Source organism: Coptis chinensis, chromosome 7, assembly GCF_015680905.1.
Source record: "Coptis chinensis isolate HL-2020 chromosome 7, ASM1568090v1, whole genome shotgun sequence".
NCBI classification, from domain to species: Eukaryota; Viridiplantae; Streptophyta; class Magnoliopsida; order Ranunculales; family Ranunculaceae; genus Coptis; species Coptis chinensis.
In genome coordinates this window covers 76039089-76111177 of record NC_141462.1, presented here as the reverse complement: position 1 = coordinate 76111177, position 72089 = coordinate 76039089, and the positions used below count along the sequence as shown (strand labels likewise).

The window sequence follows — 72089 nt, the reverse complement described above, 5'->3', positions numbered from 1 at the left end:
TACAACATCCACCTAAGTTTTCTTCATTAACTTGTCGGCAACCGATGCTAATCTGGTACAACAAATTAAGAAAATTAAAGACACACGTAAACTTGTCTCAAACATTATAAAAGCTAAAATGCACTTGAGTAAGCAATGCATGTGAAAATATTTTACCAAGTCAAACCTAAGGACCTAATATGCATAAATAATAGTCATAAGTTCTAAAAGTCTAAACTAATTAATAGTCATCCCAAAACAAACTGAACTAGCTGTTAGTAGTCTAATAGGGATTATAAGGAGAAGACACTCACCCTATAGTTGTTGGTTGTATGTTGTATGATAGGGGGGGGGGGGTGTGGATCATGCAAAAAAGCCTATTTTTTTATCAATCAACGGGTTTAAATTCTTGACAATGGATCTTCTATATTGCACCTTCTCTTGCGGCTTTAGTGATGCGACCTGAAAAATTAAGCTTCAATCTTTTTCTTTTTTTCTCAAGTAGTAATTTTAGCTTATATCCTTGTGAATAAACCAACCTGAAAAGTTAATTAAGAAAACCAAAATCAATTAAACCCGAAAGATCGAGAAGGAAAGTTAGTTAAGCCTCAAAGAGAACCAACTTGAAAAAATCGAAGCTCAACCAAAAATCAGAGCTTTGAAGGTAACACAAAACCAATACAAACTTTCCTAAAACTCCAAATCAAAGATTACTTTGTAGAGCAGCTTTGAAAAACACCCATTGAACCAACGTGAAAATTGAAGTTTGGCCGGTAATGGATGAGTAACACACAAAGTAAAATTAAACCAGCTTTTCCAAAGAGTATCATATATCATCTAACCATAATCACTTCACTACTAGTTGCAGTGATATAATCACTTACTATATAACTAACAAAAGAGTAAAATTGATAGTTAACCTATTTGTACAGTACATTGTTTCCTGATTGTGATATAACTTGTAACAGATAGTGCAATAGCGGCCAAAATCTAATATATACAAAATATACAATCTCAAAATCTAAGAAATGACCTAGAGAACTAACTTTCTATAAAATATTCAATCATCGTCTTCCTATCCTCTTTTGTTTTCCGTATGCGAGATTTCTTTCCTCCATAATCACTGGATTTAGCTAAGACAAATGTTTGCCCCACCCACCGCCTTTACAGCATGCATGATGCTCTTCCAGTAACTACAAAACCATTACTAGTAAATGCTTAAAAAAAACCAAGAAAAAAAAAACATAAAAAAAAACAAACCAACCCTAAAAAGGATAGGAAAAGGAAAAAATGAAAGAACAATATTTGTTCTAATTGCAATCTGAAAATTTGTTTAGAGTGGCAGAGCATTACCATATCGAAAGTTAGATGTCTTCTTTTTTTGTATCCATTATACACCCACATAACTTTAATTTCTTAACTAATATCTGTCACACTTTTTCTTTTATCATTGTTGTCCACTTTTTTCTTTTTTTTTTTTTCCTTTTTAAAAGAAATGTGGATTTCTTATCAATAAATTAATAGAAAATTAGAAAAAAAATACAATGCATCATATCAAAATGTTATGTCATTAAGTTTTATGCCGTGTCTACTCCATACCATTCCTTGAATGTTTTTTTTTTCATATTGGAAAGCAGTAAGAAACTTCAAAAGTACAATATATTACCTGGAAATATTTATTGAGCCCCATCTGACGCAGAGTGTCTACCAAATATTTCATGTTCAGACATGAAACTAGGGCACAAGGGATGCGAGCCTTAGAAACTGTATCCAACCATTCCCTTAGGCTAAGTCCAATGGTTTGGTGCGTCATCCCGCCAAACCACAATAGCATAGTGTATACAGTTATTGGGTTAGCGTTTCCCAAGCCAATGGTTTTTTTCACAACTGCCAGTACCTACGGCGTATAGGATATATATATATATTTTGGACTCTCCAGCCGCCATTCTCGCAAACGTGTAGGAAAAAAAAAAAAAAAATTTGGATTCTCTAGCCGCCATTCTCAAAGGTGTGTGGGAAAAAAAATAAATAAATAAATTCTAGCCGCCACACAGTGTGGTGTGTGGCTTAGATTTCTTCTACCCGCCACTCATACTGGCATGTAGACTTGACGCTATCTCTTTAAAACTGGCGCTATATATAGGTAAACTTATGCCGATAGCGTTGGCGGGTTAGAGTTTTGACGCACCATTGGATCAAAATTTCAGTGATAGTTGGTGTTTTGCTGCACCATTGGACTTAGTCTTACTCTTTCCATGGACGTGGTAAGCTAAACAACAATAAAGCATAGTAATTTTATTCTAAAGATATTAAGGATAAATCAATATCTACATATTGTACATAAAATCAAAAGCTAAAACAAAAAAAAAAAAAAAAAAAAAACACATCTAACCTAGAGTAGATTATCACAGTATAATTGTGAAAGCCTTGATTTTAATCTTACCACTTCACTTTCTCCTTCCCCACATAACAAAACTTGAAATCATTGATAGTCAGAAGCTGCATAAACAAGTTACGGTTGAATGTCAACAAAAAGAAATCATCCATAGACGTAAGCAAGCTTTTATCTAGGAAATATTTCTTTTTGCCTTTTGACACCAATACAAGTTGACAGATTGTAGTCAAACTTAGAAAAAAGATCTAATTAGCTAATAAATAAAATTGGGTAATCCCATTTATGCAATTTACTGAAACAACTACATAAATAAGCTAACTTTTTGTAATCAAAAGAGAGAGAGAGGGAAATCGTCAGTTTACCGAGATAGTTGTGAGAGCGAGTGGTTAGGTGCGTAGCCGGTGGGAAATGGAGGAAGCGGTGGTTTAAGGGAAAGGCAGATAAAGAGATAGTATTTTAGGGATTTCACATTTTAGTGTTTAGTTTAAGCGCAAAGATTAAAACAAAGGCACGCCCATAGTTCAAATTCCAAAAATTAATTAACCCGCCCTACAGAAGCCCATTAGCAGCACCAGTCTCATCGCAACAAAGGCTATACTAAATTAGATATTTGTTAAATAAATAATTTGTTACAACAAAAATGGCGTTGCAAATGATCAAATTAACTTTAGCCGCGATAGCAACGTTGAAAATGATAAAGGATCTAGTGAAAAATTGCATTTTTTTTTTCAAAAATATAATTACAACCATTTGCCACACAAGAGGCATCACAATACATAAATCAATGTACTCTAAAGTTGATAGCACACCAAACTTTTAGCAGCTCCCTAAGGCGTTGCAATTGATGACTTTTAACAACAATTTTTTGGCGTTGCAAAAAGGTGCATTGCAAAAAACCCCTTCTATTGTAGTGTATTATCACTCCATCTCTGTAAAAACTAAGGTAAGTTAATAAAATGGGCTCAAGTTAATGTTCTTTTCTTTTGATAATGTCTTTTTGAACTTGAGTGCTTTCTTTTAGAATAAGAAATCTTAATTGTTTGTTCTCAAAGAATTTCTCTATAGCCGAGCGAGCTCACAAGAGTGTTTTCTACCATAATCGTTTTTTTGCTAATTGAAATAGACGTTAAAATTGTCAATTTAATATGGTAGTCATTGATATCTATTTTGCTATCACTTTTGTGTCGTTTGATATTTTTCCCATTTTTTTGCTAGAAATGGAAGAAAATGTTGGAGCTTTTGTTGGGTCTTCTTGTTGTACTGATTCCCAAAGTAATGACATCGAGAAATTAGTTGCTCCACACTTGGGTATGAAATTTAATAATGTTGATGAAGCAAAGACTTACTACAGAGAGTTTGGTAAACAGGAGGGATTTGAGATTCTTGTTCGGACTACAGATAAAAAACAAACTGGTGTGGAATTGCCTTCTAGTTGTCTATTGGTTTGCTCACGTGAGGGGGTCCATAACAAGAATGAAGAAATTGAAGGTGTAGCTTCAAGAAGTACTTCGACTATTATGTGTGGTTGCCAAACTAGGATGCGAGTTACAAAAGGAAAACTTGAAGATATATATGATGTGAGCTTGGCTGCAAACGACCATAGCCACGGTTTTGTCACTCCATCAAAAAGGCAGTATATGAAAGACAACAAAAATATGTTTGAAGCTGTGAAGAGTTTGACAGAGGTTTTTCATGACAACGGTATACTTGTAGGAAAAGTGGTAGACGTTTTCCATGGGGATGAGATTGGGTTTCGGAGAAAGCGCTGTTGGAACCATCATTACGGTTTGACGAGAAAGATGCCTAAAGATACTGCCGTACTTCACTATTTATGAAAAAGTTAAGAGTGATGAAAATCCCCATTTTGATTATGTTGTACGTTCAATTAGATACAAAAGGTGTCATAGTAAATTTCTTTTGGGTTGATGGAAGGTCCTGTGTCCAATATGAGTACTTTGGGGATGTCGTTACAACATATAGAACTAATGTTTATGCCATGCCTTTTGCCCTTTTTACTGGAGTCAACCACCACATGTAGTCTATTCAATTTGGTTGTGCCATGTTACTTGATGAGACAGAAGAGACATTTGTGTGGTTGTTTGACTTGTTTCAGACATGGGTTGCAACTATGGGTGGTCGTCCACCAACTTCAATGCTTACTGACGAAGATTTAGCGATGACTGCAATAGTTAAAAGAGTTTTCCCTACTACTCAACATCAGTTTTGTCTTTGGCACATTATGCAAAAATTTAATGAGAAAATGTCCTTTGGTCTACCATAAGCTCAATACATTGTGTTCGGAGCTTACATATATTATTTGAAAGTCATATAGGATTGCTGATTTTGAAAGAAGGTGGTATGCACTTCGGTTGAAGTATGACTTAACTGAAAATACTTGGTTGACAGAAATATATAAAAACTTTACGTCTTGGGTTCCAGTTTCTCACAATGACACTTTTTTTGCTAGTATGCATATGACTAGGCGAAGTGATTTGATTCATTATGATCAATTCGTTAGTTCGATGACTACACTTATAAAGTTTGTTCATGGTAACGAGAGGTCTTTGGAATCGATAGCCAAGAATGAAATGGAATATGATTACCGCACCGAACATACTTCTCACATTGTGGCTAAGGATGCTTTTCTCCTCAAGCATGCGGCTAAAGTTTATACCATTAGTGCTTTTAATAAATTCAAGAAACATTTAGAAAAAGGCTAAGATGAAGTACAAAATTATTAGAGAAGAGATAGACATACATGGAATAGGAATTTATACGGTGAAGACAAGAGACGTCAAGCAAACTTCAATTTGGAAAGTGACTTTTAATAGAGGAACCTTGGAGGGTGAGTGTGAATGTAAGAATTTTCAGTTAGAAGGATTACTTTGTGCTCATATTTTAAAGTTTTTTCAGCGATATGACATCGAAGAGATTCCAGATCATTTTATTTTGAAACGGTGGTTGCAAAAGGCAAACACATATAGAGCGGTGTTTGATGGTGGACTAGTGGCTGGTTATAAAATACCGTGAACCTTTAAGAGTTGCCTATTGTATCAAGATTGCTACTCAATTGGCTTATGATGCATCGACTAGTGTTGAGACATGCATATTTTATTCATAATATGAGTGAAATGTCTATTAGAGTTTCGGAGCTCAAGGAAACCATTAGCAAAGGGGATACAATGATAAATGAAGCACCTCCAGTTGAAGAGCCTATATTTGATACCTCAAAGTTAATTTATTTAGTTTTATTTAAAAAAAAAAATCTTTGTATAGTTATAAAAATGCTATTTGATCTTAACCCTTAAATTTTCTTTTCAGCTTTTGATTTTAAATCCCAACATTTCTTAAATGGAGGGGAGGAAGAAGAAAGCGGAGAGAATGAAAGGACCCAGGGAGATAGCCTTAGAGAATCCAAGAAGAATATGTAAAGCTTGTAATAAGATTGCTAAGCATGACTCCCTAAATTGTCTGGAAAAGTTAAAAAACAAGAGTGTGGAATAACATGCTTGTTGAGTGTGTCATTGGGTGTTTGTTGTCATAATTTATACCATACTTAATATATGAACAGGTTCCGTTTACCACACTTTTTAAACCATAGTTTAATTATACCATGCCCCACAACTTTACTTACAACGTGAATTATAACCTAGTTTTTTGTGGATGTGTTCAACTAACTATGAAGATCGCCTCTATAAAATTTCACCTCACTTGATAATGTTTAACTATGTATATAATTTTACCTGAACTTTGGTATCAGAGCCATGACAGCTTAAATTGAGGTTAGTGCTATTTTAGGTGAGGAAATGTCTTACAATTATATTTAATTGTTTTATCTTAAAAAATGTAAGTAAGGGATAACCCCAGTGTATTTAAGGAACACGGTAACTTGGTTACACTCGAGAGGAACTACTTGTTAAAGGTCGGTTTTCCGACCACAAGACTATTCGCCAGTTTCCTAAAGTATTGTTGTCTCTTCCTTTCTAGTTTTATAAATAGTAACTTGTTTATACAAGATTGTGTGATCTATCACCAGGTCATTATTGTTTCTTTTTTATTTGTAATAATAACTCTGGAACATCACCCAAAGCCGCGTAGGGGATAATGAAGTGTCGTTTTAAGCAAGATATGCGTTGTTTGGCTGTTCCCCCCCCCCCCCGTAAAACGTTGGCAGACGTGGTTTTACTATTATAGATACAGGAGACTTCTGATAATTGATTTTACTGTTTATAATACTAGAGAAGAAGATGCAATATCAATGATTACATCATGATTAGTTTATATCTATTTTGTATGATTATATTTCATTATACTTTACCTGTTATTGCACTAACACCTCAACATCCATAACACAGTCATCAAATGATGATTTGAGTTCAATAAAGGACACTGAATTAATTGAGTATGATATTGATACGCAAGACAATATGAACAAATGGACTATTCCTAATATATATCCAAAGACCATATATAGATATGGTAACTTGTATGAAAAGTTGACCAATAAAATTGTTGTAAAAACTATGGAACTAACTATTAGTTTACATCCCATGAGTAATAATTTGAATTTATAAAATTCTAGAGATCTATATCCTTATATGAAGAATTATAACTTTATTTATGTAGGATTGATACAGGTTGTTTTTCGACCTTTGAATGTATTCAAGCAACACTAAGAGATGTGAGATGCCTTGACTATTTACCATATGTTATGGGAGCTGTAGAGACTAGTCTATGTCATAGACCAGTCTATTTTGATGTCTATCCTAATTTAAGTTTATCTTTAACGGATAGAAATCTTTATGATTTTATTTCATTACAAATTCAAGCTAAGGGTTACAACTTTTTACCTGGATCTGAAGTGATTGAAATTACTTACAGAATTCACTATAAAGTTTCACAGATTTTAACTCCTAATGCTAGACATAAAAACTACACCAGGAAAAATTGTTTAATTGATACTAATCTTTTAACATCTAGTGTAGCTACACCTAGAATGATTCCTTGGAGTGAAATTCATTTTCCATAATTATGGACATGCAGGAATGTTGTTCAACCTCAACCAATCATTAATAATGATTTGGATCAAATAATTCAATCTACTAAAGGTGAAGTGATATTAAACTTTAAAAAACCTTTTGTTAAAAGAAGCTTGTATTTGAGATCTTCTTATAAGAATTCTATACTACAATCTTCTGGACATTTCATTTTTGAAACTGAATCTATTTCTCAGTATAATCAATATGTAGAAGAGATTCGCATATCTAATCAACAAATACCACATAGTATTTATAAACAGAAAGCTAGGGAATCTCCTACAACCTCATATATGGAATTTGTTTTATAATGGATTTTACACCTTATGAAACGTACAAATGAATTTTATAAGTTAAAATATCAAGAGTTTAGTAAATATTTTACTCCTACAGAATTGAAAAAACATTTTTAAGAATACCAAACTCATTTTCAAGAATACCAAAATTATGGTATTGCTAAATGGTTTGTTCTTAAACATCAGGATAATAGCAGTCTTAGATCTAAGATTCAAAGAGCTAATTTGCAACAGGATGTTAGGGATTACTTAAAATCCAAAGGTATGTTGTTACCTAATAATCAGTTAACACATAAGATTATTACTTTTATTTTACCTACAAGAATACCATTGCTAAATGGTTTGTTCTTAAAACAAGATAATAATCTTAGATCTAAGATTCAAAGAGGATAAAATTATTACTTAACCTGCTCAACGGGTAAAACAAGATATTACTATTAAAAAGCATAATCTTACCCCTATAGATAATTATATTGGTGTTTTATAGATTCATCAAAAGAATTGGATCACTTCTGATGATAAGGAGATAACTACGGTTCATCCTCCACTAACACCTTTAAAGCTGAAAAATAGCCTTGAAATTGTGGCTTATATCAAACCACATGAAGATCATAATAAATCAGTCTGTAATGATGATATTAATAGACTTTGTAAACAAAATAATTATACAAATTTATGTTTACAAACTATAGGAGCCCAATTAATTAGAATTGAGACTAATTCAGAAAATATCCTTAAGCATATTCTTAGGATATATATAACTAAGAAAGATGATAACTTCTATAAAGAACCTTTAAAGAATATTTCTATAAAACAACATCTTCCTTTTGGTCATATTAGGCCATCTATTCAACCTCCCTTGGAAGTTCCAAATTTTAAGTTGGGACAATCCTCATCCAAGAATGATTTTATTAAAAAATTATATGATCAATTAAGCAAATTAAACTTTAATATGATATCTCATGATTTTTTGATGGTGATGGTGATATAAAACCAAATGATGTCTTGGATATTGAAACGAATTTTGTTTCTTCTACTATTAATAATTAAAATCTCTTATGATAAGAATACACAAAAGATGAGTCATGCTGGACCTAGTAGACATTACTACCCTCGTCCTACTCCCCAAGATCTTCTTTATGAAGAAGAATTTTTTAATGACCATACTTCTTATCATGCTAAAACCATTTATACATGGAATATTGATGGTAAATCAGAATATCAGATTTATCACACTTTACAGGAGATGCTTATGTATGCTAGTATTTGTAAAGCCCATGGCAATACATATGATGATGTTTGTAAAGCTGCACCTTCTCTGTAGCAACCTTCTGCCCATTCTGACTTCAGAGCTCTGCAGGCCTTGGCGTCAGCTAAAGCATGGTCAGCTTTTCCTAACTGGAAAAAAAAAACTCTTATTAGAGAGTAAAGCTGCATTGCTGGGATCTAAATCGAAGGCCTGCATTAACAACTATAGTTAAAAGCGTCTCTAACTGCATATATATTTGCTAACCGAACTCAATTATATGTAACACAAATAAACATTCGTGGCAGACATCAATAACAAGAAGTAACTTAAAACATCATTCACTTGGCCTATAATTTGGATTGTCTTCCCTTGACAATGAATTATGCAAGCTTCAAAAAATGAATTTCAAATGGTGAAGAAAGTACTTAAGAGTTATACCATAGGACAATTAGCACTCTCCTATGATTGACACTCTCCTATAGTTCATTTCACCTTCTAGCCTCAAGAAAAATTATGCAACTCACTCGGAAGGGAGGATGTGGCAGTATTTCAAACTTCACACATAATTATTAAAAGTCCGAATAACTTAAGTAAACCACCATCCATGATCAATGTCTAACAGTGTAAACAAGAAAAATAAAATGCAGTGAAAGAAATATAGTAGTAGTACCCAGACATTTCTTGCTTTTGCACTCTAGCAATCTCTTGCACATCAGCTTCTTTCACATTTGCTTCTTTGAGTTGCAACTTGAATAGGCTTCTGGCCATCCTATGACGACGAAACACATTTAAGTAAAGCAGACTAGAAATACCAATTTCATGATCCAGAATATAAAATAAATTAAAATCTATAGATTGGAAGAGATGAGAAAGGAGATGTTTGGAGTCTTCAGGAATCATATTAGCCACAACTCTCTCACCATCATCAAGTAAACAGACAATAAGACTAGTACAAACCTTTGGTACAAGATTCCCAACGTTCAATGGCAAAATAGTCCAAGGCACCACCATCCTCCCTCCTTTATCCGGGCTTGGACAGCCATGTACACTACCAAAAAAGTGACTTTTAGCCTCGGACATATTGCCGCGGCTAGGGGTTTGGTGGCTATATCTTACTTGTAAGAAGTACTTTTTTGCCTCGTGATTATCCTTTTGTTGCAAAAGGTGCATTTTTTGCAACCGTTTCAATGTGGTCGTGGCTTTAAGTCAGACCTTTCGTAGCGAACAAATTTTGCGCGTGGCTTTAATTAAGTGTTTGGCGTTGATGGCTGCAAAAAAGCTATTTAAAACATTAAATAATTATTTTCATTAAAAAAAAATCAAAAAATAGAAAATAGATGTTAGCGTTCCCGCGGTTCTTTCGCTCGTTTATTTTGGTGAAAGTTGAATCTCAAATAACAAAAAGAAAAAGAAGAAACCGAAAACCCAAATACTTTTCACCGGCTGCCGCACCAGTGCCTTCTTCTTCACCGCCAGTTGCTGCCTTCTTCTTCACCGCCAGTTGCTGCCTTCTTCTTCACCGGTTGCCTTCTTCTTCTTCTTCACTGCTTCTGCCTCCTTCTCCATTGCTTACTTTACCTTCAGGTAATCCATCATCTTCTTCCCCACGTTTTATTTTAGAGATTTGTTTAAGAAATCGTATATTTTTTTGTGATTTGAAGCAGTTCATTATTTTATTTAAATATAAATATCGTAAGAATATTTGATCAATTGATTCGACTTTTCTATTGTTAGAATATTGTATATATATATATATGAGGTTTTAATCCAATTTACGTTATTTTTGGATAAAAAGTTCGACTTTTCAAATTTAAAGTTTTAGCTTTCCTCGTATTGAGGTCTAGTTATGTTTTCATGGCTATTGCTTTCTTCCATTATGTGAGACCAATATTTGGTGGTAAATCCCACATTTGGACAGTTAATATGGCCTTGTCACAGTCTTTTTTTTTATTGGTTCTCCTATGCTATGTTAGGATATCTTAGTGAATATATTAATTTTTGAACTTGATGTAGGATATGATATTCTTGCTGAACAAGATTGTCTTATTTTTTTTTTTTATGTAGTTGTAGTTCAGTTTTTAAATGGATAAAAGTTGGATGGATCCGACTCTAGGAAGATGCAGTTGTAAGTATATACTTGGTTGTGAGAAATTTATCGAGTTTGCTTGGAATAATCGAATTAAGGAACTTGGTGGTGAGATTTACTGCCCATGTGTAGGATGCCTCAATCTAATGTTATTGCCTAAACATATAGTGGAACATCATATAAAGAATCGTGGTATACTACGGAGTTATGTCCGTTGGACAAAGCATGGGGAGAGTGTGGAGGTAAATACCGAGTCTAATCAGGGTGATGATATGCATACAATGTTGCAAGATGCATTAGGATTTCAAAACATGGTTGGTATAGACAATGACATACCACCTAGTTCGAATACAAATGAGTCTAGTTCGGTGACACTTTCGAACGGATGAGCCAAATGAAAAACACATAAGTTTTACAAGTTGTTGAAGGAAGCGGACACACCCCTTGTACCACGGCTGTACTAAGAGTTCAAAATTGTCTTTTCTAGTACGATTGCTTCATGTAAAAAAGTGTCTTAATGGCTGGAGTAATCATTCATTTGACATGTTGCTTGAGGTATTAAATGATTCACTTCCAAATGACATCAATATGCCCAAGAATCATTATGAATAAAAAAAACAACTTCGGGATCTTGGGATGGAGTGCATTAAGATAGACGATGTCCTAATGATTGTATGTTGTATTGGAAGGATAATAAACCAGTCATGGACAAGGATAACTGTGATGTATGTGGTGAGTCAAGATGGATCCGCGACTCGAGTGTGTACAGAAAATAGAGTTAGTTTATCTACAAAACCTCGAGGAAAAAGGCTGCTAAGGTTTTGCGATACTTTCCTATAAAGCCAAGACTCCAAAGATTATTTATGTGCTCAAAAACTTCTAAAGATATGAGATGGCATCTTCGATGATCGCATCACGAAAGATGGTGCTTTGAGGCATCCAGCTGACTCCAAGGAATGGAAAAGCTTAGACCAAAGATATCCTTCATTTGGTTTAGAATCTCGCAATGTCAGACTCGGAATGGCTAGTGATGGCTTCAATCCTTTTGGTAGTCTTAGTTCTATTCATAGCACTTGGCCCGTTATTCTAGTTCCGTGATAATCTACGCCTTGGATATGTATGAAACAACCTTTTCTCATCATGTCATTGCTAATTCTGGCCCTAGCAATCCACGAAAATAACATTGACGTGTACTTGCAGCCATTGATTGATGAGTTAAAGGAGTTGTGGGAGAAGGGAGTTGAGACGTATGATGCCTCTTCAAAACAGAATTTTAAAATGCATGCAGCTGTTTTGTGGACTATTAATGACTTCCCAGCATTTGCTAATTTGTCCGGATGGAGCACTAAAGGACAACTTGCCTGTCCCTCTTGCCATGAGAAGACTTGCTCAAAATGGTTGCAAAATGGGAAAAAGTTATGTTATATGGAAAGTCGTAAATTCCTGCCACTTGATCATAGATATCGAAAGAATAAGAGTTCTTTTGATAACAAGACAGAAATGGGAGTTGCCCCAAGCCCCTTTACTGGAAGTGATGTACTTGCTCAATTAGATGGATTCGACCAAATCACATTTGGTAAGGTGAATAGTGATAAGGTTATTGGACAAAAGAGAAGTCGAGAGGATAATTCTTTGCCACACAATTGGAAGAAGATTAGTGTATTTTTTGAGCTCCCATATTGGAAATACCTTTGTTTACTCCATAATCTAGATGTCATGCACATTGAAAAGAACAACGGTGAAAGTTGGCTTGGGACACTGCTGAATTTAGAGAAGAAATCAAAGGATAACCTGAAGTCAAGACAAGATTTGGTGTTAATGGGTATGCGAAAGTCACTTCATCCGATAGCTAAAGAGGGTAACAAATACTATATCCCCCCTGCTCCCTTTACCTTGTCCTTGACTGAGAAGAGGAAGCTTTGTCAATTCTTGAAAGGTATTAAAGTTCCGGATAATTTTTCATCAAATATATCGCGTCATGTTCAGGTGAAAGAATGCAAAATACCTGGCCTAAAAAGCCATGATTGGCATGTTCTAGTGCAGCAACTGCTTCCAGTTGCAATACGTGGAATCTTACCTAAGGAAGTTACATTAGTTCTTGTTGAACTCTCTAATTTCTACAAGCAGTTGTGTTCAAAAGTATTATGGGTTGCAGAGTTGGAACGTCTTGAGTACCAGATTGCTGTCACACTATGCAAAATGGAAATGATATTTCCTCCATCATTTTTTGATGTTATGGTGCACTTATTCATTCATTTAGCTGGTCAAGCTAAGCTCGGTGGACAGTGTACTATCGATGGATGTACCCAATCGAAAGGTCGATGAAAGTAAAGATAATAGTAATGGTTACTTTTGTTTGTATTTTGTTAAAATTTGAACTTAAATTTTGTCATCTTTTATATTTATTCAGGTACTTGTACACTTTGAAGAAGTATGTTCGTAATAAGAGTAGACCAGAGGGATCCATTGCCGAAGGGTATCTTGCTGATGAATGCTTGACTTTCTGCTCAAGATACTTAGATGATGGGATGGAGACTAAGTTCAACCGGACAGGGAGGAATGAAGAGTTCCAAGTTGTTGGATTGGATGGACAGTTTTCTATTTTTCAGAATCTGATCGTGCGTTTTAGGGAAAGGAACGTTTAGGACTTTAACAGACGATGAGTGGGAACAAGCTCGTTTGTATGTGCTAATCAATTGTGAGGAAGTGGTACCATTTATTGAGTAAGTCCACTTTATTGAAATTGTGCCTTAGTTAAAAAGAAATATTATTTATAAACCTATGTAAGTAAATGCAATAATGTTTTGTAGGGAAACACAAACAAGTGATTAGGGATGAGCTCGGTGGGCAAGTGCTAGGAATGTGGACCGTATTCATAATGAGCGGTTTGGTAAATGGTTTGAAAACCAAGTAAGTATTAATTGTATGCAGTTAGATTATGTATATCGGTTTATGTACTCTATTTACTTTTTTCCAAAGTAGTTTTGTAGATAGCAATATGATTTCACAGTTTAGTAACATGCCTCAAGAAGGATTCTACTTGTTTTATTTATATTTATGTTTAGCTGATTTAGGGATATTTAGAGGATGTTTAGTACAGTTTAGATTTAGTTTCTTATTTAGGGATGTTTGTTCTACTTGGAATTTAGCTGCGGGTTCCTAGAGCATTGGTAATTAGTCCATCTAACACAAAGAACAAGGAAAAAATAGGAAGATGTTAGTAAATCTCTCTCCCCTCCCTCCTGCATTAGTTGTTTCCTTTTCTTTTGGGTCTGGAGAGTGGAAGATAGAGAATGTCTCTGCATTACCGAGTAATTTAGTTGTAATAGCTCTTTTCTTTGCTTGAGTATATCTTGATCTAATGTCGATCTACTATAATGGCTTTACTTGATCTAGTTGTGTTATCAATAGTGGTAAAGTTATTAGGGCTATTCAAAATTTCAAACCTTATAATAATTACTCATGTACAACAATTTATATTACGCCCGGATAGATTGTTTCGAGGTCCGAGCCTCAAACCTTGTAATAAAAGTCCAATATTACGCCATGTTGTTTGTTGCAAAAGAAGCCATTTTTTGTCTTCTTTCTTTTTGATTGGAGTTACTTGCTACTGATTGCTTATGTTTACTGAAGTTCAACATTATTTTTTTCTCCTTATCTGAATAGGTCCAGCAAATGAAAAAGGATGGGGAATTGGTTAGCGAGCAACTTCAGAGTTTACATATGGTCCTAGTCGATTTGCTTCTTGTTTCAAGGGTTGTATTGCAAATGGATACAGATTTCACACAAAAGCTCGTGAGTCACGAAGGAAAACTCAGAATAGTGGAGTTTTTGTATCGGCAGAAACGTCAAGCTTTGCGAGCGTGAAAGACATGAACCCAGTGACCGGTAGTGTGGGTTATTATGGTGTGTTGAATGACATAGTTGAGTTGCGTTATTGCAAGGAGAATAGAGTGTTTCTGTTCAAGTGTGATTGGTGGGATGTTATGACTCGCGCAGGAATGAAAATAGATGAATATGGGTTCACTACTGTGAACTTTACACGAACCTTAGCTACGAGTGAACCGTTTATTTTAGCATCTCAAGCTGAACAAGTTTTTTATCTCCAAGATAATTTGGATGATAATTGGCGAGTTGTGTTAAAGACGCTTCCAAGGGACTTGTATGATATGGGTTCAGTAGTTGAGTCGACTGAAGATAACACGTCTTGCATGCAGCAAGATGTGGATAACATAGTTGACAGCACACACGACATTAACGGTTGGACTAGGAGTGAGATTGATGGAGTAGAAGTTGTTGCGGATACTATTGATGAAGATATCATTGACGGTGTCGATTGATGAAGACTTCATCAATGATAGTGATTGTGATGAAGACATTGATAGTGATTGTGATGAAGACAATGGCGGTGGCGATGATTATATGTAGTTTTTGTGCTTTTTTTTTTTTTGTGGGAACAAACTCATTTTTGTGCTATTTTTTTTTTGTGGGAACAAACTCGTTTTTTGTGCTATTTTTTTTTTAATGTTTTGGGAGTGGTTATTATCTAGTGTCTTCCTTGATGGATTTACTTGATGAATTGCTTTATGTGACGATTTAGGCAGGTGCAATGTTCAAACGATTTCGAGAGGATCCTAATGGTGACGAGGCGGTAAGTTTAACTAAACATTCTAGTTCATTATTGTCTTATGTTTAATTAATGAAGCTTTGGGCTTGTGTACAGCTGGAAAGTGGGTAAGGGGCACTTCTACCCTTCCTAAGGTATTTGACCAACCAAATGGCTCAAAGTTGGAATTGGTATGGAAAAGGCATACAACCGGTGGGATCTCGGAAACATCCAAGCTTGTTCTCTGAATATCTTGGAGTATTAATGGCAACGTCCGTCGATTTGATTGGACAAAAATTGGGAGCTCAAGATGTAGGCGACAAAGAGTGGTTATGGGATAACATTAAGGTATGGATATTTGGATCTGCACACACTTGCACTAATTTAAAAAAACTGTCTATTTCATTTCTTAGTAGATCTTTTTGTCTCTCCTTTTAGGATAAATGGGAACTTGATGAGACCCGGAAGGAGCCCACTTTGGCTCTGATTTCCGGGGATGAATTCAGAAACAAAAAGAGTAAATGGAAAAGGAACTTTTATACCGCTATGCCACATATGAAGAGCATTATAAGCCATAGGCGAGCAACTATCGCAATGCAGAGTGGGTTCAACTTATGGAGTTTTGGGATACTCCGGAGCATCAAGTAAGAAAAAGTGTAATGTTTAGCTTAAGTATTTTTATAGGGTACAATACTAACTAGGAGATCTTTTGTATAGGAAATTCTAAACGTAATAGGGCTAACCGTGCTAAGCAAATAGCGAAGCATCTTCTTTGGAAGAATAAGTTTTCCCAGTTTGAAGAGATAATGGTACATATGCTTATTATTTTTATTTTCCCTTCGGCATTGAATTTGACTAGTGATTAACAATTAATAAATTTCTTTATATTTGGTTAGAGTCGAGGTTGGAGCACCCCCTTCCCTAGGAGATCTTTTGTGAGGACTCACACAAGTTCACAAACGCATGACGCTCTTGATGATCAATCAAGAGAATACATTGTATGTAACAATTTCATCTTAGTAATAGCTTCAGTTTAAATATCAGGTATTTAAATATCTTAGTAATACTCGGCTATATTTAATATCCTGTGTGTAATTTTTTTTGGAATACGAAGCACAAAATGAAAGACCTAGTAGGTATAGATGAACATGGGACACAAGTACCTCTCTCAGATGAGATCTATAGGGAAGTGATGCCTCCAGAGCGGCATGGACGTGTGAGGTTGAAGGGACAAGGTGTAACCCCAACCAGCTACTTTGGCTCCCGACTATCTTCAGACAATCGTGTGAATGACCTGGAAAGCCAGTTGGCTGAAATGCAAAGAGTAGCACAAGAGAAGGAGGAGGAAAGACGACTTGGGATTGAAGAGATTAAGAGGCAAGCACAAGAGAAAGATGAGCAAAGGCGACATGAAATAGATGAGATGAAGAGGTAGTTGGATGCACGAGATACGAACATGGAAACACGACTTATGCAAAAGGTGGCTAATTTTGCCCAAATGGTATCACGTAGGTACGTAAACATGCTTAGTTTCTTGTCTATGAATGTTCTTTTCCTTTATAATCTGAGCTGGTCTCTTAGAGTCTGTAGTTATCTTCACCCTGTTAAAAAACCTTCATGGATGCATATCAAGTACTTGCAACTTTGAGTCCAAATAGTATTTAAGTAGTTGCTTAGAGTTCAAGTCAGGAACCCGATATACACTGGTTTCAATAAACTTCCCTTTTTGTACCCTAAGAATGTAATTCAGTAGATGGATCAAACTGTTTATATCAAATAGAAGTCAGAGTGGCAGACCACTTAACAATTGTGATGCCAACTAGATAAAATTTCCGATGTGAATACTAATAAAACCACATACTAAAACTTTTTTTTTTCTAAAGGGTAATTTGTATAAATAGCAAACAAATGGGTTACAAGTTGTTCTGATTACAAGTGAAGTAGCTCATGAGAATGGAGGCACTCTTGTGCGAATATCCTCGGTATATTTCACGTCATTGAATCTATAGTAGTTAAGATCGCATAATACTCCTTATCAACTTTTCGCTTGCCACATGTTCTCGATTTCCTTTGTTAAGAAAAATATCATGGTCTGGAATCAATTTGCACCTTGATCTTTTGATGCCGTGCCTTAGTGCCTTCTTGAGTCCCTACTCCATTTGCTTGCATCTCAATCAGCTCTATGGATTTCTTCTTTGGCCTTTCCATGACTTGCTGCAGCCACTTCTTCTTCCTCATTTGCGAATGACTGCTGCCCATCCATCCAACATCCCTTGAAGAGGACCATCGTGTTGAGATTATTTACAGCCACTTCTGCTTTGTTCCAACTGCATAATTTCTGTTGCTTCCTCTCGATTTGATCATCAACATTCCAAGTATCCATGAACTATTACGTTTCTGGTCCTCTCTCCATCTTGATGTCAAATGCCATCAACTTAATCCTCGTATCCTCTATCATTGATTTCACCAATTTTGGAATGTAAGTTATCTTATTATGAAACATTCTTTCATTCCACGTTTTCCAGCTCCAGTAGTTGCTTAAGTTGCTCTTGTTATTCAAATTCGGTGTTGATCGTAGTTTCCTACTCTTGTATGAAAATTTAATGGGATAGAAGCACTTCATCCTTAAATTTCTATTACAGTTCCCAAATGCGGGGAGATCGTGGTTCAAAAGTGCTTAAAATGGCTCGAAATGGTCTATAATGTTGTAAAACTTATTTTAGATTATTGAAAGGCCACATAAACTCAATACCCGTAACTTTGGTTTGGTTTGCATTCAAGTCCAATACACACACAAAAAGACAATTGTAGTATATGGATTTTAAAGTTGTTTTGTTGATGATTTGAACCGATTGCTCTAAATAGAATTGAGCACCCAAGTTAAGAGAACTGCAGAAGCAGTAGAACCAAATGGAGAAATAAATAAGTGAAAAAATAGGGAAAGCAAGACAACCACAAATGAGTAAACAAGCAAAAGAAAAGCAAGTAAGTTGGTTGAAAAAATAAAGAGAAACTTGGGAAGAGAAAATAAAAAAAAAAAAGTTGTGCACCTCTAGTAGTTTAAAAAAAACTGATACTAGATCCTTGAACAGCAGTCTTGATGTACTAGCATGGAGGAGCACTGGTTGGAGATTCTGAGGGAGACCTGTCTTTGGAATAATTGAGGGTAGGTTTTCAAAACAGGCTATGTTGGGACCTGTAAGTCTGTAACCAGTAACTTGAATTGAGTTTTATTTCATAACCCCCTTCTGACAACTTGGATCGTGTTTTAGCCAAGAGACACAAGGATGATCATAGATTTGATTGTGGGTAGTTGATAGTGTAAGATAGCAGGTATTGCTCTGCTTATACTTACCTTATATTACTTATGCAAAAAGGAAAGTTGCTTCACACATTATTAATGTGGTTTAAAATCAATTACAATAATGATAAGTATGTACGATGATCTAGACTAGTAAAGACTATGTATACCTATTCACATAAGTAGCTTATATCAGTTTTTACTATTAACCATGTGCCAGGTGGTGTCCATGTCTAGAGCAAGCTAGAGTTCCTATTTTATCGTTACAAGGGTTGGTTCGCATTTCACTGGGTACTCTATTGGCAAACATAATTGTGCCCTACAGACCTTCACCTAATTAGTGTTAGTTAGCTAGTTTGGTTATTGTTGTTGTTGTGTGTGTGTGTGTGTTTTTTTTTCCTTAAGTATAATTAATACATACAAATACACGAATATTACTGGTTTGAAATACTATGATGGCCTAATAGTTCTTTAAGTATAAACCCATTTTTCTGGATTGAAGTTTCAGTACTCCTACTCAATTGGGAAGAGGTGCTAGAGCAGGGTTGTGCTTGAACTTTAATTTCCTAAGCTTGATTGTATTCAACTGGGTGCTTCTTGTTTTGACTCTTGGTGCCTTTTGAGTGCTGTCTATGTTTTGACTTTTGAGATATTGTCTACTCTGGTGTCTTTGTTCAGAAATGTGAAAACGAGGTTGTCACGTTTTAGTAGTAGGATGATCGATCCTGCATTGCGTTAGATTCTAACCGTGATCCATGTAAGAAACCATTTTTGTAGGATATTTCACTTCCGAAACTTGAGTTTAATCTTGGATGGCTAGTGAGATCTTCTTTGAGCCTCAATAAACCCATTTTTCTGGATTGAAGTTTGATTACTCCTACTCAATTGGGAAGAGGTGCTAGAAGCGGGGGGTTGTGCTTGAGCTGCTATCGCGATCTCGTTTAAGCTACTTGCTGGCTTTCTTCATGAAGAAAATGATGACCCAATTTCAATAACATCAGAACAAGGATCTAACGGGCATATCGGGGAACAAAAACTGGTCTTGTAAAAACTCGTCGTAGAGTCTTTGACTTCTAGATATTCTGTGCCACACATATCGATCATTTGCCATGATGCCTTTAAAATATAGTAAGCTATTGTTACGTTCTTGATTGAGACTAGTTGACTATGATTTTGTCTTGGTGCTTTTATAGAAGCATTTTTATATTCTGGTGGTGTAGTCGAATTGTGGGGAGCGGGATCAACGGGATCTTAGATTAAATTGATATGGAGTAACGAATGCATTTGGAGGGCATCTTGCTATGTAATTATTATTATGGTATTTTAGCTCTGGGATAGTTATCAGATTTCAAAAGCTCATCTGGCTTCTTTGTGATAAGATAATAATCTCATATTTAGAGGTAGGTTGTTCCTTGTATATAGACTCACTTATGCCCCTTCTCTGCGGTGGGCATTACAACACTGCACTTAGGATGCGGGAAGATAAGAGAAGTAGAAGATGAAAGGGAACTTCTATTTAGTATGTTATTTTTGTTGGCCTCAAGCATCGGTGCAACTGTTCTTGAAGTCGAAGCTCAATCTTGCAATCCGGTGTTGTTCAAAACAATATTGTGTTATGCTTGGGCAATTTTATTGTGTTATGGCTTCTTGTTTTGGTTCGTAGTTTCATTACATTTACAGCCTAGGAAAGAAATGCAGAACTTCGGAAGGTCTAGTGAGTTGCGGATCTGCGTCGGTGTGTAATCTTCAATATGTCCATGCTAAGTTTTTTACTGCGGTAGAGCAATACTAAGTTACTAACCCCTTGCAAATCACATAAATGCATCCACCGTTCGTGCTAGTCGCCAAGTATTAGAAACTAGACTTAAGGGTGCATTGGATGGTGGACTTTACATTCCTCCATGGTGACAAGAGATTTCTTTGGATTTAAGAAAGAGAATAAGCGGAGTTGGATGCGGGGGTTCACCGAAAGTATGTCTATGGTGGCCATGTTAACGCTTATATGATGGCGCTAATAGAGGATGAGCGAGGAGAAGTACCGGACCCATTTCTCACGAGTACATCAAGAAAGGCATTGAAGGCGATGGGATAGAAGAACTGTCTGAAAGGTACATCTTTGGTATTCGTCTTGATCCAACAACATAGAAATCGGAGAAAGAGGCTCTGTAGGCACACAAGAGGTTCAACTTGAAGAAGCTGACATATGATGAGAGGAGACCTTCGGATCGAAGCCGCTGACTGATTGTCAAGCCCGCTCTTCTTCGGGGAGGGAAGTAAGTGAATACGGTGGCTGCTGCATTGCCTTCTTGTGAGATCGTTAGGATCGAAGAAGCTAGAAGTTTATTCAACCGGGACATCTACTTTCTTTCTTTGAATGGACATTTGTTTGAAAGCACCTATGTTTATCAAACCCCGTCTTTTGTGGGTAGAAAGCGATTTGACTTATTAAGCGCGGTGACATGAAACATATCTTAGTGATCTCGATGTCTCAATGCCCAATTCGCCCGTACACCAGAGCATCGATTTGTCAAAATAGATCTTAGAGAAAAAGCAGTCAATGGGATCCATACTTGAAGTGGAATCAAGATAGAGTTGTCCAGCAGAAAGGGATTGAATGCACTGAACTCTGCTGCAGGAGTAGATGATGATGAGAATGATGATTAGAGATAGTTCACCTGATCCATTATGCATTTTTGTCGTTTTTGTTTCTTGTCAAGAGTTTCCCGTGGGACCTTTTCTCTTATGCTCTCTAGATTTGCTATGTTTTCAATTATCTACTATTTTATAGTTTTGGATATTTACAACTTGAAAAGGTAAACTTTGAGGGATTTACTTTGAAGTGCGGTTATTGTTTTGTTCATCAATTGACCTATCTTATTGAAAAAACTTCTGGTAATTTGAGAAGTTATTGGGTAGACTGATTAATAAGTAGGCATTGTTTGCAATGTCTGGTTGATCTTGGTTTTAAGAAAGGGGGGGATAGAGCAATACTTTTATTATAGTTTACAATAATACAAAGAAGCAAAGTAATATATATTCTTTTACTGAAATGATCACCTTTATAACTAATACAGAGACTGATAATGAGATTAGGTAGCCTCCTAAGTTTTGTTTCGATTTGAAAGTGTTTTGGCTAAAGAAGAAGTTTGATCTTTTTTTGTATAAATTACCTTTTTGTTTTTCATTTACGGAAGTCGCATGCAAAAAGAGTATCTTGTTTCATTTGCGGGGATTATTTGTGTAGTATCTTTTTTTCAACTACTTAAAGTAGAATAACTGATGGGGTTTAAGGCCGATTATTGGGTATTGTCAACTACGTCATACTCCATGTGTTTGCTACATTATAATATTATCTATTTGTATTATTCAGTTTCTAATAATGGAATTGCATCTACATCTACTCTGTTTTGTCTAGAATCTAGAATTCTAGATATGTTACAAGTAGTGATTGGTCTTGACTTGTTCCTTTTTCCTTTGGGCAAGTGAGAAAAAAGGGCAGGGAGTGGCTATCATCCTTGGTCTTTCGGGTCTTAGGTATGAAATAGCTACAAAACTTATAGTGAACATTTTGGTTTATAGAGTCGACACTAATGAAGCATATGCTAAGCTTGGTAGATGACTAAGCACTGTTGGAGTGATAAACTTTTAATTATTGTCTTCGGTTTATGTCTTTCTTGTTATTTCTAAACTTTTCTTGTTGTTTGTTTACGTAGAAAATAAATGCACAACGATGGCTTATTGTACATGCATGATTGATTCCGAAACTTCATAGTTTTTGCGATTTTGGCGCTAATAGGCGGAATATGGTACTATTGCGTATGCGTACTGTTGGATTTTGGACTTTCATCACAAGAATTTTTTGTGTAGATAGTTTGATACTTTTGTTTGTGTGATACCGAAATACTCGAAAGATGGATTGTTATTTCTCTTATTTTTGGTAGTGATTGGAATTGGTTTATGTAGCTTCCATGTGAAATGAAATTTCAGTTTAGATTCTCATTCATAACTCTATGTGGTTTTAGTACACAAATTATTATTATTATTATTATTATATATACAACACTTTTTGCCACGGCCATTTGCTATAAAAAAAAACCCAAAAGTAATGTTTTGCATGCGGCCATTTCTTTGCAAAAACAAACCAAAAATAATGTCTTGCCGCGGCCATTTGTTGCAAAAAAAAAAACCAAAAGAATGTCTTGCCACGGCCATTTGCTGCAAAAAAAAAACAAAAATAATGGCGGGAGAAATATTTATTGCCACGACTTGTGGCAATAAATACTTTTTGCAGCGGTCGTGTACAATGAGAAAAAAGAAATTAATTTATTTTGACAATTAAATTAATTCAAATAAAAAACAATGTTTTGCCACGACATGGTCGCGGCTAAATGTTCACTCTCTTGCAGCGGTGGCAAAAGTCGTGGCAACAAACTTCTTTCCACACCCTTTTTTGCCTCGAGCGAGGCTAAAAGTTTTTTCGTGGCAAAACACATGTTGCCACGAATTTTGGGCTTTTTGCCACCACAACTGACCGTGGCAAAAAACCATATTTTTAGTAGTACGTAAAAGCAATAAGAACAATATTTACCTTTATCCGAAAGTGCCGCCAAAAAAGCCAAGTGACTACAAACTGTGACCTACATGTTACAAGCACCCCACATTAAGGTTATTCTGCTACAAGTCAAAAGAAATTACAAAAAATTAATTGTAACGATCGATACTTATACATTGCCATATAAATGCAAGTTGAAAGAAAATATTCAAGCAACTCAATGTAGCCATGGAACTTGAAACTACGAGTAACAAACAAAGATCATCATCACTTATATCCCAGATTTCAGTATGACCAAGGTCTAAAACTAGTGGCATATAGAAACATTTCCAAGACACTTCAAATTACTTAGACATCTTATATTTTCAGGTGCTAGCAAAAGGAAAGAACGAATAACAGTTCCATTATGAAAAATATCTATGGAATGCAACTGTACTTTGAGTCATGACTAGAATCATAGAAACAAAGTTGATGGAATTCATAACTGAGTTAAAAGAGTCGAGACCAAACAAAATTCAGAAATGGAGATCACACAAATTCGATACTAAATTTCATGACTGAAAATAAAAATAAAAGATAAAAGATAAAATTAGAAAATAAAGAACAATCACAAGTTCACAACTAGAAGTGGAAAATAAACATGTAATACATCAAAGAACATACTGCCTTTTGGTTATAACTTACAAATTATGTAGAAATATAATGCAGCATGTGTGCCAACTATTTCAAATGATAATGAAAACCTTTGATTACCATTTGTTTTCCCTATTAATCATGTGATTTAGAGTAAGCCTGTTGAGAAACAATGAAAACAGTCTGGCTTGCCAAACTTGGGGCATCTGGGCAATCGATCACATACATCAATATATGTCGCCATTTAACCAACGTTCGGCTGGGTGTGATATCTTATATGAAAATCCATGTAATACAACATATGTATCTATCCATTACTGTTGATGTGAGATTCTTGGGTTTCAATCCATCAGAACGATAATCATTGTCATGTGAGAAACTCAAAAATTATGATTATAATCAGTTATATTTGGGAATTGATCCTAATCATCTAACTGATTACATGGCTTATTTGAGCACTATTAATCTGTTGCTTTAGGCTCCCAAGGTTAACGTTGGCACACACAGAATATACCATGCATGGTGTCACTTGGTCTGACTAGCTAAATTAAGTCCATAAGTGTTTTTTCTTTTTTCGTTTCATTAACTGAAATGAGGGTAGTATAATTCACATCAATGAAATTTCCGAAAATAGGGGAAATGTATGGAATTCATCTTTCCCTCATTTCTGCACTCTCAATATCTTGTCTTCTACTCTCAAATAGAGCATGAACTTCTTCAAGACTCTTTCCTTTAGTCTCAGGCAAAACAACCAAAATACAGGATTTAATTTAAAAACACAATAAAAAATAAAATAAAAAGAACAAATAAAAATAAAAAGTATACCTTCGCAGTGAACCGCAGTATAACACTAAACCAAGACAAGAATATACAGATCTACATAACAATGTAGTAAAAGGAAGAAAGACAGAGGTTAGTTTACTGAAAAGCTCGCTAGATTTAAATAGCAGTGAGAGAGCATGAGTGTCGAAACCCTTGGTAGTAAAAGGATAACAAAGAGGAAGGAGTACTTACTTACAGCGGCGGAGTGAGAGGACACAAGCGGTGAAACCCCAAAATTAAAATTTTGAAAGAGAATTGAGAGAGGGTCGATGAAAGATGAAAAACCTGAAATTTTCATCTATTTTATTTTAGTTAAGAGGGTTGTGAGAAGCCTGAAATTTTTGGTTGAGTTTAATTCTTTTCATTTTCCTTCGTACCAAAATTTCTAATTTTCAGTTTAATTTTTTTTCCCAGTTTATTTTTATACTTTCAACGTTAGCTTAACGATAACTTCCCGCAACAAAATTAAGCAAAAACGTTAGAAATTAATTCAATTATTACTGAAAATTAAAGTAACGCTTTACAATAATTCCTCACGGTAATAAAATAGTAGTAAATCACTTACGGTAAAAAACCGTTACAAATCAAAAAAAGTGTGCGTTACAAATATCCAGTTTTGGTGTAGTGTTTATCTTTTTTATTAATAAAAAATCTTACCCAGCAAATTATATTGGGAACTCCTTTCTTGCATACTATTTTGCCTATTACAAAAATTGATGAGTATGGTATTTGTGCTAACTTTGAGACTCAACCTATGGTTTTCGAATTCATCACTTTTCCTTTACAGGCACATATACGACAATATGGTGAAATATAATTCACAATTATTTGTTTCACATAGTATGAGCATCCAAATATTTTGGAAACAACATACATACTCTACATTCTTATTGGATAGAGGATATTTCTCCAGGATATAGATAGAGGATATTTCTCCAAGAGATATATCCTGTGATTCTAAGATACTATTTGTTATCTTTTATAGAATGCTCCAATTTGGATTATTGGAGACTCCATCATATGGATAGCTTACAGAGCAACCAACAGTGGCCTCTGGATCCTTACAAGATAATGCCATTGTTACAGACACCAACAACCTTGAGGATAATTTAGACCTTCCCAACTGGGATTATGCCCAGGAGTACATCTGTTAATCAACTTAGCAGCATTAACAATGGTAAAACCTTGGAGTCTAATTATATCAGCAACAATACTATTGCGAGTTCTTCACAATCTCCTTCTAGAAAATCTAAAAGTACTGGTAAAAGAAAAGTACGATTTGAGGATCTAGAGTTACCATATGTCTATGATAACAAACATAGGTTCTTTAATTTACAAATCATAAGCGTCATAGCTTCCAGAATTTCATTCTGGACAATGTTATCAAATCATTTGAACAAAATGATAAGAAGAGTCTTATTCACACCCTCAACCAGACTGAAACTAGAAATTGGACGACCTTTAAACAGTCACGGAAGTTTAAAGAATCTTGTGATCTGAAAAGATCTCTTGACTATGTCTTTTGGGGTACTCTCTCCAAAGACTTTTCAGAATCATTTTGGACTAAAGCCAAAAATGCCCTTCCATCACCATTACCTAAATTAATCCAGAATCTTCTCCTATCGTCCCATTATCAAAAATAGATTCATAATTGGAATTCTATTGTTTTGGTACATGTCATTTAATTGTCAAAGACATTGCACAAATTACAGAAGGAACACACAACATGCATCCGAATTTACAAGTTTATCTCCATAATACATTTTGGCAGTATTTTCAGCCATTTAACATGTATGTTATTGATGAACTCTTAGAAATGAGATTTATCAAATCCATCACAATAAGCCCAAATGTGTCTTTAGAAGGAGGAGATGCTGACAAAGCATTCTTTGTTTTTCCTCTTATTAAAACTATCGAGAATGCTATGATGAAATGACATCATATCATACTGTTTACTTTGAATTTCCCACAGCTTGCCTAGAATATAATGAGTATGAGACTTATCCAACAATACATTTGGTCCATATTTATAGACAAAGGCCTTCTGATATTTCGAAGGTTTATATTGCTTTGGAAGCCAAAGAGAAGTTTCACACCATTACTACAGAAAAACAATATAAATAAATGACAGATATTTGTGCCATTAGTCTGCATCAAATTAAATGGACTATCAGACTTAGTTCGATACAAAAGAATCCGTGGTTTAGCCTTTTGTCTGAATCTGATAGATTTCTTATTCAAACTGAATCATTGGATAATTCCAATAGAACCTGATTTTATGAGAATTTGTGTAGAAATAATTCTTATTTATTAAGTTCTTCTGCTCTTGAGACATGGAAGCTCATTGAAGAGGAGGGCCCATTTGACTTCCTCACTCATCTAGAGAGCTTCACTTCCTGTGCGGACTTCAAATTATGTTTTGAAATCCAACTACTATAAAGGGATACCTCACCCTTGTTGAGGATTATCTTTCATTTATAGTGTCCAGTGTGCTATCTTTTCCCCTCTGTAACATATGTCACCCATATAAATAAAAATCAGTTTGTTTTAAGAGTTGTTGTTACTGCTGACTGATCTCTTTTCGCAATTATCAATTGTTTTACTTGATCTCTCTTTTTCTTTGTGTATATATAAAACCATCCATAATTCAATTACATATCAATGAAAATTGAATAACGAAACATATCTTTATTGAATGAATCAATATGACGGCTAATCCTTATCTTTTTAGTCATTTATTTTAGGTAATTGGTGATAACCCGTAAAAAGCAATAGATTTCTCTAAATTATTCTTACGTTATCAATTATTTATTTCCTACTCTCACATATATATTCATGCAATATATAGAGTACGGAATCATTCCACTCTTAACTCTCTAGACTTAACAAATTCAACTAATCAAACATAATAAAACAATTGTGAGAGCAATATTTATGGATGTGAATTTATACTACGAAACTAAATATATAAATTTAACTTATACTAATTTAATTAAAAAAATTGAATATGACTTGAATAAAATATGGAGAAGAATAGAGAGAGATTGAAATCTAATTTTTAATTTCTTAACATGCTAACATAGATTTGTATAGAAAACCCTAGTCTAGATATCCTCACACAAGGTTAAAATATAAAGACTAGACCTTTAATGATCCCTAATTACTTTATACTATCTCTAGTCATAAACTAATTAGCTTGAGAGAAAGCTTGTTCTCATTCTCATGACAAACTTACTATTCTCTAGTTTAAGTGAAATTCTTCTTATCTCTAAGTCAAGAAAAATCTAAAATTGAAACCTTAAATAACAATCTATACTAACAAATCAAGTCCTCTCAAAGCTTCATTCAAACTCCCTCTAATGAGAGTTTAGCTTTGATTCATGGGACTATCATGAATAAAAGAATGAGAAGAAGACATAATAGAAAGAGAAACAATTGAATTAAATAATAATAATAATAACTTAAAGGTATTTTAATGGAGATTTTATGGAGGCTATAATTATAAACCCTAATTACTTAAACTATATTAAACTAGAGAAAGAGAGAGAGAGAGCGCGCTAAATTATTCTAACTAATGGGAGGGATAGATAATAGAATTTTGCCTTCATCTGCTTTATATATGAGAGAGTTAGGTTTACAATTCCATGCATGGGCTTTGGAGCTGTGTTTTAGGCCACTAAATGAAGCCCAAAACCTAATTACTTAAGTCCAAAAAGGGTTTCTCTACAGAAATTTACTGCAATACCCTTTTTGTCCCCTTTTACTCTTCTAATTGGGTCAAGACTTAGACCATTAGAAAGTTCTTTCTGATACAGTTATTTTGACATATAATAGGCCCAATTCCATCATCTGCGTCCAAAGATACGGCCTGCAGAAGTTCTATTGACTTTTATACTCTTTTTTTTACCCGCGTTGACTTTGACTTTTCAGCTTTGACTAGGCTTTAAAAAAGTTTTTTCTCCTTGAAACTTGGGCTTTAATCATATAATTTCTCTAGCAAGCAATTTGACTATTTTCTTTTGCAAAAGTGATGTATTTCTTCACAGAATTGAATCCAAGACCTGAAATACACAAAAACACGTAAACATTACTAACTCTTATTTATTATAAACATAATTGGCATAAATATAATACTATTAAGGGGTTGAAACTACAGTTTTAAGCTCTTATCAAACCATCCCCAAACAGCATTTTGCTTGCCCTCAAGCAAATATGTGAAATTAAAATAAGTGACCAAAAATGTATTCCTAATTACGCTCGTTTCGCTGAGTGCGACTGCATTGACCATATACAATAAAGCCTTAAACCACTAAGAATTCCTTAGTGGACGAGTTATAGCCTCGTGAGAGTTTTCTAGAGAAGGTACTCACAAACTTCATTTATACTACAACGACTAAGAAATAAAAGTAATTGTACCCTAATTTATTTTAGATATCTATACATCTAACTAGTATTTAAACAAGGATCATCAATCTAACTCCTAAATTAATACATGCATAATAATCAAATTATCTTAAGATAAACAACTATACAATGAACTATGCTATAAAATACAGTGGCAGGTCTTTTTTTGAAACTTTTAGGTAGCGTGCCTAAGTAGGTTATCACAAGAAATGTGTCAAGACACATAACACTCTGATTTTTCCACTCAAGTTTGCTAACTCCAGTGTGCAGTGGGCACATGTTTTCTCACAATCTCAATAACAATCCAAGAAAGCTGAGGTCGATCAAACACATTTACCACTTACTATCACACCAACCTATTCCTAATTGAGCTAGAGGTCTTTATTAGATGATACAAGGCATATATATTGGTTAAAGAAGGAAAGAAATGGATAATCAAAAAGACAAGTCTGAGAAAATAGGGCCTTCATATTATGTAACTAGAGAAAACCTCGTTCTTATTTTGCTTCTACACTTTGTTTCCATCCTTACCTCTTTTGTTTTGGCTTTTAACTCCTTTTGATTCTATTTTTGGAGTTGTAATTACTTCTATTTTTCTTTCATTTTGGAAGCTTCCTTTTCTTTTCTTTTCTTTTTCTATTTCTATTTCATTTTCTTTTTCTTTCGAAGCAACTAACTAATTTTTGTTTACATAGATTTTCTCTTCTATTTTCTTCACTCATCCTATTTCTCAGACTTATCCAGATAGGTAGGTGGATTTTATTTTTTATTTTGTTTTATTGGGTAAAGGATTTGTGGTTTGTGAAAAGGCTAATGAAAGGCTCAGTGGGGTGACTAGTGGATAATAAATTTCATATAGGTGTGAATTTCTAGCTATATCGATCGAAAGATGGCCTAAATTCTCGCTTAGGATATGGTATGGTGATCAAACAAGTGGATGTGTAATTTCTCTACTCGGAATTGACTTCTCCCTTATGTCATCACTCAGATATTAATTCATATGGGTTTTTTGGCTAGATGCTCACAGAATATGTATTAAGTACTATAACCTAAGTCTCAGAAAAATATTGTCAAGTACAATCATAGATACTCATGCAAAATGTTCATGAAAAAATGCAATGACTATTACCTATATATATTAATCTAAGTTTCAAATATTAAATCCTAATTCAATTACTACGTGAGATTTCTAGACTAATATCATCATGGAGAAGGGAACAATACCATTATCTCAAAGTGCATAGCATAAACTATATTTTTTATTTTTTTTTTTTCTAATTTTTATAAGACAAATAATACATAATATACAACCTAATATGTGCTTAATTAAACATTTACAATGTGTTTCTATACCACCCCCAAACAGAATCATATTTTGTCCCCAAAGTGTGGAATGAAAATAAAGGATAGAAAGTATCATAGAAACATGCTTATAAATTGGAGCACCTGAAAAAGAATGTTAATCTATACTAATATAAAAAAATAAAAATATACGTAACTCCTATATGAGTTCCTCCCGTTATGGGGATAACATTAAATAATAAATAGCGCTTAGGACATAAAGCGGACTCTAACGTAAATAAAATAATACAATATGTTCACAAATTCAAGCATGCGCATACCGTGGCTCCTATCAGATTAGCTTCCGAAATTCCGTGAAATAGTGAATTTCACGAAATTAAGGTACCTAATTACATTATGCATCCCAATAAAATCAACAAGGTCTATAGATTCTATATTTCGATATTTATATATGCAATTTTAATACGTGAATGTACAATGTGCTAAAATTAAATATCCCACCCCTAAACAATTTGGGAGAAGGGGGTTCATGAAATAATTCAATAGCACAATTAAATTATATAACTAACTAATTTTTATGATTTTTAACATTTTATAAAGAAAAATGCATAATTTACATCCTAAAATTGTCTAATTTTTGCAAATGTTTCTATCCCACCCCCAAACAATCGAACGCTTTGTCCTCAAAGTGTAAAGAGATAAGGAAATAATTTACTATAGAAACATGACAAAAATTGGTAGTACCTGTAACAGAAATATTATAAAGATAATATGATAACATGAAGCACAATTAAACTGTTACATACTAACTAACATAAACTCTAATGCAGTAAACATGACAGGCAAAGGGTGACAAAAAGTTTTGAAATTAAATACCAAAATACACCATCCCCAAACAAAATTTGAAAACTCTTTTTAAGTTTGAAATTTTTTGTGGCATATACTCTAGAAAGGTGGTATATTACAAAAACTTTGGTCTTTTAAAGTCAGATACCCTAGACTTTATCTAAAACATCTATTAACATGCAGTTTACCGTATATCAACAATCGAAAGAGTTGTGGGTCTTTCCATAAATAATTAACATGGAATGTACCCCCAAACAGAATTAAGCACCAAGACTTCCTACGACGCAACTTGGTGGAATGAGAACGAGATCTGATGGACCGAGAACCTAATCAAGCGTGTACTCTCTTCTTTTTCCTCCAATGAAAGGATCTCCAAGTGAATGATCGTGAAAAAATGGATGGTTTTAAAAATACTTAAAATGTGGATAAGTGTTAGAAGAAAAGGGTGGGAAGAATGGTTGGATTATATGAGGGATTAGCTCAGGTGGATGGTGGTTAAGTGGTGCTCTAGGTGGTGTTTGAGAGGGTGGATCATCAAGTTCTTAGAAACTCATAGAATTCTTTATCTAGCTTGGTCGCATCTACATAATTATAGTATTCATCTACATCTTTGAGAAAGTCATCAATTTCGTCTAAGGAGTTGAAATTGTGATCTTTGTCTTCTTCCATAAGAAGGGTATCTACTAATGTGGGGACAAAAGCGTCGGCTGCACTAATGTGAGATACAAAACACTTAATGGACTTCACTTCTCCTTCTATAGGCAAACCTAGTTGTCCCTGCTTTAGTCTAAACATGTTAACCTCCACAGAAATATTTCCAAAGGAAAGAGTCATCGAGCTATCCCGATAATTGATTTAGGCATTGGCCTTTGCCAAGAAAGGACGCCCTAAGATAATGGGAATGGAATCATGAGTAACTTCTGTGTCGAGAATAACGAAGTTGGCTGGATAGTAAAATTCTTAAACTTTAACGAGAATATTTTCAACTACGCCCTTGGGGTACTTAATAGAATGATCGGCTAACTGCCAAGTCATTTTAGTTGGTTGAAGTTCTTGGAGACCTAGCTGTTTATATAAATAAAATGGGAGTAAGTTAACACTCGCCCCCAGGTCTAATAGAGCAGTTGTTATGAAATAATCTCCCAACGTGCATTATACAATAGGACGACCAGGGTCCTTGTACTTAACAATTCTGTTATGTTCAGATAAAGAGGGATATTATTCAGTTAATAAGGCTTCGTTGGGTATGTTGGGTTTCCTCTTCTTGGTGCACAACTCTTTTAGAAACTTAGCGTGTCTAGGTAGACTTTTTATAGCATCTAGAAGGTAGGTTTATAGTCAGATTTTTAAACACTTCCCTAATCTCATAAAAATTATTGTCCTTTTTAGACACAACTAGTCTCTGGGGATATGGCGGTTTATCTCTATATTTAGCATAAGGGTCAACAGTATTATTAGTATTTTCTTTATTTTTAGCCGTTTTCTATCTAGGTGTCCATATTATAACCTATACAGGTGTAGGATCATCAATTTCTATGGTGGTATTCAGTAAGGTTGTACCTTTTGATTGTGGTTGAATTGGAACTTCTACAGTTGTAGGGTCTTCAGTTTCTATGACAGTATTCGGTATGATTTCATTTTCAACTTCTGTTTGAGGGCGATCTTCAGGCATAGTCACTTGATTATCAACTACTCTCCCTAAACGAAAGGTAGTGACTGCCTGTAGTTCCCCCTAGTTTATATTACCATTACACTGAATACTATTTACTTTGAAGGCAATGTTTGTTGACTTAGGATTAGGCACTGCTTGACCTAGAAACATGCCTGTTTGATTATTATTTTGGTTAGGAGGCATGTCAATAACCTTTTGGCAAAAGACTGCATCATTTGTATCGTTTGTTGTAGCATGTTAGAGTTTTGATCATGTTTATCTTTTATCAAGTTGGAGTTTTGTTGCATAATTTGATTTTGTTTTTCCAACAAGGTCACTATTCATCTGTAGATGGTTTGATGGGTTGAGTGGGCATAGGAGGAGTGGTCGGAACTAAGGCTTGTTACGTGGTCATGTCTTAATGTTGATAGTTCTGGGTCATAGGCACTAAACACTGGTCACCTAAGTTTCCTTGTCCTTGATGCGGAATAAACTGGTTGAAGTTTGTAGTGGGCCTAACATTTTGATTATTAAAACCTGGAGGTGTAGCTTGTTGTTGTGGATTATAATTAGTGTTTTGCATCCATTGTGTGTTAGGGTTGTTACTAAAAGCGCAGACATTTTCTGGCTGTGGTGATGGTTGTTCATAGACAAGAGGACAATAGAAGTAGGAATGTTCAAGACTAAAACAGATATTACAACGAGTAGAGTTTATGTTCATGACTGAAGTGGGTTGTTGTTGAATAGAGATGACTTCTACCTTTTTAGTGAGGGCATCGATAAGAGTTCTAATCTCGGGATCAGGTTTAACCTCAAAAGAAGAAGAAGTGGAGCGAGGGACATCGTTACCTCCCCAATTGTTGTTTCTCTTAGATTGATCTTCTAAGAATTTATAAGCCTCCAAGGCTCCTTTACTAAGAAAACTACCCCCGACACATTCATGATATCTAGAACCTCCTTATGATGATATGAAAGCCCCTTGAAGAAGGCACGAACAAGCGTGTCTTACGCAAGATTATGATGCGTGCATTCAATGAGAAGATCAGTGAAACGATTCTAGGCTTTTGAAAATGATTCATAAGGATTCGGCGAGAATAAATGAATCTTTTGAAGCATTTCATCTGTCTTCAGTGGTGGGTAAAATTGTTCTATGAACAATTGAACAAGTTTAGCCTATGAGTCTACGGAGTTTGGCATTTGGGGAGTTAACAAAGACGCCGCCTTGTCGGGCTAGGGTGAATGGAAACACCCTAAGTTTAACTTGATCCAGAATTACGCCAGGATGATGGAATGTAGTGAGAACTTGTTCTATCCTACGCATGTGTTGATAAGGTTTTTCGTGGTCTAAACCATGAAAAACGAGTAATAAGTTAAATATATTCTGGGGAATTTGAAAATCCCCCACTGGGTCTACAAGAATGATGCACGACTTAGGTCCATTGATCAGGGCTTTGTAAAAATCACAGAGAGGAGTCTCTAGTTCTTTAGCCATTGTTGCAGGTGTGGTGTGTGATATTCTAGATAGGCGTGTGTATTGACGTTTACGATATATAACGTTAGATGGTTTTTTCTTACCAGACCTTAATCTCATGCAAGACTAAGTCCAATATGAAAGAAATATGAACATCAGTCAAACAAAAGCCTGATATACTATAATTAAACTCCTCTGACAGAAGAAACGATGAGTGAAAGGAGGAGAACTTGATTGCCTCCTTGCTACGCTTATGAATAGCGTCTTCAATACGAATTCACTGTCCTGTAGAAACTTGGAACACTGAACCAACAATTATTTCCAACGAAAATATGAATTGTAACTAACCTGTGTAAATCTGGCTTTCTTCAGAGGGGTGCACGGGGCTCAATTATAAAGTAACAAGGGCGCGTGCGCGCTTTATTAATTTTTTTTTTAGAAACAGGCTTTCGCTCAATTTTCTGATGGGCTGGACCTTGAAATTGGAAAGAAAATGCAAAACAAGGTTAATGGAAGGAAGGGCGCATGCGCGCTCAAATATAATGTAACTAGGGCGCGTGCACTCTCCAAAAAATTTGAAATTTTTACAGTACTTTGTTGAGACGTCCAGAAAGTAGCCTGTAAAATTTCAGAACAATCAGAGTTATGAAAGTCCTTCTATTGCCCTACAAAGTTCATAAAACAGTTTTTTGGATACAATACAAATAACCGAAGGGTTATCCAATCAAAACAGAGCTAAAAATCACCAAAATTTTACTGGAGACTCCTGACAGATCTTGTGTGTTCTTGTAAAAAATTTAGAGCGATTGGAATTTTACAAACCTTCTTTATTGGCTGTTGTTACAGAAATTAAGTGTTGCAAAACTATAGAAACACACAGGAAACAATCTACTAGTTAGGTGGTTAAAACAAAACAAAAACTCTTTAAATTTTTACTGCAAACTCCTGACTTATGATAGATACTCCTGTAAAAAGTTTAGAATTTTTGGAACTGCCTAAGTAGCCATATTCATATGTTTTTCCAGAAACTTACGGTGTGAAAGCTGAAATACAACAGTGTAAAGATGGTATTAGTTCACTAGATAAAACAACTAGGAAAAATCTGAAATACCTTTACCGCAACATTCTTCACTGTGTGTCCACAGTCTTAAGGGAGCGCGGGCACACTCTGTGCAAGGCAAAAGGGAGGGCGGGTGCTCTCTTAGTTTAAAACAGTAAATATCAAGCTTGAACAGTAACGAAAATATAAGAAACAATAATGAAAAATTAAAAGGGCGGGTGGGTAGAGAATAGGGGATTGCCCCTTGGATTCAAGCAATTAAATTCTTGTCTTGAAAGAGTTTAAGCTGGCAGCGACGCCATTTGATAACCTGTAAAAAACAATAGATTTCTCTAACTTATTCTTACGTTATCAATTATTTATTTCATACTCTCACATATATATATTCATGCAATATATAGAGTATGGAATCGTTCCACTCTTAACTCTCTAGACTTAACGAATTCAACTAATCAAACACAAGGAAACAATGGTGAGAGCAATATTTATGGATGTGAATTTATACTACGAAACTAAATATATGAATTTAACTTATACTGATTTAATTAAAGCAATTGAATATGACTTGAATAAAATATGGAAAAGAATAGAGAGAGATTGAAATCCACTTTTTAATTTCTTAACATGCTAGCATAGATTTGTATAGAAAACCCTAGTCTAGATACTCTCACACAAGGCTAAAATATAAAGACTAGACCTTTAATGATCCCTAATTACTTTATACTATCTCTAGTCATAAACTAATTAGCATGAGAGAAAGCTTGTTCCCATTCTCATAGCAAACTCACTATTCTCTAGTTTAAGTTAAACTCTTCTTATCTCTAAGTCAAGAAAAATCTAAACTTGAAACCCTAAACAACAATCTATACTAACAAATCAAGTCCTCTCAAAGCTTCATTCAAACTCCCTCTAATGGGAGTTTAGCTTTGATTTATGGGACTATCATGAATAAAAGAATGAGAAGAATACATAATATAAAGAGAAGCAATTGAATTAAATAATGATAATAACTTGAAGGTATTTTAATGGAGGTTTTATGAAGGCTACAATTATAAACCCTAATTACTTAAACTATATTAAACTAAAGAAAGGGGAGAAAGAGATAGCTACATTATTCAAACTAATATGAGGGAGAGGTAATAGAGTTTTGCTTTCATCCTCTTTATATATGAGAGGGTTAAGTTTAAAATTTCGTGCATGGGCTTTGGAGCTGTGTTTTGGGCCACTAAATCAAGCGCACAACCTAATTACTTAAGTCTAAAAAGGGTTTCTCTGTGGGAATTTACTGTAATACCCTTTTCGTCCACTTTTACTGCTCTGATTGGGTCAAAGCTTGGACCATTAGAAAGCTTTTTCAGAGTCGGTCGTTTTGACATATTGTAGGCTCAATTCCGAGGTCTGAGTCCAAAGATATGGCCTATAGAAGTTTTGTTGACTTTTTTGCTCTTTTTCTACCCGCGTTGACTTTGACTTTTCAGCTTTGACTAGGCTTTAGAAAGGTTTTTTCTCTTTGAAACTTGGGCTTTAATCATACAATTTCTTTAGCAAGCAATTTGACTCATTTCTTTTGCAAAAGTGATGTATTTTTTCACATAATTGATTCAAAGACCTGAAATACACAAAAACACGTAAACATTACTAACTCTTATTTATTATAAACATAATTGGCATAAATATAATACTATTAAGAGGTTGAAACTACAGTTTTGGGTTCTTATCAGTTGGGATGATGAGATCTTAAAAAATAACGAAACTTATCTTGAAACAGGTTATACTAGGGGTGTGCATGGGTCGGTTCGGGTCGGGTTTAGGACTAAACCAACCCTATCAGTTTATGCTTTTCTGGAACCAAACCAAACCGACTAGGTTATACTAACTGAATCGAGCTAATTTCCAGTTGAACCGATCTCCTAACCGAACCGACTGGGTTATAGTTTAACCGATATTAACTGATTCGAACCGACCGGTTTTCACATATATTTAAATTAAATCAATTAAATATGTATATTTTAGTATATATTATATATGGCGGGTCGGGTTTGGGACTAAGCCGACGACCAAACCGGCCCTATCGATTTTCACATATACTGACTGAATCGAACCGACTAATAAATATAACCAACCCGAAACATACTGGTTCAGTTCGATCGGTTTTGTTGGTTTGGCCGGTTTTATGCACACTCCTAGGTTATATATATTGGTCACGGCCCATTAGACCCGATAACAAATCGGGTCTACTAACGGGTTAACATACGCGACCCTAACCCAACCCATTTATTTGATGAGTTCGGCGGGTCAATCGCTAAAAATGACCCAAAAGTCTTTTTTTCTAATTCGAATCCACTAATTTTGTGTCGGTTAGCGGGTCGGGTACAAAAGTGTCCCCATACTAAACTAAAATAAGATAGCTTAGGCAAACTTCATTTAAACGGGCTTCTAACGAATATCAAATTCAGACAGAAACCATAAGGCCTTCTTGAGCGTTATATGATTGGCTGATTAACCTCTTTAATTTGTACTTTAGCTTTGAGCAACCTGCATATATATAGGGGTGCCAACGGGTCAGTTTTGGGTTGGGTCTTAGCAGTTTCGATTTGGGTTTTACTATTTGCGGTTTTATCATTTCGGTTATCAACGGTTTTAGTATGAAAATTATAGAACCCAATCCAAAACCATAAAAACCCACGGATTTTTATCGGTTTCGTTTCTAATTCGGTCTTTATTATTTATTATGATTATTAAACAATTTCAATCATTTAAACACTAAAACTTATTTTATTTTATTTTTATTTTCCTACATGATAATATTTTATATATAATTAGTGATGTATCAACAATCATATTTACATCAATTTATGAATACGTATCAATAATACACGTTAAAACATTTAAAATTCATGTGATAAGTTAAACCTTTGATATAGAAATTAAAATAATCAAATATCTAACCTTATAATTTTGATTTTTTTTTACGTGCATACACATATTTGTTTCCTTGTATTAACTTGATCATGTACACGTGCAATCACATATATTTGTTACATTGATATATTTTACGTGCATACACATATATTTGTACACGTGTATTAACTCATATTTTAAATCGAACATGCGAGTATATGCGTCTACAATTACATCTCATCACTAATTTTTAACATGAACACTATATATTGATTTATAATAAGTGTGTGTACCACAATATATCAAGCATGTATATCATATTTAAATATACACGTGCATAAGTTAATAAATATAAAATGTATTAGTTAATTCATAATATACACGTTGACATTATTATTAACATGATCTATGATACACTTGTTTAACGTATAGTTATAAAATATACATTTAACAATACACATTCACTATTATGCTATATATATTTAATAGACCTTTACACGTAAAAAATATATTTTATATTATAATGTATGAGTTTGATTATCTTAAATATAATATAATATTAAATTTTAAATATCGAAATCATAATAATCGATTCCGGTTTTGATTCGGGTACCCACGGATTTTGTACTATTCGATTCAACGGTTTTGGTTATTTATCGGTTTGATTTTTAATGGCACATTTTAAATGGGTCTAATTTTTTAAAACCCAGAACCGAAACATTCGGTTTCGGTTTTAGTTCGGTTCGGATAATTGGGTACCATCGTCACCTATATATATATATATATATATCAAAACAAATCCAGGAAAATCCAATCGAACATTAGAAAATAGATCGTGTTGCAAACCAACCACCCTATGTAGGCAATCTGGTTTCAAATCTGGAAAAGTATCTTGCTATCCATGTTATTTATGGATTTTATGGAAGAAGATATTATGAAAAAAAACCGTTTGGTAGTAAGCATTTTAAGATCAAATGACACAGCCAAATCTATTTAGAGATACTTTGCACGGTTTGCATACGGCAGAGTGGAGATGGTTTGGCGTACGTTAGTTAGGTAGGGTGAATGGCTTATATATAACCTCCTTTGTGAGTGTTAGGTTTGACTTTTTTAAACTTATATATATATATACATACATCGTACAAAAGTGAACCACCAATACGAGAAAGTCAAAACTCTAAAATTAGGAAAACATTGACTTTGTTGTGATTGGCTGATTTCTAGACTCTCTCTCTATCTTCTTCCTACTTCTCTCTTTCTCTCTCTCTTAATCTTGATGACATCATCTTTTCTGAAAACCCTAGCCGTTTCTTGATTTGTAGCAAAACCTACCTCTCTTTCTCTCTTTTTAATCTGTTCATGAAATCCTTATATTGTTTTTCACACTTTGAAAACAAATTAGATTGGAATGATTTCGAGATTTGCTCCCTTTTTGTACTGCAACCAAGCTTAGTCTTCGTACACATATCAATTTTGACAATTTTAATTCTTTTAGGTGTTTTTCTGCATCCAGGTATGTATCAGGATCTACTTGATTGAAATTATTAGTTTTATTTTGTTTAAATACATTCTGGATTGAATTGAAAATAAAAATCAGAAGCTTTATTTTTGTAACTATAGTTTTAGAGATGTACATTGTAGTTGTAATTGAATTTTTTAATAATAATGTTGCTGTTTTCTAATCTGGACAATTAAGGGGGGTATTTGTTTTGACTTTTGAGTGTTTAGTGATTAATGAGGGTGTGGACCACTTAAAATGTGGATGAGTGCTGAATGAATTTTCTTCTTTCATCCAGCACTCAACATTAAGCTCAAATTTGTGCTTAGTTGTGCTAAATGGCTCTACACGCATTTCAACAATTTAACCAAACACCTTCTATTAGAAACCAGAATTCTACACTAGAAACAACACTAAACTGTCTGTGGAACCAGGAAGTCTTTATTAAAGATTAAACATTTTATATGGCTGTATAACAGATCGAGTAGATGACTAAGAGTTACCAACTTGTTCTTTTTAGGCATTGTATATCTTAATCTCCACCCCACTTTCCCTCTTAGGGGCGTCTCCAATGGGAGTGTGTATAATTATACCTCCGCACAGGTGGCATTAGGATTTTACAACCCCCCAAACATACTAAATGTGTAGTATGAAGATATCCACACTTGATAGTTTCCAATGGGCAAAATTTACAAATTTTGGATTTTAAAGCACGGTCATCATTTTGTATGACGTCTCAGTTAGGTTTAAATAGGGACGCCACCCAAGTGGCGTTCATGCTCACTTTTATATATCGCCACTATTAGAGCTACAGATGGCGTCACTTGAATGATGTCCAGACCTGTATTTAAACTGCACGTCGTTCCAAGTGATCCCTGTGTTGTTAAGTAAGATGTAAACACGAAGGGAAATTTTACTACGCTTTTACTAGTTGTTAACTATCACATATCGGTTCTCACACTCCATTGGAAGAGGGTTTTTTCATGTTGGGGGTGTAAATTTTACATTATATACCCCCAATTGGAGATTCCGTTATTTGGTTGTAGTGGTCGTTAAGAAACCATAATTTTAGTCTTATTGTATCATTTCTTCAATATACCTCAAACCCTTGGAGAATGTCGGCTTTTTAAATGTACAGGTGTATTGTTTGTTGGGTTACTGAAATTTTCCTTTTTAATAAGTGGAGGTGTTTATGTTGGATTATGTATGCAGGTTCAGACCTCTTTCTCCTACTGTTACTATAACCTCTTCATCTTCATTCTTCTTACAAATACAACAGCCCTCGGTTCGCTTCACACCCACTGCATTGCAGTTTTCTAGTAAAAATATGGGGACTGCTGATAACAAGGAAGAAGGCCGGGTTGATAATAATGACCGCCCTCCTCACAACCACCAACTAAATTGCTCACTCTTCCAACTATTTTAACATTTCATTTCAGCGTGCGCCGCCATTCCGCTTCTTGTCACTAGTAAGTGCTCTTTGTCCCCTCTCTGTGTTTATTTTATTTTTATTTTTCCTTCAAGATCTGTTTTTTGGTTTATTAATTTTTTTTTTGTGCAATTGGGGTTACAGTTTGAAATTGATTTATTGTAGAATAAGAAAAAGAAGATGTGCATTGTTGCCTGTTTGTTTCAATTTCTATTTTATTTTATTTTATTTTTTACTTTTGTGTGTATGTGTTGCTTTGCTGAATTTTAAAGGTGAAATTGCAAATAATTAATTCATGAAACTTGCTTAGCGATATAACGTACATTTTACAAAATCAACCAAGCAATAGATGAAGTAAATTCTCAAGCTTGTTGATTAACACGTTATCAGTACCGAAACTTGCTTAGCACCTAGAGAATTAGTGGATAAGATCTTTCTAATGTAACTGCTACAAGTCTAGCTAGATTGATGAACCCTATATACTCTGTAAGAAACAATGGCGATGGAGATCTTTGCTTTTGTAATATTATTCTTGTGTAACACACTAGGAAAAACAACAATTACTCAAAAGCAAACATACACTCCCACTCCCAAAAATCACGGGGGTAGCCACTTTGATTGAAAAAGTAATGTTTTGTACGATAAGAAATCTTTCGTTGAAATCACCTCTTTTTCTTTGTTCGTTACATGTTCTTTGCTTAATTTATTTTACATAAGATGAACTATTTATTACCAAAGTAGGTAGTAGATGTTGAGTCCTCCTTGCTTTGCAAAATATGTGGCAACTGGCAAGTTAGTAGATTGTCCATTAATCAGATAAACCAATTGACTTTTTTCATGTAACCTATGCTTCTTTATTTTGTATCTTGTGCTATCATCATACGTTGATATTTCTAAACTTCGTGCTTATGGGAGGGACTATATTAAGATGCGTAGTTTGATAGGAAATTAAACTAATCTAATTTATAGACTAATTTACATTAGATAAACCGCAAGTGCATAACTTTTGCTGAAAATAGTTGCAGCGAACAGGTTGATCCCACAGAGATTGCTACTTAGGACAATTGAGTAAACTGGGCAGTTAAATCGCTACTCGGTCGCTACTACTTGAGGAGGCAGTGTAGCGAGTAGGTCTACTGGGGGGATTAATCGGGATTACTCGGGTGATTTTTAAACCGCTACTCGTCGCTACTCGGTGGAGGGCGAGTAGCGAAGTAGGTCTACTCGGTTGGGGATTAATCGGGATTACTCGAGATGTCTTAATTTTTATGTTTATATGTAGCATGTACATTGACACTGGGCAATGTGGCATACAACATGGTACAAAATTTTTGCTATCAATATGCTATAGAAATGTTGACATTGTCCATAGTTATTTGACCACTAAAGTTTCAATCAATCATTTTTTTTCAATATTTTCTTTTCTTTAACTTGTCATAGTTACAAATGCAAAACATGGGTCGTACATTTATTTTTATTTTTTTTATATTAAGTTGTCATCAAGTATTCAAGTGGGTTCTCAAAAATCATAATACACCACATAGTGTTCAGTCAAAATACACCACATAGTGTTCGAACATATTTTGTGAAGATTATCGGAAAAAAAAAATCGACGTTTTGCATTTGTAAAGAGAGTGGAGAGGAGAAGAGAGGGGAGTGGGCGAGGGCAAGTGGGAGAGGGAGAGAAGAGAAGGAAAAAAAAGAGAAGAAGAGACCGGAGAGAGTGAGAGATGAGAGAAAGAAAAAAGAAAGTGGAGAAAGTGGAGAAAAGGAAAAAAACGCACTGAATTGGAGCTTGTTTTCATATCGGAATTGGAGAGAGGTGGAATTGGAGCTTGTTTTTTTTTGGAGAAAAGCCCTAACTTGATTTCGCGGTTAGAAAAAAGAAAAATCTCGGTTTTCTTTTATATACCGATTTATGGTGAGTAACTCGCCCGATTCCGATTCGTCATAAATCGACAACTCGGCCGATTACTCGGTGATTTTTGGACCCCAATCACTTATGGGGAGTAATTGGTTGGTCGGGTCGGCTAGGTACCGAGTAGCGATTCCTCACCGAGTACTCGCTGAGTACTCGCCGATTTAATAGCACAGTGAGTAAAAGAATACTACTTAAACGCAGGTGCCGACTAGCAAAGTCGGTAAAACCTTTGGGTGATGATACCAAAGGTCTGGGGCTCGAACCCCGCCAGCATCAAAGAGTTACTGATCTCATTTAAAAACAGGCTTACCAATCAAAAAAAAAATACTACTTAACTAATTTGAACAATAATTTTTATGCAAATTTGAATTAACTACTGTCTAAAGAAATATAATTAAACTATTTTCTTCGAAAGCAATGGAAATTTTGTTGGGAAATTCAATGGAAATTTTGTTGGGAAATTAAATGGAGAGAATTCTAGGACCTTTGAATCCACCCTAGACTTTTGTAGATTTGCACAATCAACTCAATTTAAACTTCTCTTTTTGAAACAAGGAGCACGAGGGAAGAGTAACCCTTAACTGCTCGAAGATGTGATCGTGTTATTCTTTACCAATTCTAAAAATTAGTTTTGATTGAATTTCACATAAATTACGAATCCCTAGAAAATGTAGTCTGATTGGTGTACAACTTTTCACAGATTCAATTTAAACGATAGTACCGATGCTTTGATTTCAAAAGAAAATTAATCTAACTTTTAACTAGTCAAGACTTGAATTGAACATGCAAGTGTAATCAATGAAAGTATTCTATTGAAATATGAAAACCAATCAATTTATCCATTAAAACCCTATCTCAGAGAACAATAAACCGAGTTAACATGAAATTCTACACAAGTCTAGGGCTTCATCTGAGCCCTATATTATAATTAGCTAGAAAAAATTGATTTCGCAGCAAAAAGTACAGAAGGAAAAACCATTAAAGAAAACTGCAATTCGCTGTAATGTGCTCCTTCAATTCGTGTTGTGTTCTCGCCTCCGATTTCCCAATCGTCTGTTTTAACTTGCGCTCTCCAAAAGATACCCCCCAAATTTTGATTTCTCTTTTGCATATATACTGGACAGTAATGTGATGAGCCCGTATCCTAATTTGATACGGATCAAAATCGAATTGGAGAGAAAGAATAAAGTTGGTGATGCCGTGGTGTTCGATTGGGATGTGTAGTCGAAACTGACTCTCGGTTTTGTTCATGAAAAATAGAAAGAAAAAGGTTGAGTAGGTGATTGGGTGGTATGGGGAGTAATGTGTTCACATGGCCTGGTCTAATCAGGTGCAAGGAAAAAGTCCAGAACATGGGTTTTTAGTGTGGTTCATCAACTTTTCTTTAGTTCAGTAATTCAGTTCATTATCCACTCACTCCTCTGTACTCATGTGTGACTTTAGCCTAAGATCCAACGGTTTAGGTTCTTATTGTGACTTGCACCAATCAAATGGAAAGTAAAATAAGCTTCCACACCCTTGCTGGTCATGTGCCCACTCAAGTTTATATCCTTTCCTGACCAAAATACAATGAATAACCTAATATACCAAAATTCCAATGAAGACTTGATGCTTGAATTGAATTAAATTTTGACCCAAAATGCTCAATCATTCCGGGACACTTTCTTAACTTCAATTCAAGATTTTAATGGCACTTGTAACACGTTGGTTCTTATTCCTGTAAAATCGTGAAAACATACTTTTTAATTAATAATTAGATGAACCAAGTAATATAGAAAATGGGTGTATATATATAATTTTAATGTGCTTATCACAGTTTAAAATTAATTATCAAAGCTTGCAACTTTCTTCAAACCTGTATATTTCTCTTTCCATTTGTCAAGGCTGACTCTTATATTTTGCTTACTAGCTTTTTTTATAGTAATAGTTGGTGGGCAACAACAGTTACAACAAGTATATTTGTTGCTGCGGCTATTACAGACTGGCTTGATGGGTACATTGCTCGAAAGGTAACAAATGTTTAGCCCCTATAAATCACGTTTTTGGTGACCAGATTTCTCACTCCCATAATATCATCTTTCATTACTGGGTCTAATTGCTTCCATGTGTTTCAGATGCGTTTAGGCACACCATTTGGTGCATTTTTGGACCCTGTAGCTGACAAGGTTTGTTCACTCTTGTTTCATTGATCATTCATATGTTGTTGGTGAACTGATAGCTCTGTGTAGGCCTGAGTTTTTTGGATAAAATGGAAAGAAAGTTGTTAAACTGAATTATTTGTATATATCATTCTTTAACTTTTTGTTCTTTGATTCCAATGCTTATTAATTGCAGCTTATGGTTGCTGCAACATTGGTGCTATTGTGTACCAAACCGTTGGAAGTTGGTGTCTTCGGAGAGATGCAATGGCTATTGCCTATACCTTCAATAGCCATCATCGGAAGAGAGGTAATTATCTATCCCTTTGTGTGTTTTTTTTTTTCTAGTAGAGAAGAAATAAGTTTTTCATACCGATGTTTCAACTTTCGAATGGTACATGATAATAACTGTATTTCTGTAATCTAGGAGGCAGAGATACGAACATGAGTATCGTGTCCGACAAGATACAGACATAGAGATAGGTAAATCTTGAAAAACTAGGATGGATGTGTTTGAGGACATATCAATAAATAATATTTTTTTTGTTAATTGATCAAATATATACATATAACCCTAGTATTTTGATTGTTATTTCTTTTTGAATACAATGTTAATATACTAATGAAATTTCTAATAAATTTAGGCAACCGAAAGAGTGTCATCAAACAACATATATTCTATGACTACAGCCCTACACTTATCAATGTAACACCATATCCTAAGTGTATAGCTCATAAAAAAGACCAAGATGATGTTCAAAATATATATTTCACAAGTCATAGGAAAAAACCAAAATGCACTGCCAAATCTTTATTATGTATATTGGATAGGGCCTAGATTCTTTTCTTCTTACTATTTTAAAAAAATTTAAAACTATTTTCAATATAAAAGACAATGTGATGTGTTTTAGTTTGTTTCTAATCCTTATATTTAGCTCCCAAATAGATAATTATATTCTTAATGATTTCTAAAATCAGAATTTACTGATATTTCTACGTAATCTAGGGTGTTTTTTTTAGGTTAGATTAATTAAGGATTTAAGGTTTTATTTTGGCTTCCTTTTTCAAATTAGAATTAATTTCTTAATTGTAAACCTTCAAAGGCTGTAGGCCTTTGACCAGTAGGTACTCTAGGAATTTCGTTATTTGCAATTGTGATTACATCACCATGTCAACCACGAGGTTGTTGTCTCTCTCTCTCTCTCTCTAAACTTCTTTCGATAATGGTTGTTGGTCGTATGACAAACTAATTTGCAAGAAACTTGCAGATTATATGGACTTAAACATCTATGTTTCTGTTAAACATCTATGTTTCCATTATTCAACTTTATATGAGCATCTTGAGAGAAGCCACGAGCATTTGCAAGATCCTATCAAATTGTTTGTCACTTTGAGCATAATATTATTTTGATGGGTAAAGTAAGCAATTTATATTGTAATAAAACCAAAAGATGTTGGATGAGATGTACTACACTACTACATATACAAGATAAAGGATATTGTAGAGAGAGGCATTGGAGGAGACATTAGTAGTACAAACCTTGGAGGGGACATTAGTACCCTAAATGAATTTAGACAGAAAGTAAGATACTGGCGTCTTGGGAGACAAGAAGAGGGGAGAAGGGAGAGAAGTGGGACTCAAGTAGAAGGATTTTTGTGTAGAAAGACATCTATCTCTCTTTTTGAAGGGGCTTAGATCTGAATGATTCATTTTAAGCATTTTAAAATGGAACCAGCTATAGCAGTGGAGGGAGAGAATGACCCAAAGGATGGATACTCATTTCCTTTAATGGAAACTTGAACTCCAGTATTACCTAGTGCAGAGTTGCCCGGGAAGAAAAGGGAGTTGGTATAGAGGGGAGGGTTTTAGCCTCTTAGGTACATCCCTTATGGCCAAGTAAAGAAGAGCAGGGTTGAAGAAGAAAAAAGAGTAATGAAGCTACAAACCAATAGGGAACTAAAGCCCACTAGGGCCTAATAGATAAATAAAAGCTCACTTTCCAAAAGGGCTTTAGATCAAAACATATTGTGAATCATTTCCGTTTAGACCAAGAAACACGAGGAAACAAGTTTTGAATTTAACTAACAGAAAATTAGAATAATAAACTAATAAGTTAATTCAAGCAACATTTTCTGCTTCAGTATTTTCAGCCATAAGACTTTTAACCTACAAATCCTTAGATATATGAATATATCTTCTATAAGTAGTTTTCAATGAAGAAGAAACAGCTCCCCATTGTTTCAGGAATGAGCTTCATTGATCTGGGGAACGGGTTTTAAGAAAAAAATGAGAGCAGGTTTACCTGCAAATGGCTGCAAGCAATGCACAGCTGAACTCAGCTTTGGGCTGGATTGATACTTGGCCAGGCATTGCTTGTTGCAGATTTGGATTTTTCTTTGTAGACTTCTTTCCTTTGCACTTTGTTGGTTGGCATGTAAAAGCACTGATAACATGATATTTTTTGGACCAAGCCATTGATCAGTAGAGTTATGATTGAGGTCAAAGTTTGTCTTTAGTTATTTCCTTATGTCAGGACTTTAAAGATGAGGTTTGTAGACCTTATGGAAATTTGGAGGGCTCTCATGCTAGGTCCTTGAGATGTAGTCTCTTACCGTACCTTTTTTACCGTTGTTACTGGGTTTATTAGTAGTGAACTTCTAATGTGGGTTGGTTAGGGTGGGACGCAAAGAAAAATTGGGACATCTTGGATCCATGTTAGATGCAACTATCCCTCTTTTATCATTCACGTACCTTTTTCTCTTCAATTATGAAAACAAAAGTGTACTATTCGGGACAAATAAAAAGATGAAATTGAGGGGAGCCATCTCATTGAACGTCATTGGCTTCTTTTTGTAGATTGCCACAATTAGTTTCATGTTTCCCTTCATTACCTTTGAATATATTTTCTTTTCAAGGTTGCTTGGATTTTTTTCCTGCATGATGGCGTACTTACTCGCACCGTTTTACAGATAACAATGTCTGCAGTTAGAGAATGGGCTGCATCTCAGAATGGCAAAGTTCTCGAGGTTTGTTTTTGCACTCATAGCACTGTTCTGGTAGTCGGAGAAGAAGTTTAACATCATCTTCATTTAACACTCCCAATATTACCATTTTCAGGCTGTTGCTGTAAACAACTTGGGGAAATGGAAAACAGCCACACAAATGATTGCACTTACCATCCTTCTGGCCACCCGGGACGACAGGTTTGCAACCCTCTATATCTATGGTCCTTGACTAAAAATTTTATGTAGATTATAAGGATGTGAAATAAAAATGATTGAAACTCTTTTTCAGTGATGGTTATAACATGTTTCTCTTTCTTTTCATTTCATGTGAAATACACAGTATTGTAGGGTCGCATATTCTAGTTCCTACTGGCGTCACATTGCTTTATGTATCAGCTGGGGTTGCTGTTTGGTCATTGGCTGTGTACATGAGAAAGATATGGAGAATATTGTTGAAGTTATAGGTTTGGCCTTCAACTCGAGTTTCCGATTATCGAGCTATCGGAGTCAAAGATTATCTTAGAAAAGTGCATTTTTTAGGTAATTTATATGCTGAAAGGGAATCTGTCTTCCCAAGAAATCTGCACGGATAGAGATAGTTTCATCCCTATAGTACCTTGCGGAGAAAGGAAGGTGGTTGGTGTCTCCTTATAGGCCAAATTGTTCCCTTAAGCTGGGTTGGCATTAGATTCACTTCGTTAGAAGTTTATATAGGTGTTATAGATTATAATCATTTATTCTTGGACTGAATAGTGGGATCGAGGAATGGTGGTTTTAACTGTTTAGTAATAATTTGATTTGTTTGTTTTTTTCCGAGGTCATGTTCAAATGGGAACATGACAAACAGTAATGTAACGTGAAATTTTAACGATCAAATTAGTAGGAACCTTATCTTATTTGGTTCTATTTTTTAGGCTCACGTATGCTTATCTAAGGTGCAAACCCAACAGACTGCATTCTTTATTCAGAACCAAATGGTAATTACGTGTGCAAGGTATTTCTGCTGTCTCCAGGGATAAAATATGTCTTCGCCCTCTCCTTGAAAAAAATCTCCCTTGAAAGAGTTTCCAATTCAACAAGCTCAAGAGTCTCTAATGCAAAAGAAAAAAACAAGTCAGAGTCTGTGATCAAGCCTGGGTTGGCCGGTATCAGGAAAACAGTATGGACTTAAGCAGTTAAGTCCAATATAAAATAACTCGAACTATTTACAACTTGAACCTGGCATCGGCCTAAATTTTGAACAGAGAATGGCATAGGACAATATTGCATTTTAATTTTGGTTCTAGTTAGAGCATTTGCAATGCAGGTGATAGAGGGGGGTTTGTGAAAACTATCACCTAGTTGGGTCCAAAAGTGCCGCGGCAATGCGGGGTGATAAACTTCGGTGATAGTTTTGTTCAAAACAAGGTGAAACCTTCCACCGAAGTTTTTCATCGACTTGTTAACTTCGGACGGGATGTTGTCGTGTTTTTTAAAAAAAAATGGTTTTTTTAGGGACGGGATGTTAGATTCCGTCTCGCATGATTTTTCGACTTTTTTTCGGTTTTTAAAATTTCGAGACGGGAGAGTGTTTTCAATTTTACGCCCGCGGGACGAATCCAACATCCCGTCCCGGAGATATTTTTTATCACCTCAGATTGCAGCTTTTCACCTTGTTTTTCACCGGGTTAGTGAAAAAAGGGTGAATAAGTGATGAGGTGGCGGTGATAGAGGGGGGGAAAATTATCACCTGCATTGCAAATGCTCTTATGGTCAGCAGATAATTATAATTACGGCTCAATGACAAACCATGTTGACTAGACTTACAAAGATGGTATTGTCCTTTATTGTTTATTATTTTTAAGAATGACAAACCATGTTGACTAGACTTACAAAGATGGTATTGTCCTTTATTGTTTATTATTTTTAAGAGCATGTCTTCAGTGCGCGAGATGTATAGTGCGCAGGTAATACACACGCACCTTTTGGTATGAGTGGCCCAGATTTGATAGCATACCATACGACCTGCGCACCATAGATTTAGCCTATTTTTAAACTCAACTCTTCTGCTCACTAAGTCACAACTAATAAAAGCTGAAAAAAAACACCATTTTTAAATTTGCACATTCATATTACAATCTCACCGACCAACTAAAAGTACTTGAATGTATCAATTTAATAAAGTTACCATTTTCAAACATGCACAATTTTGATTTCTTTAAATACCCGATTGAAACCATAATCTACAAAATTTGAAAGCCCTATTTTCTAACAATTTGAAAATGAGAAATTTGAATCAATATGTTGATGAAGATTTGGAAAGAATTGAAAATGAATATAATGAAGACTAAAATAATAATGATTTACCAGTAAAACCCTAACTTATTTTGTGATTTATCTTATGAGATTTTTTGACTTAACTCTGCAAAGTTTGTACCCCTTTTGTGAATATCCCCCATTTTCAAAATCCTTAGTGATTGCTTTCCCTCAGTCAATTTTCTATGTAACGGGCGGTGATATTTAGCATAATGGCAAATTTTCCCCATTTTGCAATCTCCATTTTATTCTCCGCCTACAGTTCACTCACCTCCACCACCAGTATATTCCCCTCCACCTCTAGTCCACTCACCGCCACCCACTCCAATATATTCACCTCCACCTCCAGTCCACTCGCCACCACACTGATTGCCAGTTTTAGCAAATCGGGGAATTTTGAAATTGTCCAGCAACTAATGACAAAGATGACTGAACAAGGTCTTGTACCCAGTGTGGTTACCTTTGGTGCAGTAATATTCCAAGGGTATTGCAAGGCTGGCAAACTCAATAAAGCGTCGGAAATTTTCAGAACTCATGGGTTCCACTTCAAAAGTTCCACCCAATACCGTGATATACAATATTTTGATTGATTCTCTTTGTAAAGAAAAGAAGATCGAAGATGCAGTTGCTTTGATGGATGACATGAAAGTTAAAGGAATACTCCCAAATGTAATTACTTACAATGCCATGTTCAGAGGTCTTAGGAGGAAAAATGGTTGGATAAAGCGAGGAAAAATGGTTGGATAAAGCGTACAAACTGATGGATAATGTGAGGGAGTAATATCCATAACCAATGGATACTAGACACGTGTCCAGCACATACAGAACTACTAACCGACCTAGTATTTTTGTTCTCAGAACTCGCTTCATAGTGACTCGAATCAGGCAAGCAATATAATCAACTCATGTCCAGAGCGACTTCATCACCAATCGATCCCACACCATCGTCCTGTGAGCTCGCTTCAAAGTGACTCGAGATGAATGGACGATCTCATCCAGAAGCGACCTTCATAGCGTTCACTCATTTCGTTCCACAACGGCTCGTAACGTATATCTTTATTATTGGCTATTAAAGGCCGGAGCTTCGAGCACGCTTCATGATAAATTTCCATAACTCGCAATCAAGACCGAGGAGGACTCAAGATCCGGATCCGACCGATCGGCGGGAATGCGAGAGGCTGCAGACACACCTTGCCTATATAAAGAGGATGACTAACTACGCCCGACCTCGATTTAAGTCCCCCCGAGAGAAAACTTGATAAGTAGGCGTTAGGTCCATACTGAACTCGGTCAAATCCAACCTCAAACACCATCTTCCCCATAACCGCCTACATTTGTAAGGTTAACCAAACTTAACCCTTACATACATGCCGCTCGGGGCTCGATTTCTTGAGTTCACAACCATTCAACCCGAAAAACTTTCAAACAAATCTCAAGCCCACGAAGCATGGACATCCTACAAGAACAAATGAAGAACATGGCGCTATATGGGAACCATGAATGACAAGATCATCCGACAATAGGGAAAACCCCCTCAAAAGTTAGGTGGCGGCCATTTAACCCCAACGGAGTCACCCGATGACGGTATTAACGGAAGTGAACCGGCAAATCAACGAAGCCGCCCCAAATAATTGACCCGTGAGAACTGCGGAAGAAGGACGCCACTCGGATCGTCCGAGGAAGATGAAAACTTATCGAGCATCCCCATTCACAACAGAGGTAATCAGTAAACCCTCCCCACACGATTTCATTCAGCCACGCTTTACGATGTATGATGGCAGTACGTGTCCTGGTCAACATATAGCTCGCTACATCTAGAGCCTCGCACTCTACAGTGCACAAGAGTTCGACTACTTGTAATGTCGCTTGTTTCCTGCAAGTCTGAAAGAAGGAGCCCTCGACTGGTTCTACTCACTGGAGCCAAACTCCATCGATAGCTTCGAAAAGTTAACCGACCAGTTCGCTAATCATTACGTCCATAATAGACGTAAGAAAACTGACGTCGACTCACTCTTCATACTGTCTCAGAAGAAAGATGAGTCAATCGCCTCCTTCTGTATTATTCAAGACAGACTTGCTGTCTATAGAAAGCAACCTCAAAGAGTCCTTTGTAACCTTGGCATTCACCAAGGCAATCCAAAAAAACACCTGGCTATATAGGTCACTCATGAAGGAGTGTCCTGAAAAACTGGAAGACTTGTACACTCGCGTGTACAAATATATAAAGTTATAGGAAGCTTTAGATCACGATGGTGAACAAAAGGAAGTCGCAACAATCTCAGACGCTGCCTCGTCCTCAAAAAAACGACCAAGACCACAAGGACAGAAGCCTGGTACCAGGACGCACACGAAGCGCAAGTTCGCTGTGCTGACAAGATCTCTAAACTACATACAGGAGAAAATAAAAATAGCGGCCTATTACTGACCTGAGATAAAGCGGTCCGAAGACACACCAGGAAAGCCATACTGCGCTTTCCACGAAGCAAAGTGTCATGAGACCAACGAATGCCACGGACTCAAGCACTGCCTCCAAGACCTCATTGAGGTAGGCCATATCAAGCATTATACATATATAGCCAATGGCAACCTGTGCCATAAACTCATGGCTCGCAGAGAGTGAAGCCGAACTCCTCCACACAACTACAACCGAGATCGCTCCTGCCCTTGAGGACGCTCTATGAATCGATCTCGTCACGATCATCGCCAACATTCATCTGACATAGATAACAATAGAACGATCAACATGATCACCTTCCAGGACGACTCTGTCACGTCCATGAGGGAGAAAAAGAGACGGGTAGGCGCCCTCCAAATAGTCTACCAGTTCTCCTCACAAGTGGCTCCTGCCCCACACGCAATTTCCCGTAACTCTGGAGACATCACTTTCACTGAGGCTGACCTTCACAAGGTTGTCTCCCACACAATGACGACTTGGTGGTCCACGTCAAAATCAACGATTGGACTGTCAAGCGCGTCTTGATCGACCTAGGTAGTTCGTGCGACATCCTATTCTACCGCACCCTTAAGGAGATGAACATGCCCATGTCAGTCATGATCGATCCAATAGCCCCCCTCTATGGCTTCAACGGATCACGAGCCGACCTAATAGGAGACATCATTCTACCTATCTCAGTTGGGTTGCACGAAGACAAGGTCAACATCAATACGCGCTTCAGCGTTTTGGATGTCAACTCATCCTATATTGCTATTTTAGGATGACATTGGATCCACAAGATGCAAGCAGTGCCATTAACACTCCATCAAGTTTTATGCTTTCCTGGCCCTAGAGGCATGATGGAGCTCAGAAGCAACCAGCTCGATGCCTACAGTTGTAATCAGATCCTCTCAGTTAACAAGCTTGCTGGGGTTTCACTCAAAAAGTCAAAAATATCAGAGAGATCGCCAAAACCAAGATGGCCAAAAACTTCATCTTTGAGGTCAAGACCTTGACCAAGACCCCCCACAGCGAACTCGCAAAGGAGAACATTGGGGCATCGGTCAAAACATCTTTCTAGAAGTCCAGACCCCGGCCAGAGGTCGCCCCACCACTTCAGGTCAAGGAGACACCGTAAGAGACCAAGACCTCAGAGGTCGTTCAACCCATTGAGGCGGCTGTTCAGACAGAGTTGAAGGAAAAGGTCAACCTAGGAACTGAAGAGGACCCTAAGTCCATGTATGTAGGAGCTAACCTTGATCCTACTCTCAAGGCACAACTTGTAAGCTTTTTATCATTAAATGAAGATGTTTTTGCTTGGTCATACATTGATGTGCCTGGAATTGATCCTAATATTGCATGCCATAAGTTAAACGTTAACCCAAATGCTAAACTAGTTTGCCAACGACCTCGAAAGTTATCCCTTATATTTCAAAAAATAATCAATGAAGAGGTCGAAAATCTCAAAAAGGTTGGCTTCATTAGGAAGGTCGATTACCCCAAATGGGTTGCTAACATAGTAGCAGTCCCAAAAAAGAACGACACAGTTTGCCTTTATGTGGACTTTACCAACCTAAATCATGAAACTCCTAAGGATAGTTTCTCATTACCAAGAATCGACCGACTTGTGGACCGGCACTGCGGGTACGCGAAGCTCTTGTTATTCATGGATGCCTACGTGGCTACAACCAAATCCCACTAGCGGAAGAAGACCAAAAGAAAAACTTCATTCAGAAACAAAGCAAGGGATTTCATCGTTACAACGTCTTACCGTTTGGCCTTAAGAACGTATTTGGAGCGACCTACAAATGACTCATCACCGATATGTTCCAAGACATGTTAGGTGACACCATGGAAGTCAACATAGACGACATGGTCATCAAAAGCAAGAAAGCCGGAGATCACTTAGATCACCCTCACACAAGGCGTTCTCCGGACTTTCGCAAAACTCGGATGAAGCTTAACCCTAAGAAATGCCTCTTTGGAGCGTCCTCTGGGAAGTTTCTGGGGTATCAGGTCTCACAACGTGGGATAGAAGCAAACCCATATCATATTCGATCGTTCTTGGACATACCCGACCCAAAAACAAAGAAGCAGATACATAAACTGTCAAGAATGGTGGTAGCTCTAAACTGATTCATATCAAGAGCATCAGACAAATACTGACCTTTCTTACAAATTCTCAAGAAGAGCGAACAGTTATCATGGAACGAGCAATACCACCAAGCGTTCTCTACTCTCAAGGATTATTTGACAACACCACCTGTGTTGGCAAAACCGATCGATGGTGAAACGCTGGGGTTGTACTTAGCTGTGTCTGACTTCGCTATCAGTTCAGTTCATTCTCTTCAAAGAGGAATAGAATGCAGAGAAACCAATCTACTTCACAAGCAAGACATTGTTGCTAGCTGAGAAGAACTACTCCCACCACTACACCATAATAGGATATTTGCAACACGCACATTTTTTGCTTTGCAACGGTTATTTACCGTTAGCAAGTTACCAAAGCTACATAAGCGTTGACAATATTGTAAAGCGTTGGTTTATTTAAGTGAATTTCAGGAATTAATTGTTAACGCTTAAAAAGCGTTTGTGAAGTGTTACAAATTAAAACTTAAAACATAATTTTATTTTCTCTCTCGCTCTCTCTCTCACCACCTCTACACTCTCCGGCCTCCTCCCCCTCTCTCTCTCACAACCGCTACACTCTTTCCTCGTCGCTCTCCTTCTCTATTCAATTCAAGAAGCTCAAGGCTCAATACCTTCTGACGATTTCAAAATCCCTAAAATTGAAATTCTTTTTCCTCAAAATCATCATCTCGATCCAGATCCGGTTTATATCATCATCTCAGACGCCGTTTCTTTCTATCCCCATTAAGTGTAGCCAACAATCTAGCAAACAAAAAAATATGCTACCTTTCCAAGAGTTTGTGGGCAACTAGATGAAATTCAGCAATTTTTATTGACTATCACCACCGGAGGTAAGTTTCTTTGGCATTCTTATAATCCTATATGTTTGTCTTCATACAATTTAGTTCCCTAACTTTAGTGACTTTTTTTGTTTTCTCTGTTGGTTTCCATTTGTCCCCAATTAATACTTGCAAGAGAGGGATTACAAGGAACTTATAGTCACCTCAAATCCGTCACATTGTGTGTCAACTTCAAAGACTCCAAACAAATTCTTCTTCGTTCTTGCCTATGTAGAAGCACCATATCCGAAGGAATTAGATATTTTTGTGAGTATTTTGTAGTATGTTCTTTTTGTGTAATAACTTAAAGTTTGACTAGCAAGTAGGTGCAAAGTTTAGTTATTTGTTCACATACTTTCACTAGCGTTTTCAAGTAGTTATTTGTTCACATACTTTCACTTATGTTTCAGGCCGCCTTCATAATAGAAAGAATGCTCTTTTGTACAAAGAAGACTTTTGGAAAGAGCGCTCACAGGAAGCGGAAAATATCTTTACTCACCTGAAATTTGTGAGAGCTAGATTTGAGGGAGCTAGATTTTGCAGTTTATTTTACGACTTGTGTTTGTACTTTCAGTTTAGCTACTTATAATACCATTTATTACATTTTGGATTTGGAGGTTGTCATTTGTCAGGAGTTTTAGTGAGGCACATAGATTGTTTTTGAGTCATGTATCTTACTTTCTGCTAGTATTGTTTTTATATTTCTTGGAGCTACTTCTTTGAGGGATTATTTTAGACATTTAAGGGAGATTGGTGGTGGTGGTCGAGGGATGTTGAGAGAGATGACGGTGCTCGTCTTTGCTAGAAGACCCACTGTTGTGGCAAATAGAATGGATGACGTTGAGAATGTTGGTGGTGGTCAAGGTATTGTTGGGCTGGTGAAATGATTAGAAGAAATGCAGAGAATGTCATTTGCCAGGCTGGAAATGCAAGCAAAGACGCCTTGAGGCACAAGTTGAACAGATGTTTGATGGTTTGGATGATGTTGATGGTCTTTCAAGATGTGCCCTTTGATGAGCTTGTTGGTATGCAAGGGCCTCAGATTTCATTTGGTGGAAAATGCATTCACCGTGAGTCTCTCTTTTTCTTCTTTTTTTGGTTTGGTTTAGTGAAATATATCGATTGTCTTTTTTTTTTTGTTTTTTGTTAATTTTGTTTAGGCTTCTCTCATTAACTTGTGCCCCTATCCAGTTTTTGTTGTAGATTTTCATGAATATTTGGAAATATATTCAGTTTCTCATTAACTTAAAATGCAGTTCTAGAATAAGTCTAATCATGCAAGTTTTGGAATGATCCCATTGGAAGACACTGAATTTTGTTATACTGTCGAGTGTTGGTGCATGTGTTTGAGTAGTGAAATATTTTTGTTTTTGTATGTTCTTGGATAAGCTTTAAGCTTTCCTTCTTCCTTGAAATGAGATGGTATCAAACTTTCTCACATGCCTTGCTAGATTGTTGGCTACACTTAATGGAGTTTCCAAATGAAACACTCACCACTTCGTCCCCATCTCCCTCACTTTCCTTTTGCCCTAGCCACCCTTATCTTTCTCTGACCACACACACTCTCACTGGGAGAAACCACGGCGGAATTGTAGCACCTTTCACCATAATATTAACTATTGAATATAATTCCGCAGTGCACATTTTTTAACTCTCTCGCTTTCACTCATTATATTCTATTTATTTTGTTTATTAACTATTGTTTTCGTCTTTGAACTAATAAGTAGTTGAAACTAGAAAGGAGTTGACTCTTCAAACTGGCTAAAGTATGATAATCGTTTTCCAAACCATACTATGGAGTTTTATTGATGCGCTTTACTAAAAGGAATTGTGCTTGATTATGTGTTTCAGGTATCTCTAAGATTTGTTTATTTGGGTATTGGATCTCAGAGTCGCAACATTCTATACCTACTCTATCTATGTAAAGAGTTTGCCCTTAAATGCTTCCGGCAAATCTCGTAAGTCGAGGAAGAGTTCAAAACTTTTGGGAAAATCAGACCAAATGGTATACAAGTCAGAAGTACTAATATATACTCTCCTCATTCCTTAATTAACATTTGTCAAACATATCATAGGTTGCAATTTTTTTTTTTAATGTGGGTTTTGGTTCTCTATTAGTTGTTACTCAGCAAGGAGGGGGATTCTGTTTCGGATTTGTTGAGTTTGAGTCATTGGAGTCCGTGAAAAGTGCACTAAAGGTAACTTTATTGATTTCAATAACTTTGATTTAGAAACCTATCCATCTTGTTCAAGTTATGAAATTTTTATATGGTCTCATTTTCGAGTTCTCGAGACATAAGTTTCAAAGCAGAGGTTAGAGTTCTCTTCTTTTTAGCTTTCAATGACGTCTTTGGATTGCCTTGTTGCAGGTTGTTGAGACATTACTTTCTACCATGTTAATTGATCAAATGGTGTGGGCCTATTCTGGTAGTTGCAGGAGTGTCTAGAGAGATGGTTATAGCTAATACACTTGGATCTTTTTGTGTTGCTTGTAGTATTGTCTTGGTGGATATATTATGTCGAGAGGTAAAATTTAAAGTCAACTTTCAAGTGATTAAAAATAAAGCGTGTGGCAACACATCCGATAAGACACCATAGTGTTGTTCGCCATATAACCACTTTGTTTAAAAGGTCGCATGAAGTTCTTGTACATAGTAAATGCCTATATGTTATATTTGCCTCGCTACATGAACATGTTATCCGTGTTACTACTTTACTAGCCGTGGCTAATGCAATTCATTATTACCGGCCCTTACTCCTTAGAGTTCTCAACATGCACCAAAGCACTCAAGGGTGCCGTAATATTTGTGTTGTATGTTGTTTCCACTTTGTGATCTTAATAGACAATGTCTACCAGCAATATGTCCGACATAAATATTCTTTCGTCCTAACAGTGGATATAAAGAAATGGTGGATTTGGGGCTCTTTGGAGCTCACCTTTGACGTGACGGTCGAGAATGCAATTGCCGTGAATGAGTTTCTCGGGCATAGTTGGAGTCATGTAAAAATCTCGGGACTAAAATGAATTAAATGTAAGCTACTTTCTAGTCAGAACTAAGTCGAGGTTTTCTTGATTTTGATAGATTCTTCCCCGGTCAAAATAAAACTTTGGGAGTCCTGGTTCGAGTCTCGTGGAGTCTTTACAAGTTCAACCGGTAATCGATTGGTGCTAGAGCATTGGTTGGATACGTTGTACTCTTTAACATCATCTTCACTGGCCCTTTGCATATCTTAACAAGATCGATACCTTACTTTCTTGACAATGAATGCGATGATTTCTTACCTCGATTAATTGTCAATAGTTGGGACATCACAAGCAGCTGTCTCGAGAAGGCGCTCGAAAGAGAAGCATCATGCTAATAGAACCGGTGAAATTGAAGGTGTTGAACTATCATCCAAAGGAAAGAGATCTTTGAAGCAATCAAACAATTTTGGTAAGTTGAATCTGTTTTCGTATTTTCGTTGCTATTTCCACCACGTAATTTTCATCTAACCTCTTGGATTGCCATCGGGTAATGAAATTACACCAAGCAAAGTTGTTCATTCAGGGTCCGCTATAACCGACACAAGTGGTGAAGGTAGTCGAGCAAGAAAGGAATGGTTCTCCCATTTACACCTCATTCCATCACATTTGAAGATATTAAATATTCTCAGAGACATGCGGTGGTAAGTGAAGTACCAATTATGGTTTAATAACTGAACCTTCATTCAAGATTCTCCGTGTTTGTAAAGTAAAAATTTAATAAAAGTAAGCTCCACAGGAGATGAAAGTCCAAGGTATAGAAGAAGATCGACTTATGTACGAAGGGCATAAGTGGTGCGTTCAGCCAGAGTCCTTACAAAGACTAATGGGTGTCGAGTGGAGAGGTAAGACCATATTGATGGACGGTTGGCTAGAAGGAAAATTGGTGGATATATAGATGGAACAATCACCATATCTGGTTATCCAAAGAACCGTGAAACCTTTGCTCGAATTTCAGCATCGCGGAATGCGGACAAATATCCACTCTCGAATTGAATGTAACAGTTTACGAGTCCTTAGTATATTCGCATGGCCCGGCTACCTCCCTCGAGTTGATTTAGCAACTAGAAAGGTTTGTTGCTTTCAGTTCAGGTGTCTTTCTTATGCTCTTCAGGTATACATGGTATTATCTAACTTGGAAATCTAATGTCGCAGATGTTTATTGAGGAAGTCATGGAACTTGTTGAACTGAAATCACTTCGGGGAGCACTAGTAGGGTTGCCCGGAGTGAATGGGCTCTCAACGAATAAGCCAAGCTGCTCACTATTGCAGTTGAGCTGGTTGCCAATCCCTCCATAATTTTCATGGATGAACCAACCTCTGGACTTGATGCGAGCAGTACCGCTATTGTGATGATGGGACCGAGGGAACACGGTGGACCACAGGAAGAACTGCGTGGTGTGCACCATTCACCGACCCTAGCATTGACATTTTTGAGGCGTTTGATGAGGTATGAGATTGTCAATGACAGCTATTGTCGGGTTACATTTTGACGATATAGGGTGGGGTTCCAAGGACTTAAAAGATTGACATACATATACTAGTTATTATTGACAAATTTGACACACCAAGACAATTGTCCTAGAGTTCCCGGATCCCGACCCGCGGGGTTGAGTCACGCATATATATATCTGTACAACTAAAGGTGGGTAAGTATTAAGTCTTTCTACATGCTTGCAGCTCTTCCTAATGAAACGAGGAGGAGAAGAAATATATGTTGGACCATTCAGCAATTTTGCCATCTAATTAAGTACTTTGAGGTGAGGACACATGGAACTTGCCTCTGTTGAGTTCTTGGTTTTATCACTCGCGGACTTCGTACTATCTTGAACAACTTGATTTTATTTTTCAAGAGTGTTAATGGAGTCCCAAAGATCTGAGATGGATACAATCGGCAACATGGATGTTGGAGGTGACAACTGCTGCTTTATGTGAGGAGGAGACTATCCCCGCATGTGAGGAGACTATTGGAGCAAAGATATTAGTGTTATTTGGAAAGGCATAGCATGAGGAAATTGGTGATGGAGCTAATCTAACGATATCATTTTCGGGAACTTTATAAAATGCCGAGGAGTTTATCAGTGGGGATTGCACCCGAAAGTGAAATTATTAGTGGATACACTAAAGCTATTGCTAAGGTTTGTATTTATATTTGGAAAGAACTCATCTTGATAAAGTGTATGAATTGAGACTTTTTGTATATTTATTTTTCAGGCAATTGAACTTTTAGATGAGTTGGTAGAGGGAGCTAAAGGTGAGATTATGGATGTAAGGAACAAGGATGAAGTTGTTCTCATTATGAAAGTTGTTGTTGCTAGTAAACAATATGGCCAAGAAGATATTTTGTGCCCTCTAATTGCTGATGTAAGTATGGTCATTATTTGTTGACCATCGGTACTAGTATCATAATTGTTATTATTATAACTAATTATCGCATTTTTAAGGTTTTGTTCCAATTCGGAAGTTTACTTTTGCGGACTTGTAAAGTTGTAATTTTGGCCTTGATTAAGCTTGCACATAAAGCAATGTGGCTACAAAATATGAGAAATTAATTTTTTTTATTAGCAACCCATCAAAGAACGGTTTATAACCTTTACAAATGATTTTTAAATTATTTTTTTTAAATTAACAAACAACTTTGCAACGGTTAAGAACCGTTGGTAATATTTTTAATATATTACTAACGCTTATTGACCGTTGGAAATTTCTGTTTGCAACGTTTATTAACCGTTGCAAATATTCCCAACGCTTTACCCACGCCATATTTGCAACGCTTAAAAAGCGTTGCGAAAATTATTAGCAACGGTTTTTTGTCGTTGCAAATAGCCAGTTATGGTGTAGTGCACATTGAAAAGGCAGTACTGGCACTACTTTATTCAGCAAGGAAATTTAGGCCCTACTTCCAAGCACATCTAATCAAAGTGCTCGCAGACCTGCCACTAAAGAAGATCCTTCTCAAAGCCAATAAGACAACTCGCATGGCAGTATGGACAGAAGAACTCGGTGAACACCACATTGAGTTCACCCCAAGAACCTTTTAGAAAGGTCAGGTCGTCGCTGATTTCTTAGCAGATTTTCCAGATGATGACCTGAACTGGGAACCAGAGGACAACCCCCCGACCTCCAAACAACATGACCCAGCGGTATGGTCACTCTTCGTGGATAGACCTAGCAATCTAGGTGGCAGCGGAGTCGAAGTAGTCCTAGTGTCACCAGATGGCTCTATGGTGGAAAAATCAGTTCACATCGATTTCACGACCTCCAACAATGAAGCGGAGTACGAAGCCCTAATCATGGGACTCCGTATGGCGTTAGAGATCGGGCTCGGGGAGCTTAAGGTCTTTAGTGATTCATAACTGGTTGTTCGCCAGGTCGCCCATGAGTATACCACCAATGAAGGTAACCTTTCTAAGTACCTTCAAGTTGTAAATCAATTACTTCCTTCTTTCCAAAAATTCACTATATACCATTTCCTACGGGAAGAGAATCGCCACGCTGACAGCTTGGCGTACCTCACGACCCAAACACCGAACTGTGACCTTAGGAAACTAATCATTGAAGTAGTTGATCGACCTGCTTACCAAAATAAGCACGTCCTAGAAATTGCCTACCTATGTCCACTCTCTGACACTCAAATGAGTCAAACATGAATGCAACCTATTATAGATTATATCCAGCTCGGCAAAGCACCAGCAGATCGCACCAAGGCCAGATAGGTTCAATACTAGTCAGGTCGCTACTACCTAGTAAATGGCAAACTTTTCAGAAAATCCGCTGGAGGACTCTATCTGAGGTGCATAAGCCCAGAACAGGGTCAGATGATTTTTGCAGAAATCCACGAGGGAGAATGGCGGAATCCACGCAGGAGATCGCTCTCTGGCTCATAAAGCGATCTCACAAGGATACTTCTGGCCAAGAATGCAGATCAATGCTAAGAAATATGTACTCAAATGCATTAAGTGCCAAACATTTGGCCACAACATCATCCGGCCAACTCGCAAACTGATCAACATTGCCAGCCCTTGGCCATTTCACATGTGGGGCTTGGACATCATGGGTCCATTCATTCCATAGAAAAGCACAGGCTTTCAGTTCATCCTAGCTAAGATTGTCAATGGGCCGGGCCAGGCCCGAAGCCCGATTGAATCCGAACCGATAAGATAGGGACTTAGAACTTAAATGTTGTCCGATAAGACTATTGGGCTAGTTATGGACATACCCCCGTCCAACCCGATAACGTCCAGGCCCGAAAACTAAGATTATTTTTTTAGTTTTTCAAATAAGTACTATTAAATTTGTAACTACTAGTATACATAAAATGTTAAGAGGCTTGATGGATTAGTGTTGTAGTGCCACATATAAGTCTTGGGTTCGAGTCTTTACTACACTCTATTTCAGTTTTTTTTAGAGAAATAATAAAAAAATATACTATTTCCATGTAACATTATTGGACCTAGGCCAGGCCCGAATCCGATCATATCCAACGGGACCTAGACTGGACTTGGACCTTCTAAATGTAAATATAATTTGGACGGGACTTGGACATAGGTAAGTCCTGTTCAAGTCCGACCCGTTGACAGCCCTAGTCCTAGCTGCAACAGACTACTTCACCAAATGGGTGGAAGCGATTCTCTTGGCTCATGTCAAAGAATCTAATGTCAGAAACTTCATTTGGACCAACATCATTACCATATTTGGCCTCCCCCACACATTGGTGATAGATAATGGCTCTCAATTCAAGGGAAAAACAGTCAAAGAATTCTTGGCCAAGTGGAAGATCGTTCACGCATTCTCCACTCCCCAGTACGCTCAGAGCAATGGTCAAGCAGAAACTAGTAACAAAGCAATTCTGGATAACTTGAAAAAGAATATCGAAAAGAACAAAAGCCAGTGGCCAATGCAACTAGAAAACATTCTTTGGGCTCATAGAACGACAACTCGTTCTAGTACAGGTGAGTCACCATTCTCACTATGCTATGGTATTGAGGCTGTCATCCCTATTGAGTTGACAATTACAACAACTCGGTCTGAGATCGTCGAATCTGGTCAGAACGATTCCATTCTTGCTCGTGAGGTCGACTTACTTTCGAAGAACGACGCGTGACCTAGCAGACCATTCGAAAGTGGCATCCTACCATCAAACTCTGAGAAAAACATATAACAAGCGAGTTAACCCTCGAAGTTTTCAATCTGGTGACCTAGTCTTGAAAAAGACTAATAATGACTCGAAACTGGCACCAACATGGGAATGCCCTTATATAGTGGAACGAGTCGTTGGCAATGGAGCATATTAGGTCAAAACCCAAGATGGACAGGCACTTCCACGTCCTTGGAATACTTTCTTGTTAAAGAAATTTTATCAATAACAATTTCCATTTCCATGAGTTCTTACTCTTAGCATTTATACACATAGTTTTTATTTTGCATCAATGCACTGCAATTTCTCAATGTTGTCAAGTCGACGCACAACTCGCTCTCTAAGAGCATAACATTCACTCGAACTAAAACACTCTACAGGGCTTAAACGTTCTCTACATTAAAACGTTCACTCGAGCTCAGGGCTACATAGCTCACAGGCTACTTAGCCTTAACACTTCTTGCTAGTTGAAGACATATACTTCTCGGGTCAACTAAGTGCAGAACAATCCCTAAGAGCAAAACATTCAAACGGACTTAAATGCTCTCCAGAGCTCAAACATTCTCTACGATCAAACGCTCACTCGAGCTCAGGGCTACATAGCTTACACACCTCTCACTAGTTTAATACCTATACCTCTAGGGTTTAACTTAGTGTAGAACACTCTCTAAGAGCAACACGCTTAATGAAGCTAAAACGCTCAATCGAGCTCAAAGGCTACTAAGCTACAACATTTCTCACTCGTTGAAGACCTACAATTCTAGGATTAACGTACTGCAGAGCGTTTTCTGTAATAGTCAAAATGCTCTCCTAAGCAATATGCTCAGTCGAGTTCAAATGTTTCATGACATCCTAAGTCTTCCTAAACAACGGGACTTATATCTCTAGGTCAAATTCCTACTGAGATGTCAAAGCAACATGTAACAAGCATTCAGACAAAAGTAAGCTAATACTTCAAAGCAAGCATACATTTCATAAGTGCAATATATGAACTGTCTGAACATACTCAAGAAACCAATTCTTTAAAACTACTGAACTACCACTTACGTGGAAACCAGCTCGATCAAATACCAAAATTAAAGCAAATACTAAAGGCGAACTACCTAGGTCGCCCCAAATTATCAGCTCTTAATGTATCCGGCCCATGCCACAACAAATATAAAAGGCTTAACCGCCAGTGCAAGCCCAAGAGACCAAATTCTATTGTATCAATACCACTTACATCAGGAAACATAAGGAATAGAGAGAAACAATCATGTAAGGTTGACAAGACTAAGACACATTTTCCAAATTTTCAACGGCCAAGGGATCAAGTACGCTTTCCACAATAGCTCCATCAATAGGTTCAAAAGAAGTACTAGCAACCGCTCGACTGCTGGCTCTCCATGATCACTAAAGAAGAAGGGGCCAAATGAGGAACATCACATACATCTCCATGTACGCCTAGCACGGTGTACCACGAGCCCCATGTTCATGTTTCTCTTTCAAAGTTGAATACGCTTTCTCTAGCTCCACAAAGTCAAAATCCGAGAGTTGTAAGCATCATTCACTTCGGGGGGCACCTCCGACGCGTTTTTTGCATAGTTCGTGGATCGCCACGAGCTCCGCTTTTACTTGAGCAAGTACATTACCCACCATAACCTTATCCAAGCAAGCGCCTTGGTACTTCGCCTTCGTACATCATACTCTTTCTTCTCGATGCCTAAACAAGTTGGACGCTTTTTCAGCTCCTCCCTAAGCCCCTCAATCACAACATTATCGATTCAGATGATCTGGGCAATCTCTTTAAGCTTATGATACCCATCGATCATCTATACGAAGTGAGAAAGTGATCACTATCACAATTCAAACGATTCAATAACACAAAATAAGAAAAACAAATCCCTACAACACTTACCAAGCATTAGGACAGATCCATTAACCTCATATTTTCTTTCAAACTCTTGCTATTGAGGTCACTCCGGTCACCATCCAGAGCGATACTCTCAAGCAGACAACCCGCTACAGGAGCTAACTTATAACTACAGTCAGAACGTTATACAATCCGCTTCTCACTATGGTCGTCAACATACACAAGGTTGCGGTCAAGATCGTCGTGCCCCATTACTGCCTTTCCACTCACCTTACTTGGTACCTTCACCTTCACAGCAGAACTACGTCCCCCAGAAGCAGCAGCTTGAGTCTGACTGGCCTTAAAAGCTTCTAGGTCCAGGCTGCTCACATCAGGCACAGCCCTTGACCTATGAGAAGACCTAGGACGCCCACCTGTTCACTCTACTCCCTGAATAGGTTGGACAACCTCGCCTGCATGTTTCCTAAGCATAACCTCATAAGGGCAAGCCTTCCTTTTCAATTTGGGACTCACGAACGCGACAACCATGTTGTCCATCACCGGGAGGAGCTCTCCCTTTGCCTCCCAAGCTCCCTAGCGGCGACCTCTCGAGCCCCCCACAAGCAAGAATCCGGTTAAGCTGCTCACACACCAACTTTGCCAATGTAACTACCATCGTTACCTCCCACCTTCACTGGCCCATTTCGACTTTTTGCGGTGATCTTCCCGAGTCACCAAGTCACTCATCTCTCTCCATCCTTAATCAACCTCGAACTTATCACAACGTGAACAACAACTCTTGCTCTTCTTTTTGTTGCAGTCTCCTCGACCTGACACCTTCACCCCCACGCTCAGTGAAATAGCCCGAGACAACTGCAAGGAAATCCCTCTTCTCAGATCGCTGAAGTCTGGCAAACCTCTCGATCTCCCCACAAAACCCCCGGTTTGAAATAACAGCGTCTAAAGACACAAACAACAACCAAAGTTAGCATTACCAAGAGAAAAGAAACAAGAAAAATTACAAAAGCAAACAACAGTACAAACATACCATCAAAGTTACAACTCCTACACCTCAATCTACTTCCAGTGACACAATAGTCACCCCTTAACAACAACGGTCTTTGCTCCCAAGACTCGTTGCTTACCCCATCCAGAATAGAAGACTTACCAGTTATAGTCTGAAAACTAAAATTATTTGACCTAGATCGCTTCACAGCAAAGTGCTCTAACACATCATCAAGTCTTATATCGTACTCTCCTAACTCGTTCAACAGGTTGAATACCCTTAACATCCTCCAATTGTTCCTAACGAACTGACATGGAGCCTTCTCACAGAAGTTCAGAATATCACAAGTTAATTTCGAGAACGGTAAGTGCAGCCCCGCTCTCAATTGCCCTATACACATAACAACCCCTTAATTTATCGGTACAAAACTACTACTAAACACGTTATCTACATTACTCAGGTCGTGAATCTCCAAGTCGGGGATGTTAATGTCGAATCTTGACCTAATCTCTGTAAAATTCGTGATGGCACTCCTATTCACAACACTGGCTGGTAAACTACTAGAAGAAAAACCATCCTCCACAAGGTCATCACTCGAAATGGCAATGATAGATCTAGAAACCTCTTCCTCTACCATATCCCCGGACCCTAGCGATCTCTATTAACTCATCGGATCGGTATCGCCGAATCGACATTTTTAAAACATTTTACTCATTTAAACTCGATATAAACTTATTGAAAGAAGAAAAGCGAAAATAGAAATGCAAGAAAGACTAACCTAAGCAAAGTCTATGTTGTCACAAAGCTGGAGAAAATGGATAAAAACTACCCCCTTCGGTTCCCCAAAAATGTCTTATACAAGCCGCCCGCTCAATTCCCAACGAAAATCATCATTGACCGCCTAAACCTAGATCGACACATTTTCTTATGCGCGTGGTACTTTCATGTACGTGATAATTTCACCCTTTCGAAGATGAAGCGGTTCAGATCCGTTTCAAAACGCCTACACCCTCAAGATGTGCCATACACATGCCATCGTTTTCTCTCGGTAGATCGCTATTTTAGCTATAGCGACCCACCGAGATGGGGCTGGTGAGGGAATAATATCCACAACTAATGGATACTAGACACGTGTCCAAGACATACTGAACTACCAACCGACCTCTCAGATCCTCGCCCTTAGAGCTTGCTTCATAGTGACTCGAATCAGCAAGCAACATAATCAACTCACGCCCGAGCTTACCTCATCACCAATCGATCCCACACCATTGTCTTGCGAGCTTGCTTCAAAGTGACTCGAGATGAATGGACGATCTCATCCAGAATTGACTTACATAGCGCTCACTCCTCTCGTTCTACAACGGCTCATAATGTATGTCTTTATTACAACCATCAAGGGCAGAGCTTCAGGCACACTTCATGATAAATGTCCATAACTTGCAATCAAGGCTGGGGAGTGACCTGAAGACCTGGATATGACCTAACACGGGAATGCGAGAGGCGCGAACACATTTGTCTCTATAAAGAGGATGAGAAACTACGCCCGACTGATTCAAGTTTCTCCCTCTAGAGAGAGAACTTAATATGTATGCAATTCGTCCATATGAACTCGGTCCAATCCAACCCCAAACACCATCTTCCCCATAAACTGCCTACATTTGTAAGGTTAACCAAACTTAACCTTTACAGATAAGATGAATGAACAGGCTTGTAATCCATATTATGTAACTATGAAGATCCTCATGGAGTCGCTTTCTGCAGTAGGTGAGACAGCTAGGTTGAAAAGCTTTGTTAAGGGATATGAGATTGCATTCTCAATATCGATAGAAAGAAACCAGTTCCAAAAATGTAGGTTTGTTATTCCAGTGAAAGTTTTACAGAGGTTTCTATTACACCAACACTTTCAGCTTGAATTGCACCGTCAATTTTACCATCTTTAGCAGCCTCGAGCCATTTCCCTTGCAATTCCAATGCTTAAGGGAGATTCATCAATAAGTAAAGGTGTACTTATTTATGTTATTTGCTAATTTGAAAGCTGAACAACTTGACTCAAGCAGATGGTGTATGGAAAATGGAGGCCAGACCTTCAAATTGTTTTGAGAAAACTAGAAATTAAAGGTTGAAGTTAAGTGATTCTGGCATAGTCCGCAAGCCACCGTTTCCTTTTTATCGTCTTCATAGATGATTTGAAGAAGTCACGATTCATCATATCTTAACTGCCCTTTTTATCATCTTCATAGATGATTTGAAGAAGTTGTTTTCCACTCCATGATCCTCATCACCATCTTCATCAGATCCAATTACATACTATTGGCTTATTCCCTATGCAGTCAACTCCCTTTTTCATTCCCAAGATAACTGAAGGAGAATATGGGAGGTGGAGAAATTCATTGGTGGTGGGGTGTTTGAACTGGAGGTAGGAGAGAATATACCGGGTGGTGGTGGTGGGTGGTGAGTGGATTTGGAGGTGGAGGCAAATATATCGGGTGGTGGAGGTGAGTGAACTGGAGACGGAGAATAAAATGGAGATTGCAAAAATGGGGGTTTTACACAAATTTGAATGCTAAAATGGGGGTTTTACAATAGGGGCAAAATTGTCATTATGCTAAATATCAACATCCATTACATAGAAAAATTGACGGAGTCGGAATCACTAAGGATTTTAAAAATGGAGAGTATTCACAAAAGGGGTACAAACTTTGGGGGTTAAATAAAAAAAGTCCTTATTTTATTTATATCGTTTATTGTATGTAAATATGTGAGTTAGTTGTCTAAAAACTAACTAGAATAATTTGTACTTTGTAATTGGCATGTTGTTATTCAAGTTTTACTTAATTTATTTACAACTAATTTGAACAACGAATTTACATACAAAGAGGTGTATATATGTTCTAACACACAGGCATAAACTTATTTGCATGTGTGTTGTATTTACGTAAAATTAGTGAATAAAGTATCACGAATTTTTAAGGGTTATTACATTAAAAAGTTAATTATTTTTTGAGAAGTTTTCAATCATTTATGTCGTATTGTTTTTGGTGTAGAAATTTCGGAGGAGATTGAAACTCAAACTCAAAGTTTCTAGAAAACAAAATGAAGAAGAAATAGAAGAAGTTGGAAGCTAAAGATCAATGACAGACAAGTATCAAGAGAGCGGCAAGCAAAAGAAACGGAACAAGGAAGTCATGAGTAAAACAATGTACAGAGATTGGTCAAGATAGAACATTGAGTGTTTGCTTTTAGTAATAGTAAATGTTTGAGGTAGCGCTTAAGACAATGTTATAATGTTTGAGACAATATTTGAGTTTGTTGAATGCTATTTCTTTTTTAAAGATAAATATTTTTTTCCACTTAATGGTGAAACAAATGTTTGTGAATTAGTTCTACATGCATACATGTATATTTTTGTGAATTGATTGTACATGCATACATGTCTATGCATGTGTATACAGGTTTATGCAAGTGGAAGGTAGAAAGAAAAACACATGCAAATTGGTAGTATGCATGCATGTGATGGTTTAGTACATAAATTTGGTCTTTGATGTGTATATCTGCGTGCGGCGCAACATTTAGAAGCCAATAAAATTTTGGAGTCTTTAAGTAGGAAAAAAAAAAATTAAATAATTACCTACTAGGAATAAGTAGAGTGAAAGAAGTAATATTATGCGTATACAAGGTAGAAAGAAAATCACATGCAAACTGGTAGTATGCATGTGAAAGTTTAGTACATAAATTTAGTCTTTAGTACATATGTATATTATGCGTGTGACGCAACGCTTAAAAGCCAATAAAAGATTGTACATAAAATTGGTCTTTGATGTCTCTCACTCTCTCCTCACGCCCTCTCACTCTCTCCTCTTTATATATCTCCTCTCTTTCTCACATATGTGGTATACACATGCAGTGCATGTGTGTTGTGCACATGCTTAGTGGTGTTTACATGTAAGCATGTTTGTTGCACACATGTATAATGGTGTGTACATGTGTGGTATACACATGCATATTAGTATTTGCATGTGTGTTATACATATGTATAATAGTATGTACATGTTGGTATACACATGCATAGTGGTGTTTGCATGTGTATCGGACTACTAGTCTCAAGTCCCAACTTAAAAATATCATCGTCGACAATAATATTGAAATCGAGAAAAATCACACGATTGATTGATTGAAGGATTTTAGGAGGAAATTCAATTGTTGTTCAATTGCTTTTATGTCGAACCGGGTGTCAAAGTCAACCCAATTATTATTAAATTAATAATAACCTAGAATTGAAAAGTGAAAAGTACATTGTAAAATAAGTTTGTCATAAGAGAATAAGATGTTTTCTTTTATCTTATAGCACTAATCACAACTTAACACACAAATTAGCTAGCTCAAAAATAGAAACAACTATATCTCAAAAACAAAACAAAAATTACAAGTTTTTTGTTTTTTTTTTTTTGCTAAATGGAGAAGAATGTAAATATTTTCTCATATCTTAAATTACTAATCACAACACACAAATCAATCAGCTCAAAGATGGAAACAACTAGATCTCAAAAAATATTTACTAGTTTCTAGTTGGAGATTTTTTTTGCTAGATGGAGAAGGTCATAATTGGGATTAAACAAAAATAACTTGGCGTCCCGAAAATGTCTTAAAATCGAAATTATTAATGATAGTATCCCATTTTTGTCCTAAAACCGAAATTACTATTCACCAATATCAGTAGTCGAAATTACTAGTCAATTTATGTCTATGGGCCTAATTTTGTGTTCCAACTTTGCCAGAGCCTTAAGTCCACAACTATGTAATTGTGAATGTGAAC

The 72089-nt window shown here is 36.5% G+C and overlaps 2 protein-coding genes and 1 long non-coding RNA gene across 3 annotated transcripts; all 3 read left to right on the top strand.

Moving 5' to 3' along the window:
* The first annotated feature begins 3591 nt into the window (after nt 1-3591).
* Nucleotides 3592-4209, top strand: LOC147488947 (protein FAR1-RELATED SEQUENCE 11-like). Its single transcript, XM_086574529.1, has one exon. It carries the CDS (start codon nt 3592-3594, stop codon nt 4207-4209), a length of 618 nt encoding a protein of 205 aa, XP_086430655.1.
* A 37329-nt stretch (nt 4210-41538) lies between these two features.
* LOC147488946 (cardiolipin synthase (CMP-forming)-like) lies at nt 41539-49488 on the top strand. The gene is made up of 7 exons (XM_086573261.1): nt 41539-41557; nt 45360-45447; nt 45553-45603; nt 45773-45886; nt 48547-48603; nt 48695-48780; nt 48923-49488. Exons 3-7 carry the CDS (start codon nt 45553-45555, stop codon nt 49044-49046), a joined length of 432 nt encoding a protein of 143 aa, XP_086429387.1. The 5' UTR covers nt 41539-41557; nt 45360-45447; the 3' UTR covers nt 49047-49488.
* Nucleotides 49489-58247: 8759 nt separating this feature from the next.
* On the top strand, nt 58248-60546 carry LOC147488945 (uncharacterized). Its single transcript, XR_015201132.1, has 3 exons — nt 58248-58285; nt 58410-58478; nt 60458-60546. It is a non-coding gene; the product is annotated as an uncharacterized LOC147488945 (long non-coding RNA).
* The last annotated feature ends 11543 nt before the right edge of the window (nt 60547-72089 follow it).

Coding starts and splice junctions, on each gene's coding strand:
- LOC147488946 (XM_086573261.1), top strand. CDS start 45,553: ATGCGTTTAGGCACACCATTTGGTGCATTTTTGGACCCTGTAGCTGAC. Junction 45,604..45,772: donor TGGACCCTGTAGCTGACAAG/GTTTGTTCACTC, acceptor TATTAATTGCAG/CTTATGGTTGCTGCAACATT. Junction 48,604..48,694: donor AGAATGGCAAAGTTCTCGAG/GTTTGTTTTTGC, acceptor TACCATTTTCAG/GCTGTTGCTGTAAACAACTT.
- LOC147488947 (XM_086574529.1), top strand. CDS start 3,592: ATGGAAGAAAATGTTGGAGCTTTTGTTGGGTCTTCTTGTTGTACTGAT.